Raw genomic sequence first — 72,089 nt, 5'->3', positions numbered from 1 at the left:
TATGAAACTGTTGGCCGGTGACTATGGCTTCTTATTGGCAAGCTCTGTCTAAATTAACCCATTTCTAATATAAGTATTTCCACGTGTTCTTCTTTTACCAGAGAAAGGGTCCGAACCTGTTATTCCTCTCATGTCCTACATGGTGACTGCTTAGCATGTCCGCAGAGAAGAGAAGAGCACAATGTCCTGTTTGTCCCTGCCTGTATACTGATTCTGCCCATCTTCGTCATTCCTGCCTGTCTGTATAGACCTCCAGAACTCTATGGTTAGTTAGTGGTAGTTTCTGCCCAGTTATTTCTTGGAATCATATGATGACTAGCAGAGGTTATGACTCAGATGGACTTAACAGACATCTATAGAACATTCCACCAAAACACAAAAGAATATACTTTCTTTTCAGCACCTCATGGGAATCTTTTCAAAAACTGAGTACATACTGGGTAACAAAGAAAACCTTAACAGATACAAAAAATTAGAATAAACCCCTGTACCCTATCAGATTACCACAGCTTAAAGTTAGGATTCAACAGCAACATTAATTTCAAAAATCCCACAAACACATGGAAATTGAACAATGATCAACTGAACCACCACTGGGTCAAGGAAAAAAGAAAAGACTTCCTAAATTTTAATGAAAATGACAGTACAACATACCCAAAGTTATGGGACACAATGAAAGCAGTGCTGAGAGGAAAATTTATAGCATTAAATGCCTATATAAAGAAGCTGGAAAAATCCCACACTAGTGAATTAACAGAACAATTGAAAGTACTAGAACAAAAAGAAGCAAACTCACCCAGCAGGAGTAGATGGCAAGAAATGGTAAAATTGAGGGCTGAAATCAATAAAATAGAAACAAAACAATGCAAAGACAAAGAGTTGGTTCTTTGAGAAATTCAACAAAATAGACAAACCTTTATCCAAACTAACGAAAAGACACAGAGAGAATATCCAAATTAACAAAATCAGAAATGAAAAGGGGGATGTAACATCAGACACTGAGGAAATCCAGAGAATCATCAGGTCATACTTCAAAAACCTGTACTCCACAAAATTGTAAAACTTTAAGGAGGTGGACAATTTTCTAGATAAGTACCATATACCAAAATTAAATCAATAACAGATAAACAACTTAAATAAACATTTAACTCCTAAGGAAATAGAAACAGTTATCAATAGTCTCCCAACCAAAAAAGCCCAGGCCTAGATGGATTCAGTGCAGAATCCTACCAGATGTTCAAAGAAGATCTAATACCAATACTCCTTAAATTATTCCACACAATAGAAACAGAAGGAACATCACCAAACTCTTTTTATGTGATACAATTACCCTGATACCCAAACCACACAAAGACACAACTAAGAAAGAGAATTATAGACCAATTTCCCTCAAGAACATAGATGAAAAAATAATAAAATACTGGCAAACCGAATTCAAGAACACATCAGAAAAATTATCCACTATGACCAAGTAGAATTCATCCCAGAGATGCAGGGATGGTTCAACATATGAAAATCCATCAATGTAATCTACCACATAAACAAACTGAAAGAAAAAATCCACATGATCATCTCACCAAAAGTCTCCAACAAAATTCAACACCACTTCATGATAAAGGTCTTGGAGAGATCAGGGATAACAGGAACATACCTAAACATAATAAAGGCAATATACAAACCCAACAGCCAACATCAATCTAAATGGAGAGAAACTCAAAGCAATCCCACTGAAATCAGGAATAAGACAAGGCTGTCCAGTCTCTCCATATGTATTCAACATAGTACTAGAAGTTCTAGCTATAGCAATAAGACAAAAAAGATATCAAGGGAAACAAACTGGGAAAAAATCAAACTCTTGATATTTGATGATTTGATAGTGACCCCCAAAAGTCTGCCAGAGAACTCCTACAACTGATAAAAACCTTCAGTAATGTGACAGGATACAAGATTAACTCAAAAAAGTCAGTAGCCCTCCTATATACAGATGAAAAATGGGCTGAGAAGGAACTCCGAGAAACGTCACTCATCACAAATAGCATAAACTATCTTGGTTATAACTCTGACCAAACAAGTTCTTGTATGACAAGAACTTCAAGTCTTTAAAGAAAGAAATTAAAGAAGATATCAGAAAATGAAAAGATCTCCCATGCTCTTGTCTAGGTAGGATCAACATAATAAAAATGGCAATCCTACCAAAAGTAATCTATAGATTCAGTGCAATCCCCATCAAAATCCCAGTACAATTCTTCACAGACCTTGAAAGAACAAGATTCAACTTTATATGGAAAAACAAAAAACCCAGAATAGCCAAAACAATCCTGTACAATAAAGGATCATCTGGAGGCATCACAATACATGACTTCAAGCTCTACTATAGAGCTATAGTAATGAAAACAGCTTGGTACTGGTTGCTTGAAATGAAAACAGATAGGTGGACCAATGGAATTGAATCAAAGACCCTGATATCAACCCACACACCTATGAACACCTAATTTTTTTTTGGATTTTTGATATAGGGTTTCTCTGTATTGTTTTGGAGGCTGTCCTGGAACTTGCTCTGTAGACCAGGCTGGCCTCGAACTCACAGAGATCCACCTGCCTCTGTCTCTCGAGTGCTGGGATTAAAGGCGTGTGCCACCACTGCCCGGCCCTAAACACCTACTTTTTGACAAAGAAAATAAAACTATAAAATGGAAAAGAGAAAATATACTCAACAAATGGTGCTGGTATAATTGGCTGTCAACATGTAGAAGAATGCAAATAGATCCACATCTATCACCATACACAAAACTCAAGTCCAAATGAATGAAAGACCTCAATATAAATTTATCCACACTGAGCCTCGTAGACAAGAAAGTGGGAAATAGACTTGAATGCACAGGCACAGGTGATCACTTCCCAAATAGAACACCAGTAACACAGACTCTAGGAAACTGAGAAGCTTCTGTAAAGCAAAGAACATGGTCAACAAGGAAAAATGGCTCCCTACAGAATGTGAAAATATCTTCACCAACCCCCACATCTGACAGAGGGCTGATCTCCAAAACATACAAAGAACTCAAGAAACTAGAAATCAAAATAACAAATAATCTAATTAAAAAATGGGATACAGATCTAAACAGAGAACTCTCAACAGAACAATCTCAAATGGCAGAAAGACACTTAAGGAAATGCTCAACCTCTTTAATCATCAGGGAAATGAAAATCAAAACCACTCTGTGATTCTTACACCGATTAGAATGGCTAAGATAAAAAACACCAATGACAGCTTATGCTGAAGAGGATGTGGATAAAGGGGGAATACTCCTCCATTACTGTTGTGAGCACAAACTTGTACAGCTACTGTGGAAATCAATATGGTGGTTTCTAGGAAAATTAAGGATCCACCTACCTCAAGATCCTGCAATACCACTGTTGGGCATATACCCAAAGGAGGCACACTCACACCACAAGGACATTTGCTCAACTATGTTCATAGCAGCATTATTCGTAATAGTCAGACCTTGGAAACAACTTAGATTCCCCTCAACTGAAGAATGGATAAAGAAAATGTGGTGTATTTACTCAGTGGAGTACTACTCTGCAGTAAGAAATAATAACATCCTAAAATTTGCAGGAAAATGAACAGAACTAGAAAAAAAACATCCTAAGTGAGGTAACCCCAAACAAGAAAGACAAATATAGTATGTACTCGCTCATAAGTGGATACCAGACATAAAACAAAAAATACCTAGCCTATAATCCACAACTCCAGAGAAGCTTGAACCCTCTTCCAGAAACAGATGGAAGCAGATGCAGAAATCCACAACTAACCAATGGGCCAAGCTCCTGGAGTACAATTGAAGTGAGGGAGGAGTGATAATATAACAAAGGAGTCAAGCCCATGATGGGGAAATCCACAGAATCAGCTGGCCTGAGCAAGTGAGAGATCACTGACTTTGGACAAATGGCGAACCTGCATAAGACCAAACTAGACTCCCTTAATATAGGTGACAATGGTGTGGCTGGGACAATATATGAGGCCACTAACACTAATGCACAAACTGACTTAGTAGAGCTCATTCTGGAGCTCATTCTCTATAGAGAGATACCTTGCTCAGCCTAGATACAAGGGTGTGGGGTCGAGAGGTGCCTTGTTCCTGCCTCAGCTAGATGATGGACAGATTTAGTAAACTTCCTAGGGGAAGCCTTATCCTCTCCATGGAGCAGATGGGAGGAGGTGGGGAGTGGAAGGAGCGGGAGGTATGGGAGGAGAGTAGGGAGGGGGAACTGGAATTGGAATGCAAAAAATAAATTAATAAAAAAGAAAGAAAATTTAAAAAAATAGTTATAGGTAGGAGGAAATTTTAAAAAATACTATGGAATTATATGCTCACTTGGATTTAAAAACTCACCCGTAGCCTTTTTACCACTTCATACAGAAAACCCTCCCAAAAAGAAGCCTAATAGAGAGAAAATGGAGACAAAACATGGAAATTTGATGACACTCTTTGATTTAGACACGCTCATGCATGATGTCTACTTTTCTTTTTCATTTTTATACTGCAATAAATTTCCTTTTTTCTGCATTAATTTGAATTAGTTTTTTTGCCTTATAGAGCATACAGAATAAAGAAAGAATATTAAGAGCAGCAAAGGAAAAAGGCCAAGTAATATACAAAGGCAAACCTATCAGAATCACACATGACTTCTCCACGGAAACTCTGAAAGCCAGAAGATCCTGAATAGATATTCTACCAACACTAAGAGACCACGGATGCCAGCCCAGACTACTATACCCAGCAAAGCTTTCAATCACTATAGATGGAGAAAACAAGATATTCTATGACAAAACCAGATTTAAACAATATGTATCCACTAACCCAGCCCTACAGAAAGTTCTGGAAGGAAAACTCCAACTTAAGGGAGTTAACTACAACCAGAAAAACATAGGCAATAGATAATCCCAATTTACCAACAGCCAAAAGAAAAAAGAGGTGGAAATCCACATATAATTCTACCACCATCAGCTTTTCCAAAACAAACAAGAATGAGCAATCAATGGTCATTAATATACCTCAATATTAATGGTCTTAACTCGCCCATAAAAAGACACAGGCTAACAGAATGGATTCAAAGACAGAATCCATCCTTCTACTGCATACAAGAAACACACCACAGCTTCAAAGACAGATGCTACCTCAGAGTTAAGGGTTGGGAAAAGATTTTTCCAATTAAATGGACCCAAGAAACAAGCGGGGGTAGCAATCTTAATATCTAACAAATTAGACTTTAAACTGAAATCAATCAAAAGACATGAAGGAGGTAATTTCATACTCATCACAGGAGAAATCCACCAAGATGAAGTTTCAATTCTGAACACCTATGACCCAAATACAAACACATTCACGTTCATAAAAGAAACATTACTAAAACTCAAATCATATATAAAGCCCTACACACTTATAGTGGGAGACTTCAAAACCCCACTCTCACCACTAGACAGGAATACCAGACAGAAACTTAACAAAGAACCAAAGGAAGTAATAGAAGTTATAACCCAATTGGGATTAACAGACATCTATAGAACATTCCATTCAAATAAAAAATGATATACCTTCTCAGCACCACATGGAACCTTCTCAAAAAATCGACTACATACTTGGCAACATATAAAACCTCAACAGGTACAAAAAATTGGAATAACTCCATGCACCTTATCAAACTACCATGCGTTAAAATTAGAATTTAACAACAACAACAACACAAATTGCAGAAACCCTACAAACTCATGGAAATTGAATAATGCACAATTGCACCACTCCAGGGTCAAAAAAGAAATAAAAAAGAAATTAAAGACTTCCTAGAATTCAATGAGAATGAAGACACAACATACCCAAACTTATGGGACACTTTGAAAGCAGTGCTACGAGGGAAGTTCATAGCACTAAGTGCCCACATGAAGAAACTGGAGAATAGTCACACTAGAGAATTAACAGCACAACTGAAAGCTCTAGAATAAAAAGAAGCAAGCTCACACCATAGGAGTAGATGCCAGGAAATAATCAAAGTGAGGACTGAAATCAATAAAGTAGAAACTGGAAAACAATACAAAGAATCAATGTAATGAAGAGTTGGTTCTTTGAGAAAATCAACGAGATAGGCAAACCTTTATCCAAACTAACCAAACGGCAGAGTGTGAACATGCAAATTAACAAAATCAGAAATGAAAGGGGGGACATAAAAATGGATCGTGAGGAAATCCAGAGACTCATCAGGTCATACTTTAAAAACCTGTATTCCACAAAATTCGAAAATTTAAAGGAAATGGACAATTTTCTGGATAGATATCACTTGACAAAATCAAATCTAGAACAGATAAACAATTTAAATAGATCTATAACCCCTAATGAAGCAGTCATCAAAACTCTCCTGACCAAAAGTAGTCCAGGTATAGATGGCTTCAGTGCAGAATTCTACCAGATATTCAAAGATCAGCTTATACCAATTCTCCTCAAAGTATTCCACACAATTGAAGCAGAAGATCTTTGTCAAACTCTTTTTTATGAGGCTTTAATAACCTTGATACCCAAACCACAAAAAGACACAACCAAGAAAGAGAACGTTAGACCAATATCCCTCATGAACATTATGCTAAAATACTGGCAAATCAAATCTAAGAACACATCAGAAAAGTCATTCACCACGATCTAGAACACAAAGAAGCAAACTCACCCCGGGGGAGCAGATGCCTTGAAATAATCAAATAGAGGGCTGAAATCAATAAAGTAGAAACTAGGAAAACAATACAAAGAATCAATGTAATGAAGAGTTGGTTCTTTGAGTAATCAACAAGATAGACAAACAGCAGAGTGTGAACATGCAAACTAACAAAATCAGAAATGAAAAGAGGGACATAACAATGGACACTGAGGAAATTCAGAGAATCATCAGGACATACTTTGAAAACCTGTGCTCCACAAAATTTGAAAATTTAAAGGAAATGGACAATTTTCTGAATAGATGCCACTTACCAAAATTAAATCAAGAACATATAAGCAATTTAAATAAACTTATAACCCCTAAGGAAATAGAAGCAGTCATCAAAAGTCTACCAACCAAAATAAGCCCAGGGCCAGATGGCTTCAGTGCAGATTTCTACCAGAAATTCAAAGAACAGCTTATACCAATTCTTCTTAATGTATTCCACACAATAAAAGCAGAAGAGTCTTTGCCAAACTCTTTCTATCAGGCTTCAATAACCTTGATCCCCAAGCCACACAAAGACACAACTAAGAAAGAGAACTTTAGACTAACATCCCTCATGAACACTGATGCAAAAATAATTTTAAAAACCTGGCAAATTGGATCCAAGAGCACATCAGAAAACTCATCCACCATGATCATTCCAGGGATACAGGGATGGCTCAATATATGAAAATCCATCAATGTAATTCACCATATATACAAGCTGAGAAACAGAAATCACATGATCATCTCACTAGATGCAGAAAAAGCCTTTGACAAAATCTAACACCCCTTCATGATAAAGGTCTTGGAGAGATCTGGGGTAACAGGAACATACCTAAACATAATAAAAGCTATATACAGCAAAACAACAGCCAACATCAAACTAAATGGACAGAAACTCAACACAATTCCTCTAAAATCAGGAAAACAACAAGGCTGTCCACTTTCTCCATACCTCTTCAATATTGTCCTTGGAGTTCTATCTAGAGCAATAAAACTACAAAAGGAGATCAAGGAGATACAAGTTGGAAAGGAAGAGGTCAAACTTTCACTATTTGCAGATGATATGATAGTTTACATAAGTGGCCCAAAAACTCTACCAGAGAACTCCTACAGCTGATAAATACCTTCAGCAAAGTGACAGGATACAAGATAAACTCAAGAAAGTCAGTAACCCTACTATATACAGATGATAAAAGGGCTGAGAAAGAAATCAGTGAAGCATTGCCCTTTACAATAGCCACAAACAACATAAAATACCTTGGGGTAATGCTAACCATACAAGTGAAAGACCTGTACAGCAAGAACTTTGAGTCTTTAAAGAAAGAAATTAAAGAAACACCAGAAAATGGAAAGATCTACCATGGTCTTGGATTGGTAGGATCAACATAGTAAAAATTAAAATCTTACCGAAAGCAATATACAAATTTAACACAATCACCATTAAAATCCCAGCACAATTCTTCACAGACCTTAAAAGACCAATTCTCAACTTTATATGGAAAAACAAAAGACCTAGAATAGCCAAAACAATCCTATTCAACAAGGCAACATCCAGAGGCATCAGCATCCCTGATTTCAAGCTGTATTACAGAGATATAGTACTGAAAACAGCTTGGTATTGGCATAAAAATAGACAGATAGACCAATGGAATCGAGTTGAACACCCTGACATTAACCCATACACGCATGAACACATGGTCTTTGACAAAGAAGCTAAAATTTTACAATGGAAAAAAGAAAACATCTTCAACAAATGGTGCTGGCATAATTGGAGGCTGAGTTGTAGAAGACTGCAGATAGATCCATGTCTATCGTCATGCACAAAACTTAAATCCAAATGGATCAAAAACCTCAACATAAATCCAGCCATACTCAACCTGTTAGAAGAGAAAATGGGAGGTACCCTTGAACGAATTGGTACAGGAAACTGCTTCCTGAACATAACTCTGGTAGCACAGACACTAAGATCAGCAATTAATAAATGGAAACTGAGAAGCTTCTGCAAGGCAAAGAACACAGTCAGAAAGACAGATAGGCAACCCACAGATTGGGAAAAGATATTCACTAGCCCCACATCTGACAGAGGGCGGATATTCAAAGTTTACAAAGAACTCAAGAAGCAAGTCTCCAAAACATCAAAGGATCCAATTAAAAAGTGGGATACAGAACTAAATAGAGAATTTTCAATAGAGGAGTCTAAAATGGCTGAGAGACACTTAAGAAAGTGCTCAACATCCTTAGTCATCTGTGAAATGCAAATGAAAACAACTCTGAGATACCATCTTACTCATGTCAGAATGGCTAAAAGCAAAAACTCCAATGACAGTTTATGCTGGAGAGGTTGTGGAGAAAGGAGAACACTCCTTCAGTGCTGGTGGGAGTACTGACTCATAAAGTCACTTTGGAAATCAGTATGGAGATTCCTCAGGAAAATGGTAATCAGTCTACCACAAGACCTATCAATTCCACTCTAAGGCATATACTCAAAAGATGCACATTCTTACAACAAGGACATTTGTTCCACTATGTTCATAGCAGCATTATTTGTAATAGCCATAACCTGGAATCAACCTAGATGCCCCTCAACCGAATAGTGAGAAATGTGGTACATTTACACAATAGAATACTATTTAGTGGAAAAAACAATGGAACCTTGAAATTTGCTGGCAAATGGATGGCACTAAACGAAACCATCCTGAGTGAGGTAACCCAGTCACAAAAAGAGAAACATGGTATGTACTCACTCATATATGGATATTAGACATGAATCAGGGGAGTGCCAGCATGCAATCCCACTGACAGAGAGTCTGGGAAACAGGAAAGAACCTAAAAGGTATGCATATATGCATAGTACCCAAGAGAAGAGGATGGAGACAACATCCCCTGAATGGATGGGGAACACGGCGAGGGGTGGGGGGGGGAGTGGGACCTGGGAAGAAGAGAGGGGGTGAAGAGGAAGAGAGTTGGTCATGGGGGAACAGGAAGTTGAGGGGGTGGGGGTAGAATAGGGGGAAGAGGGAATCATAGGATCAAATACAGATCAGGCACCAGAGTGACCTCGAGTGATCTAAAGGGATAACACCAATTGGCAAGCTAAGCAATAGTGGAGAGACCACCTCGAATGCCCATTCCTGATAATGAACTTGATGTCTATAACCATCCGGGAGCCTTCATCCTGTGACTGATGGAAGCAGAGGCAGACATCCACAGCTAAACACTGAACTGAACTCCTGGAATCCAGTGACAGAAAGGGAGAACTGATGTGCAAAGGAATAAAGACTGGACTGGTTTAACCCATAGAAACTGTTGACCTGCCTGAACAACGGGGGAGCTCTTGGACTCCAGATTGATGGCTGGGTGGACAGCATGGGACTGACCCTGACCCCCTGAATGTGGGTGTCAGTGAGGAGGCCTTGGTAATCTATGGGGCTTTGGGTAGTATTTATCCCTGGTGTACAATAGACTTTGAGTGCCCATCCCACAGTGAGGGATGCTCTCTCAGCCTGGACTCTTGTGGGAGGGTTTAGGCCCTGCGCTGGATGAAATGACAGACTCTGGGGATCCTCCATGCAGGGCCTCACCCTCTCTGGGGATCGGAGTGGAGATTGGATGGGGGAGGGAAGGGAGAGGGAGCTGGTATTGACGTGTGAAACAAGCTAGTTTCTAGCTTAAATAAAAAAAGGTAGAGAAAAAAAGAAAAGTAAAAAATAATTTAATGCTCATTCATCTGTTGCACAGTAAGGAAGGGCATTGCAAGTCCCTAATAAGACTCCTTAGCAAAGACTTACTAAGAAGCTAAAATAACCTGTGGCTAGGCTAGAGAAATTGCTCAGTAGTTAGAGCTCCTGCTGCTCTTCCATAGGGCCCAGAGCTCAGTTCTTAGCACCATGTCAGGTGGTTCACAAGTGTCTGTAGTTGCAGCTTCAGGAGATCAGATGCTTCTGATGCCCATGGGCATCTACACATGTGCACATACCCACATGCAGAGACACACACCTACATGTAATTAAAAGTAATAAAAGTGACTTATTTATTCATCTAGGTATTTTTTTCCTGAGACAGGGTTTCTCTGTTCTTAGCCCTGACTGTCCTGGAACTCACTCTGTGGACCAGGCTAGCCTCGAGCCCACAGAAATCCACCTGAGATTAAAGGCATGCACCACCACTGCCTGGCAAAATTGAGTTATTTTAAGATAATGTGTAGCGCTGGTTTACCAGTAGCCTGTAAATAGAATGGAATCTTAATGGAATTAATGGCATTTGCCTCCACTTCCAACTGGTTCCTGTCTGTGACCTGAAGTGGGAACTGTTACTCCAGGCTTTTTCAGAGCTCTCCCCTCACGTTCTTAGAGCCCTGACTTTTATTTACAGAAACCAAGAAGAGAAAAACACTGCTTTCACATTTACTTAGTTTTGCATTGATTGGTTTGTTTTTGAGACAGAGTCTTATTTAGTAGTTCAGGTTTAATGTGTGAGGGTCTTCCTGCCCTGGTCTTCTGAATGTTGAGATTGTAAGTGTGTGCTTTCATGCCTGAATCAGCATTGATTGTTTTTAAAAATCTTAACTTCATAGTGCATTTTCAAATAACTTAATGCAACAAGCATTTCTTGGGTTGGTTCCTCCTCATCATCCTACTTCTCATTGTTCCCTTATAGGCACATAGATATTTTGCGCCAATCCTTAAATGCATACATCCCTAAAGCAAATAGGTCCCAGGTTATGGCTTTGAGATTTACATAAATGGTATTACGTTTTGGATTTATTTATTTTTCTACTCGGAATTGAGTTCAGGGTCAACTATGTTCCTCTGTTGTCACTTCTGATGTGTGTATGGTAATCCATAACACAAACTGACTGTATGTTGTAATTCCCAAATTGATAGAAACAACTGCTGGTTTATACCAAGGACATTCCAGTATGTATCTCTTGATGGATTTGACCTGCATTCGAATAGCTACCTGACAACCAGCTAATGGGAGAGTTTTCTTTCTTTGTTTTTGAGACAGGGTCTCACTATGCAGCTCTGGATGGTCTCTAGACCAGATTGGCCTAGAACTCACAGAGCTCTTATCACCTTTGCTTCCTGAGTTCTGGGAGTAGTGGTATCATTCGCTATGCATAGTTTTGGTTGTACATTACCTTAAAATTCTTGGCTATCTTCTAGTTATTTTTTCTAATGCTACTGCATTAAAATCATTTATATTATCTTTGGAATTGGATAAATCTTTCTTTATAAAACTAGCATGTAGACAGTTTTCATAAAAACATATTTGCAAGGTATATGTAATCTGGAATTTTTAACTTTCTTATACATTAGTTGAAGCTATCAGGTTGCTAGATCTTTATTAATGTATATAGAAAATTATTTCCCATTACCCATTTAACTTGGTTTTATTTTAATTTGTCTTTTTTGGCTTTGGAAGATAGGCTTTCTCTGCATATCTCTAGCTGTCTTGGAACTTGCTCTGTAGACCAGGCTAGTGTCAAACTCACAGAGATATGCCTGCCTAATACTGGGATTGAAGGTGTATGCCACCAGCCTGGCAGGAGCTGTCTGTTTTTAAATCTCTTATACAATTTTCAATTATAATGTGAACCTGTCTTTACACAGCAAGGAAATCAGCACCTTATATTGTAACATTTAGTCTTCCCGCCAGCCGCCTGGGCCCTGCCAAGCTGTCTGGATCCCCAAATAACACACATGACACTATATTAATTATAAGCTGTTGGTTGTTTGCTTTGTTTCTTACTGGCTAGCTCTGGCTTACGTATTTAACCCATAATTGTTAATCTGAGTATTTCCATGTGGTATTCGCTTACCGGAGGAAGTGTCCGGGCATGTTACTTCCCCTGCACCCTACATCATGACTTCCTGTGCTTCTCTTTCCAAGAATCCTCCTCAACTCCTAGTTCCACCTATCTTGCTTCCCTATTGACCAACAGTGGTTTATTCAACAATGTCCAATAAGACAACATATACACAGAATGACATCCTGCATCATTATATAGTTGCAAATTTGTTGTTCTGATATGTATGAGTGCCTGAATCTATGTAACTGCAACATGTGAGAGTAGGAACCTGCAGAGATCACAATAGGCATCACATTCCCTGGAACTGGAGTTATGCATGATTATTAACTGCCATGTTGGTACTGGAAGCCAAACTCAGGTCTTCTGCAAGAGGAATAAGTGTTCTTAAATGCCAAACCATCTCTCTAGCTCCTATTGTTTGTTTTTTTGAGGCTGGATTTCACTGAGCAGTCCAGGCTGGGCTGGTACTTACCATGTAGATCAAATGGTCTTTTGACTTGTAAAGATCTGTCTGCCTCTGCCTCCTGAGTCCGAGGATTCAGGTATGCACCACTGTCCCCAACTTGGTTTGCAAATATTTTTCTCAGGTTGATATTTGTCTTTATAACTGTCTTTTGTCTCTGTCATACAAATTGAATTCATGTTTTCTAGTTATTAGTTTACCAGAGAAACAAATCAGCAGAATTTTGCAATTAAGGAGTTAAAGATATAGCTCAGCCAGGCGTTGGTGGCACACACCTTTAATACCAGCATTTGAGAGGCAGAGGTGACGGTCACCTTTAATCCCAGCACTCTGGAGGCAGAGGCAGGCAGATCTCTGTGCCTGGTATACTGATAGAGTTCCAGGACAGTCTAAAGCTACAGAGAAACCCTTCTCAGAAAAAAAAGGATTTGGCTTAGTGACAAAGGCCTTGCTTAGCAGGTCTAAGACCCTTGTTCATTCCCCAGAAGCAATCAACCATGCAAGGGCTATTAAGTTACAGGAAATGACTTATTACATTGTCTCATACACTCAGAGGCTGGACAACCCCACACTGTCTATCTGCAAGTCAGAGTATCAGGTAAAAAATTGGAAACCTCAAAACAAGAGAGAGGCCAGTGATCCAGCCCTGAGATGAGGCTGAGGGCTTGAAAGCCCCCAGAAAATCACCAGTACAATCTGCATTCAAAGACTGAAGAATCTGGAGTCTGACATCCAAGGGCAATAGCAGCAAAATTTGCATTTTCTCAGGAAGAGTCAAACCTCCTGCTTCTGTTTTGTCATTCTGTCCAGGTCCCCGTGTAGGCTGATCTTTTCATTGGGACTGCTGGCTCCCCAATAATGACATGGAGACTTATTACTAAGTATAGAAGCTCAACCATAGCTTAGGCTTATTACTAGTCAGCTCTTATAACTTAAATTATTCCATTTCTATTTACTTATTTCACATGGCTTTAGCTATCCTCAAGCATGCCTTGCTCCTTCTGCATCTCCTGGCAATCCCACCATTCTATTTCCTAGCATCCTCTATGTCTGGACAATCCTGCCTAGCTATTGACCATTCAGCTTTTTATTAAACCAATCTGAGTGACACATCTTTGATGGGGATGTCTTCTGTACATATGTTTCTCTTATTGGTTGATGAATAAAACACTGTAGCCAATAGGACAGCAAGATAGGTGGGTTTAAGAGATACAGAGGATTCTGGGAAGTGTAGGCAGAGAGCAGTTGTCATGTGATTCCCAGAAAAAGAGGATGCAAGTGAGATGTTCACTGGTAAGAGAAGACCATGTAGAAATATATAGATTAGTAGTTATGAGTTAATAATTAAGACAGAACTAGCCAATAAGAAGCCTAGTCATTGGCCAACAGTATTATAATTAATATAAGTCTCTGAGTGTTCATTTGGGGCTAATGCGGTATGGGACCAGGCTGGTGGGAAAGGGTTCTGTAAGACATCTTCACAGTGTACAAAAGGATTATTCCACACATCCACAGCTTAATGGTTCATGTCATCCATATTCAGGTGAATCTTTCCTACTCACTTGAATCACCCACATGCCAACCTTTTCCATAAATGCCCTCATAGACACACCCAGATTTGCCAGTTTTCCAAAGCATCTCCTGATGGAGTCCATTGACAGCTAAAATTAGCCATCACATTTAGTTAGACTTTTCAACCTTCCTATTTTTTTAGACAGGGTTTCTCTGTGTAGCAGCCCTGTTTGTCCTGGAACTCATAGAGATCCACCTACCTCTACATCCCTAGTTCCGGGATCAAGGGTGTGCACCACCATGCCCAGCTAAGGCTTCTCAATTTTGGCTCATGTTTAAATACTCTGTTTCTTGTTTGGCAGACTAATTTGTTCTGCTGTAACACATATTCGAGACTAGATAATATATAAAATAGAGATCTATTTTCTACCACTTTGGATGCTGGAGAGCCTTCAGATAAAGGTGCTGACTTCTCATGAGTGGTTGCTTGCCATGCCCTCATGGAAAAAAATGTATCAGGCTTTCTTTTGGGACACAAAGCAGCTCCCAAATCATAACCTGGAGACTTGTTATTAGATATCAATGTTAAGCCTAGCTTAGGCTTGTTCTACTAGTTCTTAGAACTTAACCTGTTTCCCTTCATCTATGTTTTGCCTCAGGACTTTTTACCTTTCTTTCATTCTATATGTCATACTTGGTGTCAAGCTGGCTGGCAGCTGCCTGCCTTGTTGGCCCCAGGTGTCTCCCTCTCTTTCTGCCTTGTTTTCTCCATCCTCTCTCTCTCCCTTCTACCCCCACTTTTGTAGGCAACTTTTCTTTCCTGCCTACCAGTTCCCAAATATCCAACACAGAGGCTTAATATTAATGTAAATGCTTGGTCAGTAGCTCAGGCATATTACTAACTAGCTCTTACAACTTAAATGAACCCATTGCTATTAATTTACATTCTGCCACCTGGGATTACCTCTCCTTTGCTTTGTACCTTCTGTTTTCTCTCTATGTTTCACTGGTAACTCCTCTGATTCTACCCTCCTTCTTCCCAGCATTCCCTCTGCCCAAAAATCTTGCCTTGCCATTGGCCAATCAGCTTTTTACTAACAATGAAAGCAATACATATCATAGTATGCAAAGATTGTTCCACAGCACTTATTCTCTATGCCTGCCAGCTACTGGCCATTCAGCCTAAGACCAATCAGGTGCCTTAGACAGGCAAAGCAACACATTTTTATATCTTTAAACAAATGCAGCATAAACAAATATAACATGTCTTTGCCTAGTTAAATAACTGCAACATAAACAAATGGGAAACAACATTACTCAGTTAAAGTAATATTCCACAACACAAAAAGGTTAGAGACTGCTCTTTTCAACCTCAAACAAAATACAGGGCTTAATTCCAGTTACCTCATCAGGACCCTACCACATATTTTGAGACAAGCCTCATTTGTCCCAGGGTGGCCTTGAAATCACTGTTGACCTTGAATTTCTGATCTTCCTACCTCTACCTCCCAAGTACTAGGGATGTGTGTGCCACTGGCCCACCACCCCCACTGCTTCTTAGTACTATCATTTTGGGGATTAAATCTTAATTTACAAATTATTAAGGAAACACTAGCATGTAACCCATATAGCAGTCTACCCTTGACTCATGCTGCATTTATTGTTGAAGCTTGATCTACAGAGTAATGTGGGGATATCTTATTTGTACAAATAAAGCATGTCTGAAGATCAGAGAGATGAAGGAGCAAGCCACAACCACACCTTACCTCGATAACTTTCCATCAAAAAAGAGGGTGAGTTACAGTTCCTCCTGCCTATATTCCTGTCTCCTCCCAGCCATCTCACTTCCTGTCTCCTCCCAGCCATCTCACTTCCTGTCTCCTCCCAGCCATCCCACTTCCTGTCTCCTCCAAGCCATCCCACTTCCTGTCTCCTCCCAGCCATCCCACTTCCTGTCTGTCTGTTAGCTAGTGGCAAGCTACACCCTCTGATCTTCAGAGACAATTTATTTATACAAGTAAGATGTCACCACATATCCCCTTTTTGTATAAAAATAAAAAAGTTATAACTAATATAAGAAAAAAATTTATATACTACAGAATTAAATCAGTCAGTATACTTCTTGGATGTGTTGACCTCCAAATGGAAACCAGGACATGTGCTATGTTGGGGAAGAGGTTTTGCTTTTGTTTCCACAGGTGAAGAAAAGCTAAGGATACCATCAAAATTGATAAAGATTCGATTTGAACAAGACACCTCTTAATTAGAAGAGATGATAGTTCATCAAGCAGCATGGCCATTTAATCTAAACTAACCTATAAAACTAAGAAATGTTTTTCATTTGATCAGTATAACTTGCTAAAGGAGAACTTTCCCAACATTTAGAGTTGGGGAAGGGTTTTAATTTTGTTTTTTCAGGAGAATAAAGGTATCCAGCTAAGGAATACAGAGACCACTGGACAAATGAGACAAATCATTCTGAAAAATTGTCCCAAGAAAAGGAGTAAATTGGCCTATTGGCATATCATATTTCCAGCAGGATAAAGTTTCATAAATCTTTTCAAATGTTTATTTCTGCTTTCCTCTATAGACATATAAGGCAAATGGTAATTTTGTAGTCCTAGTTTAATTAAAGATTGAAGTTGACTTTGAATTTGGAGTGTGGTTCTCTAAACCCAAGCATGCTTGTTAATGAAAATAAAAAATCTCTGTCTCATGTCAAAAGAGCCATCTGATATGGGACAGAAGAAAAACAAATAATTAAAGGACTATTGTATTAGAAGTAATCTCATAATCCTTTGGTTTCATATCAATTTTAACTGCTTTTCTTAAAGCATAAAACTTATTACATAAAAAATTATAAGATTAATATGTATGCGGTTTAAAGTTTTTGTCATGATTTAAATGGCCATACAGAGTACTGACTAATTCTAGAAAAAGGTTTTGTCTACCTTCCTGCACAGGATTTTGGGTTTGAGTCTCTACCAGTTTTCTGAAGTGAACCATGACCATCCCTAACTATGACCTTTAAAGTCTTCAAAAGGAGGACGGGGCCCCACAATTTCTCCAGGACTATGATACCACCATTAAGTAGAAGAACACCAACTAAGCTTTGGACTATAAACTGCTCAGAACAATTTTGAGGTGACTAGCTGAGGTGACCCAGCCTCACAGATTATTCTAGCCAGGAATTGAGACAAGCTCTGCACTGTCCCATTACCAGAGACTGGACAACAAATGATACAGCTTGACAGTTAATCAATTTTTTTTCTTTTCAGGATCCCCTGAAGATGCCATCAACAGCAGGAAGTAAATTTAAGAAAATGATGCCCACATTTCCAAGAGGTGGGGTGGGTGATTTTTGATCATTCAATAGGTTATGGATATTTGTCATTGTTTAGAGGGATTGGTTACAAATTGTTATCGGTAATAGTCAGGAAAAAGGTAAACAAATGAGATTAGATTCAGGGTTCTTGTTTTGAAAAAAAGAAGAAAAAAGGGGATACAGATATGATAGTATAAAAAGGCTAGCTTATTGAATCTACTCTGAAAAGAAAAAAGGGAGGATATAGACATGATAAGATAAAGAGGTAGATTATTGAATCTACTTCTTAAATCAACTACTACTTTTTAGATATTTTACACTGGATTGGACTTTTGAAGAGTGATGGTATTAGGAGATTGTATTAGTTATTTTTCTATTGCTGTGAAAACCAAGGCAACTTACAGAAGGGAGAGTTTATTTGGTCTTGTGGTTCCAGAGGGATAAAAGGCCATCACCATTATAATGTGGGAGCCTGAGCAAGCACCAGACATGGCAGCAGGAACAGCCAAGAACTCATGTCTCAGACCACAAGCAGGAAAAAAAACTCAAAAGGATTAAAGTCCTCTCTCAAAGGCCACCCCCAGTGCCACTCCTACTCCAGCCAGTCACACCTCCCAGGCCTCCCTCAAACTGCCACCGTTGGGTGTCATATGTTCAAATGTCCTAACTGTGGGGACACCTCATTCAAATCACCACATAGATGAAGTAGAGTTTTTGAGACAGGGTTTCTCTGTGGAGCCCTGGCTGTCCTGGAACTCACTCTGTAGACCAGGCTGGCCTGGAACTCACAGAGATCCGCCTGCCTCTGCCTCCAGAGTGCTGGGATTAAAGGTGACCGTCACCACTGCCCCAACCTGTGGAGTGGATTTTTAAGAGGTGGGGCTTAGTGAGAGGTCTTTAAGTCAATGGGGATGTACCCACAGAAGAGATTGGGGGGCCTTAGTCCCCGTGGCTTCCTGTTTCAGTTTTGGTAGAGGATTCCTATTTTGAAACGTGATCTTTCCCTCCCCATCATGCTCTTTTGTGACACCATTAGCTGGGTGAGGACATGAATGCAGAGACTATAGATGAATGAGTTCTTTGTTACTGTATGGTTAATATTGACTGTCATCTTGACATGATCTAGAATTGTCTAGGAGACAAACCTGCTAACCTTGAACTGATCCTCCTGCCCTCACCTGCCATGTGATAGGACTTCCCTGAATCCTGAACACTGAGTTGACACACCCAGTTCTCATAGTTTTTAGACAGTTATCAGAAGCACCCTTCAAAGTTTTGATGCTCAGCTGTTTCCCTTGCCAAATATTTAAATTTAAAAATCCTTCACAAAGCCCTTGTTCCGGACAGAATTTTGTCAATTTTTCCTTCCACTTGTAACAAGAGTGGAGTTTCCTCCCTTTCCCAGATGTTCATCATGTCTGTCTGAAATGCTGTGGCCTTTACTGTCCAGGTGTCTACCAAAACTCTGTTCAGATCATCTCCAGGGTTTAGGCTGTCTCGTAGGCAGCCTCCAGAATCACCATAGCAACGGAGGCCTTTGCAGGCTTATATTCCCTAAATCCAAAGCTGCCTCCACAAGTCTAAGCACTTACTAGATAGAGTAAAGCCCTTCCTTGGTACCCGTTCTTTGGGAGTTTCTGTAATCCCCGGGACTAAATTATAAAGAACAGAAACAAGGCCAGGCATGGCAGAGTGCATCTTTAACCACAGCACTCAGGAAACTTAGGCAGGAGGATCTCTGTGTTTGAGGCCAGCCTTACATAGTGAGCTCCAGACCCAGTCTCAAAACCAAGAGAAAATTGGTGTATTTCTCATGATTTTGGAGGAGTTGAAGTTCAAATTCAAGGCAACGGTTTCTGCTGATGGGTTCTTACCTACTACACCTGGAGGAAGGAGGTGCTTTAAAACAAGACAGCACTTCCTTCAGCCTTGGACCCTTTTATAAAGAGGGTCTGTGACTGTTAATCTTGGCTGTCAGCTTTACTAGATCTGTAATCAACTAAGAGGCATGCCCCTGGACACACCTGTCAGGTGTTACTACTGAATGTAGGCTCTACCATGACAATTAAAGTAGTCACTAATCTGATCATAAGGGAAGGCCGGTCCAGGCACCCTCTCCACTATTGCTAGGAGTCTTAGCTGGGCTCATCCTTGCGGATTCCTAGGAGTTTCCTAGCACCAGATTTCTCCCTAACTCCCATAATGGCTCCATGTATCAAGCTATCTCTATTATTGCCCTGCCTCTCTGTCCCTCTCCCCAGCTGGCCGTCTCAATCCCTCATGGCCCTACCCTGCATCCCCCCCTCTCCCAGTTTACCCAGGAGATCTTAACTATTTCCCCTTCCTGTGGCCCTCCATGTGTGACCCTCTTAGGGTCATCCTTGTTACCTAGCTTCTGTGGGGTTTGGGACTGTAGTCTGGTTATCCTTTGCATCTAACTTCTGAGTGAGTATGCCCCGGGTTTGTCTTTCTGAGTCTGGGTTACCTCACTAAGTGGGAAGCACCTTCAGTGGTGGCCTGGGCATAAAGAGATGCAAAGAGAAAGCCTCTGTCTTCTGCCTGCCTGCTTTTCATGCTTTTACATTCACTCTTGCGTTCATACACCTTGTTTGCTCGTTCATCTAGTCTCTCGCTGCTGTTGCCATGGTTTATCAACAGAAGGACCCGGCCTCTTCTCCTTTCAACACGGACTGAAGACCCGAGTTCTCCAGGAATCCTGCAGGCTTTCTGCAGCGTATCACGTGTGCTGAGACAGCCAGCCTCATGGATTGAGCAGCCACCGGGCGCTCAGCCTCTCCAATGTGAAGACAGCCATCACTGGACCACCCAGACTGCACTGTGCAAACCAGTATAATAACTCTCCCTTTAATACATGTTCATTTTCATCATTTCTGCTCCTCTAAAGAGAACCTGAACTAATATAGGGTCTTAACTCCACAACTGAACCTACTAAAGGCTTCTTTCTTTCTTTTCAGATTTTGCCAAGTTTTATTTCTTTTTTGGTAGTATTTCTTTCTTTTTTTTTTACATAATAATCTCAGATCCCCCTCTCTTCTCCTCCTACTCCCCCCACATTCCCCTCTCCCCACCTCCCCTTTTGCTCCTCAGAGAGGAAGGCTTCTTTTTAAAAAGATATTTATTACTATTGCATGTGTGGGTGTGTGAATGCTATGGCATGAGCAGCAGATGGTATCTTCTGAAGTCAGCTCTCTCCTCCCATTTTACGTGGGTTCTGGGTTCTGGAAATTCAACTCAGGACCGCATGGCAAATGCTTGTACTTGCTAAGTCATCTAACTGGCCCATTTCATGACTTTTAAAGGATGTGTCTGTATGTGTGTGCTTGCACACACTTTGTGATGTCTGTGTTCCTGTGTGCACATGTGTACAAGCTCGCATGTGGGGGTTAAAGGTTCACATTGCAAGTCTTGTATTAAAATAAGATTTCTGTGTGTCTGCATGTTTATACCGGGGAGGGGGTCTGGCGAACAGAAGAAGGCATTAGATGCCCTCCTTTATCGCTCTTCACCTATTCCTTTGAGGCAGGGTCCCTCCCTGGAACCAGAGCTCATGTTTTCTCAGCTGGGCTGGAAGCCAGCAACCCCCGCAATCCTCCTGCCTCCACTCTCCTTGGAGCTGACTGAACAGAAGTGAATGGGCTAGCCAGCATGTTACCTGGGTGCTGAGATTTGAACTCTGGTTCATTGGTGCAGCAAGTTCTCTTAAGCACCTTGCTACCTGTCCAGCTCCCAGCTTAGTTTTGAGACAAGGTCCCTCACTGAAAGTTTAGTTCACTGATTTAGCTAGGCCGACAGGATGCTAAGCTCCAGTGATCCATCTGCCGGCCTTTGCCTCCCCCAAAGCTTTTTGTATGGGCGCCAAGAACCCTCGCGTTTGCACTTTACCTACTGAGATATCTTCCAGTCCCCAGGACCCACCTATTAATATTGCCATTTCACAGTTTCATAGGGAGCACATTCAAACTGACAGATATATTTTAAATTCCCCCTGCTGATTATCTGCTTCAAGGTTTTTTGATATGTAAAAATTATATTGCTCTTTCCCCTGTTCAGCACACTTTACAAATATAGCTTTTCTAATTTACTTGGAATGTTACCTTTATAATTTATTTATTTTTATTTCATGTGCATTGGTGTTTTGCCTGCATGTATGTCTGGGTGAGGGTGTCAGATCCCCTGGAACGGAAAGTTAGAAAGCTCTGTGATGTGGTATATTATTTGAACTGGGAAAAGATGTGTTTCTTTGTTTATGCTGTGGAATACTATTTTAACTATGTGGAGGTGTGTTACATTTGTTTCTGCTGCCTTTGCTAACCATGTAAAGATGCGTCACATTTGTTGATGCTGCATTTGTTTAACTATGTAAAGATGTGTTGCTGTTTCACTTTGTCTACCTAAGGTGCCTGATTGGTCTAACAAAAACCTGTTTGGCCAATAGCTAGGCAGAGTAAGTATAGTGGGGACTGGTAAGCAGAGAGAATAACTAATAAGGAGTCTTTGTATAATGATTTGGGCTGCTTGGTAGCCCAAAAGAAAAAGTTTAGTACAGATGGGAGCTGCCTTGTTGGTGCTGGGAATTGAACTCTGGTCCTCTGGAAGAGCATCCAGTGCTCCTAATCACTGAGCTATCTCTCCATACCTAAATCATTACCTTTAATATGTGCTAAATTGCCAGATTATTTGGGTATATTTATGTATTTTCTGCTCTGTTACACTCTTTTGTTGAAGAGTATGTATTTGTTTGAGAGAGTGGGTTTGAAATTGGTAACTATGATTGAAAATTTGCCTATTTCTCTTTTTAGTTCTTACAGTTTTTGCTTATGTTTTGAAGCTCTTTTACCAAACACATAAACATTTGAGATTGTTATGTGATCTTAATTGATTCTCAACATTATGAAGTCACCTTGTTTGCCACTGGTAGTTTTTTTTCTTTCAGTTTTATAATGAAACTAATACTCCCACCCCCAAAAATTTAAATTAACATTAATGTACTATACCTTAGCCCATTCTTTTAGATCTGTCTTCATATTTAAAACATTGTTCTCATAGGCAACTCTCATACAGTTGGTTATTGTTTTTAAAACTCAGCATAAGTATTTTTATTGGAGTTGTTAGACCATTTGTCTTTTTATTAGAATTTACACATGAATTACTAAGATTCATTGTTTTCCATGCATGCATACATTTTGATTGGTCATAAACATACATTTTGTACCTTCTCCTTTCTTCCCCTCAAACTCTGACAACCACTAATCTGTTCTCTCTCTATGGTTTGATCTACTTTGGATCATTTCACATAAACGGAATTATAGGTAATCTCGTGTCTGGCTTCACTATCAAGGCATTTTGCGGGCTTACCCACATTGTACTTCATCTACATTCATTCCTTGTGGGAGGGGAATAAATTTCCATGTGTATGTCACAATTATTACATGCTTCTAATGCTGAGTGTGTGGAAAACTCCCCTTTGGGGTATTGTGGCAAGAGCTGCTGTGAGAATTTGTGTACATGTTCTTGGTTTCCATTCTTCTGTGTGTCTACTTAGGATTTGAACTTTCTGAAGAATTGCCGAACTGTTTACTGACAGTGGCTAAAAAAGAGTGCTTTTAAATATCCTTGAAGATACTGGGAGATGCTCTGCAGGTAAGAGCACTGGCTGCTCTCCCAGGGGACTCAGGTTCAGTTCCCAGCACCCATATGATGCTCATAACTATCCACAACTCTAGTTCCAGGAGATCTGATCCCCCTCTTCGACCTCTGTGGAGACAAGGCATGCGTGGGTGCTTACACATACAAGCAGGCAAAACACTTGTACACATAAAATAAACTTTCAGAATCAAAATAAAACCCTGTAAAACGTACATAAATGGGCACTGAGGAAGCATTGTCTCGATGTGTTTCACCATCTGTTTCCCTCTGTGATCGTGTAAGTTCCTCAAGCTCCACTTCCATCAGTCTAGATAACAAAATGATGTTTCCCAGAAACTGCACTTTTTTCCTATCCTTTTCTGGTTTTCCTCAGTCTCTTACCTTGCAAAAGTTAATCCTGAGCATGTTCCAAATGCAACGAGCAAAACAGGCTCCATTAGAAACAGCAACAACAAGCAAGTGCTATGTGCTGAATAGGAATGCCCTCCCCCCAATAGGCTCATACATTTGAATGTTTAGTCACCAGGGAGTGGCACTATTTGAAAGGATTAGAAGGATTAGGGGTGTGGCCTTGTTGGAGGAAGTGTGTCACTGGGGGTGAGCTTGAAGGTTTCAAAAAAGCCCATGCCGGACCTAGGCTCTTTCTCTGCATACAGATCAGGATGTAGCTCTCAGCCATTGCTCCAGCGTCTGCCCGCATGCCACCATGCGTCCATCTGTGATGGTTACAATGAAGCATCTGAAGCTGTAAGTGGGCCCTAATTAAATAGGTTTTGTTTTTGGTTTTTTGAGACAGGATTTCTCTGTGTAGCAGCTCTGGATGCTCTGGAAACTTGCTCTGTAGATGAAGCTCTCTGGAAACTTGCTCTGTAGAGAGGCTGGCCTCAAACTCAAAACGTTTTCATTCATAAGAGTTCATGGTGTCACAGCAATAGAACAGAGACTAAGACAGCTGGCAAGTTTTCCTAAAGAAGAATTTTCCTGGTTGACTTTTCTCCAGTCTACTCTGGAATGCTTCTGATCATATCAGGGTCACCAGAATTGGTGACAGCAGTATGTACCATCGTTAGCATTTTCTGTATGCTGTGCCCCTGTCAGTATTGTTGCTAATGTAGAGATGGACATGAGTTTTGGGCAACAACATAGTATTCCATCTCAGATGTCCTCCAAGTGGGGCTCTTGATGACCTATTTGGCTTTGCTCTGTCCCATCCTCTTCGGAATCCGCTTTTTTCTAGCATGTACCATTCTCAACAAGTGGAGTTCAGGGTTGATGTTTTGCATCTTCTTTTTGGCCACCAGCTTTCTGCCTTAGGTACACATGGAACAACAGTCAACCAAGAGCATCGGCTGCATCAAGTGTAGTATAAAGACGAATTCTATGCAAATTCATTATGGAAATTTGAGAATGGGACCTTAAACTATCAAGTATCACCTATATGAAATACAATAGCATTCTCTCCCAATTGAATCCCATCACCAAAGCTGGTAGGTGGACACACCATATTTTGGCACTGTGATCACATTGTTTCTATCCACTTAGTGGCCCTACAGACACACATAAGACATTTATTTACTCAGAACTAAGTGGAATTGTATAGATTTCAGCAGCCTGTCCTTCGAAGAATTCAAGTTCAAAATGGAATTCTCTCACTCTGCCTTAATAGGATACTGAGAGAGTTTCTTCTTTCTTTCTCTCTTTCTTTCTTCCTTTCTTTTGTTTTGTTTTTGTTGTTGTTGTTTGCTTTTTGGAGACAGGGTTTCTGTGTGTAGCCCCTACTGTCCTAGAACTCACTCTGTAGACCAGGTTGGCCTCAAAATTACAGAGATCCACTTGCCTCTGCCTCCCAAGTGCTGGGATTGAAGGTGTGTGCCACCACTGGCCAATGACTGAGTTTCTTATACCCGATAATTGAACTGGCTAATCATTGTTTCCTGTAGAGGGCCTTCTTGCTGGGACATCATATGACAAAAGGTATCACACAGCAGAAGGGCACAATGGGAAAGCAGGGGAGCAAGGCAAACTCAGTGATAATGATATTCCACTCCTGAAGGCAGAGCCTTGATGTCTAATTCTGTCATAAGGAAAGTAATACTGAGTTTTGGAGGGAGCAGATATCCAAACCAGGTCAAACATGACAGTGCCTTTCTGGATTATGGATCTCAGCCAAGAGTCCCAAGTGCTTTGATTTAGTCAGCTAAAAAGATGAAAACTTGTTTATAGGAGACATCCACCTGCTGGTAGGCAGATTTGGGTTTCCCAGCTGCTTCTTGGATTGTTAATGTAAATGGTGTTGGCAATAGCAGACACCACTCTTTTCTGCGACTAGACAGATTGTCCATGATTTCTTGGTGAGTTCAATATGTCCTATTGGTTCTAAGTAGTATTACCTATTTTGTGAATAGTATGAGAAGGTTTTTAAGGTCTGTCTATGCTTGGTAGTAAAATGTAGGCAGTTGAGCAAGGATGGGTGTTCCTTACTCTGATCAGGCCAGCAGAGTCTAATCCCTCCAGAGGCATCCATGCGGTGATCCATATAGACAGTGGGGTCTTCAGATTCTGAGGCAGAAGGACCCCTCCTCCAGAAGAAAAGCACTGCTACTCAGTCAGGTCCACATAGAAGCCAGTGTGCCAAGAAAGCACTAGTGTCCCCTCCAGGGGGACTGTTGTGCTATCATCTGCCACAGCCTTGTTGCAGGGTCTCACATATCACATACTTGTTGTATGATACTTTATCACACTGTGAACCCCAAGTTTGTATTTGCATTGATTAAATAAAGCCAACCTTGGGTCAAGAGGCCAAATTACTAACTAGTTGACAGAAAGGGATCATAGAGAGTCAGAGGGTATTTGGAAGACATTAGAGAAACACACAGGAAGTTGTAGGGAAGGGCTTTGAGCGTTGTGGTTTGTTTTGGTTCGGAAGAGGGAAGGACACTCTCAGAGATGTGGGCAAAGAGAGATCAGCTAGTTGCTACTCAACCTCTCTGAGCAAGCAATTTTCCACCCCAGCCTGACTCCTGAGTCTTATTGGTAGAATGATAGAGATTTAGTAAGAAGTTGTATTTGGTGACAGCAACAGAGCCAGTGTCTGTGGGAACAGATTTCCTACTGGCATAGTCTGAGCGGCTGGACTGCTTGCTATGAGAGAAACAGGCCTGTAACTGTAGAGACTCAATTACTGACTGAAGCAGCAGATTAAAACACAGCCTCTGATGGAAAAACAACTGGCAGCCCGCACAGAGGGTGCCAAATGTAGACAGTCTTTCTTGGGGACCGCCAGTCTGCAAATAATGACACAGAGACATCAATTAGGAAAGCCTTTAGCTTATTCTTGTTCCCAGCTAGCTCTTGTAACTAAATCTGCTTTTGTTAATCTAGGTTGTCATGTGGCTTCTTACCTCTTTCATTCTGTATGTCCAACTTTCTCCTTGGTTTACTGGCATCTCCCCACCTCTCCTCTTCCTAGAGGGTCTCCCTCTTCCCAGAAGTTCCACCGATTCTCTCCTGCCTAGCTATTGGTCATTTAATAAATCAATCATGGTACATCTTCACACAGTGTAACCAAATATACATATACCTTTACAGAGATAGCCTATATAAAATACATATATATATATATATCTTTTTTTTGTTTTTTCAAGACAGGGTTTCTCTGTGTAACAGCCCTGGCTGTCCCAGAACTCACTTTGTAGACTATATTTACTTTGGCAGTCACATTTTCCTTTTTAACCTCTTCCTCATATCAATTCTCATTATATCCTTTCTTCCTCTAGTAATAACTACTATAATGGATTTGAGAAGTATCATTTCCATAAAATGTACTAGATTTCATCTATGCCAATGCATGCGTGTTTAAATTTTGACATCAGGGTTGGAGAGATGGCTTATCATTTACAAGCACTGATTGCTCTTCTAGAGGACACAGGTTCAATTCCCAGCACCCACATGGAGGCTAACTGTCTATGGCTACAGTTCCAGAGTATCCAACACCCATTTCTTGCCTCCTCAGGAACAAGGCATGTATGTGGTACACATACACACATGCAGGTAAAACCGCTACATATGAAATAATAAAAATATATCTAGAGATCTAGATTCATGATAGAATTGATCATAAAATGTTTTTTTTTCCTTTAACTTCTCCCCCACACATGCATAACTTCTGTCATTTATATACGCACCTTTTTCGAGTGATACATCTGTTGTGGTCATTTCTCAAATTTCAGATAGTTAGTCATGATGCTTAATTTCATTCTGGGATGATTCAGCACAGCCAACCTTTCTGTACAATGTCCCTAATTAATATTCAGTCAGTAAAGAAAATAATAGATACTTATTTTTGTTTTTCTTATAATAGAAAATGTGACCACTTTATCCTAATATATTTTAGGTCAATTTTGTGTGTATGTGCAGGTGTGCATGCCACAACACACATGTGTTCAGGTAATAGTTTGTAGTAATTGGTTTTGTTTCCACCACATGAGTTCTAGGGATGAGCTCAGGCCAACCTTTACCCACTGCCCCTTCCTGCCAGTCCCTAAACATTAGCCTCTGACTGTTTTTTCCAGCATTGCCTTGATTTCAGACATGCAAGCCTTATGACTCCATGAGCCAGCTCCTTGAAATGCTTAAAATTATACGCTTAACTCATACAAAAATAAAATGCTATCTTGGGTACTTGCTTAACAATGATATATTACACATAATTTGAATATATAACATGTATCATATAACTTATATGTAATATACATATATGGGCAATCTCCTATTGGAGAATTCTGATATTCTAGAAACAAGATTGCTCTAGGAGAACATCTGAAAAGTTTTCTTAATTAGTTCTTTGGTCTGGTATGATATAAAGGTACTGGTGACAAACAGGGGACACTGGTAGTCCATGGAATGCTGTGGCAAAAAGAAATAAACAAACATTACCATTGATTTTCCTAATTGAGTATTTTTAAAGGCAAGCTTCTGGATGACCATGTATTTGACATCTTAGCACATTTTGGTCAAACTTGTGAGTAACCTATCGTGAGAATGACTGCTAGTTCCAAACTGTGTTGGACAAGTGGGATTAGATTCCTAGCTAATCACAGCACTAATGGCATGGGCATTTCTGTGTCTGCCCTAAAAAACTTACAGAGCCGGAATATGAGAACCAAAGCCAAAGTCTTAACCCTGCAATGTCTGAATTACAAAGCAAGTTGGAGTATCCAACCTTCTTCCTGTAGATCCAGTACAAAACTTACCACAACAGCAAGAAGTGAGCTTTTTACACCCTATAGGCCTTTGCCTGGCATGTGTAAATCTCCAACATATGTCTTTCTATTTAAGAATCCGGAAACCACATGGCATAATGGTGCAGGCCTATAAACCCAGCACTCAGAGAGTAGAGGCAGCAGAATTGCTGAAAGTTTGAGGCCAGCCTGGGCTACAAAAAGAATAATGAAAACAAACACAAAGAATACAGATACTCAAGAAAGCCTTGTTGAGATACACTGAACTTTGCTCCTGCTCTGATACTGACACTGGTCCTCTGCTCCAGAGGCCACTAGCCCCATCGAGCATTGTACATAGTACCTCTCCTTCTCTTCAAAACCAACCCAAATGCAACTGGACCTTTCTTTTTTTTTTTTTTTTTTTTTTGGTTTTTACGAGACAGGGTTTCTCTGTATTGTTTCGGAGGCTGTCGGTCCAGCCTAGCCTCGAACTCACAGAGATCCGCCTGCCTCTGCCTCCCGAGTGCTGGGATTAAAGGCGTGCGCCACCACCGCCCGGCTGGACCTTTCTTTTTAAAATCAAGAGTCAATTATTCCAACAAATAATGTCTTTTGTTTTTCAACTGCTTTCAACTAGGAAGGAAAACTATGTAAAAGATAATGTGCTTTATAATTTTAAAACTGGTCTCAAATGTTGTATACTGTTGATTCTCATTATTCCAATTAATGTTCTGAAGAATATGAACTAGCTTTCTGTCTAGGAGAATCCACTGACACAAGGAGGAAAGTATTACCCCTTTGGAAGGTATGCCTCAGGTGACCTATTTCCTCTCACTAGGTATCACCGCTGACAGTTTCCACATTCCAGTATCAACTAGGAATCCATCAGTGGGTTAAACATTTCAAGAGGTTAGAACATCATGATGAAATCACCCATGAACACTTGTTTTGGGGTTCAAGCTCTCAACACATGAGTCTTTGGGGAAAACCCTAACCATATCAGTAAACAAAGGCATCTTCAATCAGGCTTGTTTGTGTAGAGGATTAAATATAAAGTAATAACATAAATGCTATTTTAAAGTCGATTCTATAGGGCCTGCACCTACTGGCTTATTTTAGAAAAAGCAGGCAACTAAATTAAAAAAATGTCAGAACTAATTTTGACGAGACTTGTTAGCACTGTAATATTTGCTTTCACCTTTTATTAAAGAAGAATTACAGATCAATGTAACAACTCCCATAAAACCCTTCTACATCCTCAAAGGCAACTAATATTATAAATGGAACCATGAGTAATATCAAATACTGTTCTTTGAACTGGTTTGTTACAATTATACCATGTTTCATCGTGTATTTTGCTTTCCCCCTCAAAATATTGTGATCTATTCATGTGACTACATGTGAATTTTGTGTATTTTATAGTATAGTATCCTACCATAGAAATAAACATACCGATCTATCTCTGTTGATGGATATGTTACATACAATTTAGAGCAAAACAAACCATGACTCTGGGAACGTATTGTAGATATTTCTTTGCATACATACTTGGTTCCTTTGAGTCCAATACACTAAAAGAGAATCGACTGTTCCATGTTGTGGGTATTTTAACACTCTTACTCTAGAGAAACATAGTCTACTTTATTTCCATAGTTTTATAATCTTACCTTTTCTATCTGGATTATTTTTATGTGAGTGTGTGGACATGCATTCCATGGTGTACCATTAGAGGTCAGAGGATAACTGTGGGAGTCAGGGCTTTCCTTCCACCATGTGGATTCTGGGGCTCAAAGTCAGGTCTGAGGTTTGCCAGCCAGCACCCTATCAGCTGGACCATCTCACCAGCCTGATGGATTGTACATATGTATGGTTGAGAAGTAACATGTTTGGGTCATATGGATTTTACACATATTGAACAGGATAGACTTACTCCAATGACTTCAGTAGCACTACACATACACAAAATGGCCAGGTCTTGAATTTCTATATTAATCCTCAATTTGCTTCCAATACTTTGTTTATTCGCTCAGAAGAATTTAGACAAGAAAATCTTTAAATAATGTAATGATATCTAGTAGTGAGCACCTTCCCTAGTTGTTTTGTCAAAACCAAACTGTTGCTATTTGTGGTCCTTTGCCTTGCTGTGTTCCTCTGAAATCAGACCATGAATTTCTTTACAACGGATGTGTGCATTTTGAGTGGAAGTATACCAAAGGCAGAAAATTGAAAGAGTACTTGAATTTTTATAATTTTCTGACTTGATTTTTTTCAGGTGTTCTTTTGTAACCATCAGCACGTTTTGTAACTTTGTAGACATGTCACCTAATTATCTTAGATTGTTCTTACTGACACATCACACAAAACCTCCTTTTTCATAGTCTCATATTGCTGACGAAAGGTTACTCTTCCTGCTTTGTCCATTCATAACTTGCTTCATACATCCACAAGGAGCTCCAGTTTGTTGATACTTGGCAGATATTTCTTTCAGATTTGAATGAGAATACGGATTAGACATCAATTGGTTTGTTCAGTTTCTCCGTTTTATCACACAATTGGTCATCTCGCTGAGAATTCTCTAATAAATGTGTGGGTTCTTCACAAGGCTTGCCTATGTTCATAGTTTTCTGCTATAGAACTGATGGTGTAGAGTGCAATGAGGTGTTCATTTCATGGGAAGGCAGTCCCCACATCCAGTGTTCACGGAGTTTCTAGTGAGTGTGGATTCTCTGGTGTCTAACAAGATGTGACTTTTGGCTGAAAGCTTTTCCGCACTCGATACAGTTGTAGGGCTTTTCTCCTGTGTGTTTCCTCATATGAAGAGTAAGCGATGAGATCTGAGAGAAGGCTTTCCCACATTTGCTGCAGTCGAAGGGCTTCTCGCCTGTGTGACCTCGTATGTGTATAGTAAGGGATGAGCTCTGGGAGAAGGCTTTCCCGCATTTATTACATTCATAGGGTTTCTCACCAGTGTGGCCTCTCATATGCACGATAAGGGAAGTTCTTTGCGAGAAGGCTTTCCCACATTCATTACAGACATACGGCTTCTCACCAGTGTGACTTCTCATATGCAAATTAAGTAAGGAGCACTGAGAGAAGGCTTTCCCACACTTATCGCATTCATAGGGCTTTTCTCCAGTGTGACTTCTCAAGTGAAGAGTCAGGGATGCAATCTGAGAAAAGGCTTTACCACATTTATTACAATCATAAGGTTTCTCTCCAGTATGGACTTTCTGATGTGTAATAAAGTTTTGTTTCTGGCTGAAGGCTTTCCCGCACTCATTACATTCATAGGGTTTCTCCCCAGAATGAATTTTCTCATGAGCAATGAGATTTGATTTCTGGCTAAAAGCTTTACCACATTCCTTACATATGTAAGGCTTTTCTCCAGTATGAATTCTCTGGTGCCTAACAAGATTTGACATCTGAATAAAAGCTTTCCCACATTCATTACACCCATAAGGTTTCTCTCTGGTGTGGATTTTCTGATGTGTAATGAAGTTTTTCTTGTGGCTGAAGGATTTTCTGCATTCCTTACATTCATAGGGTTTTTCACCTGTGTGACTTCTAATATGGACAGTTAGTGCTGAGCTCTGAGAGAAGGCTTTTCCACACTCATTGCATTCGTAGGGTTTTTCACCGGTATGGACTCTCACGTGTATAATAAGCATGGAAAACTGAGAAAAGGATTTCCCACATTTATCACATTTGTAAGGTTTTTCTCCTGTATGACTTCGCATATGAAGAGCAAGGGAAGCAATTCGAGGGAAGGCTTTACCGCATTCGTTGCAAGCGTAAGGTTTCTCCCCAGTGTGAACTTTCTGATGTGCAATGAGGCTTTGCTTCTGGCTGAAGGACTTTCCACATTCATCGCACTCATAAGGTTTCTCACCACTATGGATTTTTTCATGATCAATGAGATTAGATTTCTGGCTGAAGGCTTTCCCACACTCCCTGCACGTATACGGTTTCTCTCCAGTATGAATTCTTTGATGTCTAATGAGATTTGACATTTTAATGAAAGTTTTCCCACATTCATCACACTCATAACACTGTTCCCTACTATGAAGTTTATGATGATTAATAAGTTTTTCCTTGAGGCTAAATCCTTTTCCACATTGGTGGCATTCATAGAGTTTCCCACCAGTATGAATTCTCAGGTGTCTAATAAGGTCCAAGGTTTGACTAAAGCCTTTTCCACAATGATTACACTTAAAGGGGGTCACTACAAAATAGGGAGACCTGTTGTTAAATGATTTCATAGTATCATCATATTCAAAATGTTCCTCTGTCATTGAGCATTTTACATTATTATGGTCATCCAGATTATTTTCTGAACACTTTCCAAACAAGTCATTTTCATAGCTATTGTGTCTGGAAGAAATGGAATCTGCATTTGGATGAAATGTATTTGCAACTTTCTTAGCACATTCATTGGCTTCATCAGCCACTGTTTCCTTTAAAACTTGTTTCAAGAGTTTGTTCTGGGTTTTCTGGTGCTCATCAAGTTCCCAAATTTCACCTAAAATAGATAGCAAATAAATGTCACTGGTGATTTCCTTTACAATACTGAAATACCAAGTATACTTGAAAAACACATTCCCACAATTAAAGAAGTCTCAAATGCGTATCTCCCATTTTAAAATTAATCTTTAAAATATTTTCATTTTATGTATATGGGTGTTTTGCCTGTATGCATTTAAGTGTACCATGTGCATGCTTGGTGCCTGTTGAAGCCTGAAGAGGGCATCAGATCCTGTGAAACTGGAGTTACAGACTGTTGTGAGCTGCCATGTGGGTGCTGGGAATTGAACCTGAGTCCTCCAGAGGAGCAGCCAGTGCACCTGACTGCTGGGCCATCTCTCATGCCCCACATATATCTCTTCTATCCTCAGTTTTTAGAAGGAATTTTCAGGAAAGGAGCTATGAGTAGAAGCAGATATCTAGAATTCAATCACCTATGTTTTATGTGAAAGAATATAATATTAATTTTAATTACTTTCCTATATACATAAATAATTATTTAGGAAATGTAATAAAAAAGAAAACTATACTTTTAAAGAAATTTGAAGACTAAGGAAAAATTAGAAAGAAATATCCAAACAATGAATGACAATTCAAAACGAATACACAATGGCAAAACATTGTAGACTATGCCTATAAATTCAGCCCTTGGGAGATGGGGGTAGAAGGGTCAGTAATTCAAGGCCAGTCTCAGTTACATAGCAAGTTCAATGCTTGCTTGGGCTATATGAGACCCTGTCTTAATATAACAATAACAATAACAGAAAAGAAAGGTGAAAAGATGTTTTGAGTTCAATTGTGTGCTGCCAAAAAGATATAATACAGTCCTAACTCCCAGTACCTCAGAATATGGTTATCCTCTGGCCTTCATTTACTTACACACACGTACACATGTGCACCTTCACACACACACCCACGCACGCACGCACAAATTAAGAGTATTGAAAACAACACCTTGTGCTGATGAAATGGCTCAACAGATAAAGGCATTGCCGCCAAGCTTGATGACCCAAGTTCTATGGTACAAGTTTTCCTCTAACCTTCACATGAGCACCACAGCACGCACACACACACACACACAAGATGTAATTAAACATTTTTAAAGGAAAATGACATCTTTGTTTTAGAAGAGCTCACACTAACAGTTACTACCCAAGTCTACATGCTTTAGGGGAATACCTTGGGAAACATCTCAGATAGATTAACCATTTATGTCCTCTCTCCTCACTTGTCTGGTTCCCTCCCACTAACCTGGACTGTGTCTCTTTAACACTTCTTTCTCCACTATAGATGGCTCTTCCTCTTGTTCCAACTTGAAAATCACATCAGGTTTGGCAAGTGGAGAGCCTGTCAGAGGGAAATGACACTGATTTGGGTATATACACCATTAACAAAAACAACCCAGGAACTGAGAGAGGCCTGGGGAAGCCAGGTGTTCTAACTTCTGAAAGGTGTACCCTGAAATATCAACAAAGGTTTTGCTTTGAAGCTGCATCCTGCACAAGACCATAGCAAAGGCATCCCAAGTAAAACCCACCATTATTCCAAAGTTCCATCTATTTTAGAAAAAGGACACTATCTTACCCACTGTGATTAAGTTGTTATAATTTTCTAGCATCACATTCCGATATAGGTTCCTCTGAACAGGATCCAATTGTTTCCATTCGTCAGGGGTGAAATCAATAGCCACATCTTTGAATGTCACTGTTTCCTGTAACAACATACTTACACTCAACCTGAAGTTATCCATTTTAATGCCATAGGGAAAACATAATGAATCTTGTTCAGATAGTATTCAGAAAAGAGGATATATATATATATATATATATATATAAACACTGCCTGTTTTCTAAACAAAGCAAATATCTTATTAGTAATATTCTACCAGTTTATGATTATTTACCAGAAAATAGGGCCACTGGTATGTATACACAATAGAAATTTGTTCAGCCATAAAGAAAAATGTCATCATACCTGATGAACAAAGTGTGCCTGGGAGACTTCAGCTTTGCCTATTACCCCAGTGGACACAGCATGCTAGGAAGGTTCTAGCCTTGTCTGTTGTCCTGGTGAGTCGAGGAAGCCTCAATCCTACCCATCACACTGGCAACCACTGCTCTGAACCTTCCATAAGTGAGGTCAGCACATCTATCCAGATTTTAGCCACCACCACCCCTGGTTCTACCAGGTGATAACAACAACTTGGTATCCTTCACACTGAAGACTGTTAAGAGATATTCATGACACATAAATACCTACTCTGAAACAATGAGGCTAAGTTAGAGAAGAAATAAATTCAACAAACAATCTATCTCCAGATGTACAGGTCCAACACAATACACAAGGAACTCCAAAACCAAGGTAAATTAATTCCTTCAAAAATGATTAATCTATAGTAATGACATTCAAAAATGTGAACTGGATGAAATCACCCCCCAAAAAATAACTTAAAAGAAGGATAAGTATGTTTAAACAACTTAAAGAATAAAAGAAACTCCTGAAAAAAATCCCAAGAGAACACAAACAACTGAATACAATAAAGACAGAGACACGACATGAGAGAGAGTTTCCATAAGACAGAAATACTGAGGAAACCCCAAACTGAAATATTGGAAATGAAGAGCAGAGCAGTCAAATCAAAACCTCTATAAAGTCTCACCAACAGAGGGTGTCCAAAGGGAGCTGTATAACAGATGCAAACGCAATTCCGAAAATCACTAGTACATCCCTTAAAAGCATATCCACTGAATTAGAAAATCTAAAAACAGGGATGGATTTTTATATGCATATTATCCATCAAAATTAACTTAACATGAAATAAATAACTTAAAAAGATCTAGAACAAGCAGCGATATTGATGTGGTAATGAAGTCTCCCCTAGAGTCTCACTGCAGAAACAATTTACTCTTAGGGGTAGCCTGCATGCCCAGAAGTAGATGGCTGACAGAAGAGGAACTCAACAGTACCTTTTGAGATTCCTTGTCTCAGAATGTTTTGTCAGGGATTTTTTTTTGTTTATTGTTTTGGTTTTTTGAGATAGAGTTTCTCTGCATAGCTCTGGCTGTCCTGGAGCTTTCATTGTGGACCAGGCTGGCCTTGAACTCAGAGATTCATCTGCCTCTGCCTCCTGAGTACTGGGATTACAGACGTGTACCACCATGCCCAGCTTAATTTAACTTTTTATTTTTATCTTATTTTTCTAGTTTTACCCTACAGGTCTTTTGGGTATATATTATGGTCTCCTGTTTAATGTTTTTATGAGATTCATGAGTGTGCAAATGAATGGATCTCTGTATCTGTATCTATTTCTTTTGCCATTTCTTAGGCTCTTTTCCTTCTCTTTGTTTTGTCCTATTCCAATGTGTTAGTTTTTGTTATATCATCATATTATAATCCCTTAGAAGCTTGGTTTGTATTCTAATGAGACAGAAAGGGATGGATCAGGATGGGAGGGGAGGTGGAGGGAAGCTGGGAGGAGAAGAGGGAAACTATAATTAGGATATATTGTGTGAGAAAAAATCTATTTTCAATAAAAGGGGAAAAACTTCCTTTAGGGTTGGTGAGATCGCCCAGCAGTTATGAGTGTTTACTACTCAATCATGAGGATCTGCATTCAGGGCACATATAATAAGTCAGATATCTCAAACATGCCTGTAGACCCAGCTCTGAGGATGGCAGAGACAGGAGGTTCCAGCCTGGCTGAGAGAATACCAGTTTCAGGTAGAGACCCTGCCTCAAAAGAACAAACAGCAAGACACCGAGGATCACATCTGACACCTTCTTCCTGCATCTGTGCACCTGCATACACATGTATACAGACATACACACGTATACAGACACATATAAACAAGTTTTTTAAAGAATTTTAAATTTGCTGTAGCAAAATGGCTTTGGCAACTATTGTGATAGATGTAACATGTAACTAGAGTTTCTTTCTAGTCTGATACCACAGCCTATTAGGCCCAAATAAATACACAAATGCTATATTAATTGTAAATCTATTGGCCGGTGACTAGGGCTTCTTACTGGTTAGCACTCTCTTAATTGTTAACCCATGACTACTGCACTATGTATTTCTACATGGTCTTATCTTACCAGAGAACACCTGGCACATCCTATCTTCCCAGTCTCTACATGGTGTCTCTTCTCAGCCTCTCTCTGCCTCCTCCTTCCTTTCACTGCCCGGCCTATACTTCCTGCCTGTTCTCTCTCCCCAGCCAGAGCTCACTGCCATGTTTTATTAACTAATTTTGATGACTATATAAAAAGAATGTGATTTTGTTTTCTGTATTTTTGTTGTTTTGTTTTGTTGGCGACAGGATCTGAAACTCACTATGTAGACAAGGTAGCCTTTCTCTTATAGACCTTCCTGCCTCTGTTTCCTGAGTGCTGTAAAAGGTGTAAGTGAGCCACCATGCCTAACAAGAATATGATTTTTGTGTATTCAAATTTTGAATTTCTCCTTTACCACAAATGCATCCCTATTATGTTGAGAAGGCAAGCTTGTAAATACAGGAAGTGCATCAGTGGGGTTGGAGAGATGGCTCAGTTAACGGGACAGGACCCAGCTTCAGTTCCAGCACCCATGCCAAGCAACTCACAACTGGCTGCAATTACAGCTCAGATCGGACCCCCTCTTTTAGACTCCAAGGGCACCTTAACCTGTACATGCACCACAAGCCTTCTTTTTAAATTTTAAAAGGGGGGAGGCTCCTAGCTCAGTGGTAGAGTATTCATGCATGGTGCCCTGGGTGCAAACCCCAGTACCACAGACAAGCCAATAACAACACTCAAGAATGTTACTTGGGGCCGGGCGTTGGTGGCTCACACCTTTAATCCCAGTACTCAGGAGGCAGAGGCAGGAGGATCTCTATGAGTTAGAGGCCAGCCTAGTCTACAGAGTGAGTTCTAGGACAGACTCCAAAACAATAAAGAGAAACCCTGTCTCAGAAAACCAATATATAATACATATATTACTTGGGATAACAGTGCTCTCTGACACAAAGTCATTTTGAATAATCACTTTAGAAAACTGTTTTCCATAACAATGGACTTTATGTACAACCTGGCATTTATAAGAAATTTCACATTTTTCATATTTATAATTCCTAAAAATAAAGCCAATTAAATGACTATCATCAATATGCATAAATACAAGCCAATTAGGCATAAATACAAGCTAATTTGCTAGTTGAATGAGAGAACTAATGAGAGAACTGATGGGAAACGTTCTTCTGTTTACTGGTTTGTGAATAAAACACTTTGGCTGATTGGCCAGATAGGAAGTGACACAGCTCGGCAGAAACTTGCCACTAGCTAACCATAGAAGTCTGGAGATCTGTGCAGATAGACAGGAAGTGATATAGCTGGGCAGAATCAGGATGTAAGCATGGACAAACAGGAAATCGCTCTCCTCTGCAGAGATTCTAAGCAGTCTTCATGTAGCAGGCAAAGGCGTTGCAGGTCTGGCATTCCCCAGTAAGCCAAGACCATGTGGAAATACTTAGATTAATAGAAATTGGTTAATAACAGCTAGTCAATAAGAAACCCTAGCCAACGGCCAACAGTTTCCTAATTAATACAGTGACGTGTGCTTCTTTGGGGCAGAAAAGGGCAATGGGACCTAGTAAGGCCAAGAAAGCTCATGCTATCAGAGAATTGAGCTACAAATATATGTAACAATTGAGCATGGGTGAATCTGATAAACATAATATTAAGGAAATAAAGACAGCTATAGACAGATCACATGAATCATATGATCCACTCCTTTCCATCCAGCACATGGGGCCCAGATTGAACTCAGGTCTTCAAACTTGGTGGCAAATACATTTACTTTCTAAGCCATCTTATTGGCCAACAATTCTATTTATAAACTCTGTGCAGGCTACACAGTGTGTTCACTTTAAAAATTACCTCAGTGTGCCTGAGGCAAAAATTAGAGGTATAAAAAGCTAACAGATATGGAAACACATTGAGGAAAATAATTATTCAGTATTTACCTCAATGGAGATAAAGATGCCATGAAGTGAGGGCTATATTCAACAATTCAATTGCTGAAAATCCTATGTGTACAGACTGACATTTTTATAACTTACAATATGTCCACATGGCCTCATAACACAATGGTAGCATGTCTGAGCCCACAATATGTTCACCCACCAAATAAAGTCAAATGAAGTTGTCTTCAATACGCCAAATGATCTTACGCCAGGTAACCCTCTACCCTCTCAGAGGTAACCTATTCTGACATTGTTGATGCTGAGAAGGATCTCATTATCCAGGCTGGCCTTGAACTTGCTAAGTAGCCAAGCTGACATTGAGCTTCTGCCCTTTCCACCTCTCAAGTACTAGGATTATGACCATGATCATCATACCCTGGTCACTATTCTGACTTCTAACACTTTGTGCAGGTCTGAACGGCATCTGAATAGTCAGCTGGTGTTTACTGTTGTCTTTCACTCTCTGGAGGAGTAGCAGGAGTCCACTCCCTCACTGCTGCACAGGCCTGCACACTGTGTTTAGACATTCCTCACTGCTGCATAGTGCCCACCACACAAAGCCCTAGGCTATGTTTACTTTGCTGTTGATGCTCATTTGTGCTCCTTCTGATTCTGGAGTACTTTGATAAACATTGCTTCATCTTTAGTCAAAACAAACAATGCAGGTTTATGAACTGTAAGGAGACACAGCATTGTTCTCATTGACCCATGTGCCAATCAAAGGCTTGTTTCTGTGAGGAAATTATTGTATTTAGTCTTATATACATGAAAGTGATGTAATCAACTTGTGCCCTGTTTTCTTTACCAAAAAGAATGAAAATAATTGCGTGTGGTGGTACACACTTTTAATCTCAGCGCTTGGGAGGTAGAGGCAAGAAGATCTCTGTTAGTTCAAGACCAGCCTAGTCTACAAAGATAATTCAAGACATTCAGGGCTATACAGAGAAAAACCCTGTCTTGAAAGACCAAAAAGGAAAAAAAAAAAAAAAAAAAAAAAGAACTGAACCCAAGAGTCGAGGCCCAGCTTTAATCTCTCTGAATGAGCTTCATAAAAAACCACATCTGAACTCTCCCTTACTTTTAGACTTGTAACACCTCTCACTTCCTCCTTTGGAGAAAACAATGTTTTCTGTACTGAGGCCTTCCAAACGTGTGGCATGGGGTACTGCAGTGCCCTACAATTGCCCGCAGAAGAGGACAGGACACCAGTTAATACTTACCTCGGACTCAGTCATTTCCTCTTCTTTTTAGGGAGGGGCAGCTTGAGCAGGCTGAGCTGGCGGAAAGAATGGAAGTCATTAAAACATGCTTGCCTTTGTGGTTTCAGCAATATGTATTTAGAATTTATGACCATTCTTGGATCCAACAGAAAGTGGAAAAATCTCCATTCTACTGAGGGGCTAATGCTACAAGGGTCACCAGAAAGACAGTGTGGGGCTGAGAGCAGGATCCGTGGGGATGTCCAGACTTTTCCATAGCTCTTAGAGCACAGGCCCACATAGTCCAGGACAACTAGGAAACTGTTAAGACATAGGTTGTCTGTGTACTGTTACATTTACAAAAGAGACAATTAAATGGGAACATAACGAGAAAGGTGATTATTTCCAGGACTGGGGGGTTTATGTGAGTTAGTGAGGTGTATCAGAAGTACTGGCAGTTAAGAGAATTAAATCTTTATTTTCCATAGGAAAAAAGGAAGAAAAAGGAAAAAATACATCTAAATCAGAAAGACATTAGACACGCAGGGTAATTACAGGATTAGGGAAGTGGAGGCGAGGGCTGAAAATTGGCTCAGTGATTAAGATTTGCTTCCCTACCATCAAGACCCAAGGTGGGTCCCAGCAGCCACGGCCCATAGCTCACAAATGCCTGTAACTCCAATTCCATGGCAAGGGATCCAGTGGCCTTTTCTGACCTCCCTGGGCACCTTACACACAAGGACACACACACACACACACACACACACACACACACACACACACACACACACACACGGGGAAGGAAGAGGAATGGGTATTGACAATCATCAAGGATTTGAGGAAGGGAACCTCTCTCTTACTTTTCCTGAGGATGGGTGGTCAAGAGATGCCACTCTCTTCTTCAGGTGGAGGATTGCTGCTTCCAGGTCTGTAAAGGGAAGCCTTCCCGCCAGCCTGGCTTCAGAGCCGCATCAGTTCCAAATAAACACACAGGAGGCTGTATTATGAAGCTGTTGGCCTTGCTTGTTTCTTACTGGCTAGCTCTGACTTAAGTATTTATCCCATAATTGTTAATCTAAGTATTTCTCTTACCGGAGAAGTTTCCGGGCTTCTTATCCCTATGGTGGTTACATCTGTGTTTCTCCTACCCAGAGTCCTCCTGGACTCCTGGTTCCACCTATCTTGCTTCCCTATTGGCCAACAGTGCTTTATTGATGTATACACAGGACTTTCCCAGCACAGGTCCCAGGACCCCAACCTTGATGTTTATGCTCCATCCTGTCTGCACCTATCCCAACCCACCCCAGAGTCTAGAATGGCCGAGGGAAGAGCTGGGTGTGGTCGAAAGAGCCACCGTTAGTCTGGACCACACCTTCTGCTGGAAGCCTATAGAAAGGACATGGAAACTGACTCCTTGTCTGTTTGCTCTCGCTAGCAAGCCCATTCCTTCACTGACACTAGAGCTGACTTCTTTGAGACTCTTCCACACACTGAAGACCAGCTGAGACACCCAGCCTCATGGACTGAACAGCTACTGGTTCTTGGACCTTGTTATTAGACATTAATTGTTGGACTAGCTGGGCCAGGGCCTCTAAGACACTCTAATACATCCCATGTATATAGAATAAACAGTTGTTACTCTAGAGAATTCTGACTAATACAAGGCCCCAAGGGAAGCCCAGTGAAACAGATTTAAGCAGAAAGACACAATGGCCTTACTCATCCCAGACAGCAGAGGTACAGCTCCGACTCAGATCAAAGGGGTGTGGATGGGACCAGGAGGCGAGAGGAGAGTGGAGGAAGTCAATGACATAGGAGGGCAGGAGGAAGAAGGTTCCCAAGGTTTTGGCTATGGGCGGTTTGCCCAGGAACACCAGGACAGCAGCATGAAAGGGGCAAGGTTCCTCCTTGGCTGACCTTGCTAACTCTCCTTCTTCCTTAGGTAGGAGACTCCCTGCCGGAGCCTGACTCAGATGCTGTGCGACCCTTTACCTGCATAGAAGGGGCTTCCCACACTCCAGGGTGGCTACTTATTTGCCCCTCCTGGAGTCCCTGCCTCCATAAGACATTTAGGGGAGTCTTCCAGCAAGGCCCATTTCCACCTCCTCCATTCTCCTTGAATCAACTGTCCATGGCCAGTTTCCCTCATCACTGCTGTCCTCTGTTCTGCCCACGCTGCCCTTCCTATCACCATCACCCCAGGTAGCTCCAGCTCCAGCACGTGCACACAGCTCCTTTTCTAGACTGGACAGCTGGAAGCCTTGTCTGGGGCTGTTCTCACTCTCCCACAGTCCATGCTGAACCCCTCCTCTTGCTGAGTTTCTCAAACTTCTTAATTTCCCTATGAGGGAAGAGATCCTTGGGTACCAAAAAATGCTATCTAATGGGTTCTAGTAAAACTAAGATAGACGCACCCCTTTAATCCCAGAACTTGGGAGGCAGGGACAGGTGGATCTCTCAAGGCTAGCCTGGTCTATACAGTCAGTTCGAGACCAGTTAGAGCTGCAAAGTGAGATCCTGTGGCTAAACAACAACAAAATTCTTTTTGATAGTTTCATGTTTATTTGTGTGAGACAGGGTCTCTCTAGATAGCCCTAGCTGCCCTGGAACTCGCTCTGTAGACCAGGCTGGTCTTGAACTCACAGAGATCCGCCTGCTTCTGCCTCCCGAGTGCTGGGATTAAAGGTGTGAGCCACCCCTCCCATTTCCTTCTAGCGCGCAGGCATGCATACACAATGGGTACATACCCACATATTAGTTAGTGGGCTCCATGATCTCCATGACTACCCCACTCTTCCTCATTCTAGGTTGTTCTGCTTCTCCGTGACCTGTATTTGCACCTGCTGACCCTTTTCTCTTGATCTAGTCTGGTGCTGAACCCTGTCACTGTACAATTTCCAGTGTAGTTGTTATGGTCTCCAACTCTATAATAAATTCCCTGGTACCTCTTATTTCTGTCTGCTGAAATTCTCTCTATTCACACATTGTTCTCTCGACCTTGGTGGGCCTCTTTATGAGATTTATTTTTGATTTTTTTTTTTTGTCAGATAAGCCATTTAACTCTGATTCCTCATGACTGGCTTCATGAAATTAACCTTGTACATCTGTGTGGGACATCCTTGCTGACTTTGCATTTTCTCTGACTCTCTGTCTTCTGATGTCTGTGCACTAGAACAAGAATCACTCCCAGCCTTCATGAACTGTGTTCGGCTGGGACCTCCAGCTCATTCCTGCAAGCCCCATTCCTCTCTCTCCAAAACCCACCCTCCCAGAGAATCTCCAACAAAGAAAAGGCACCAAAGAGCCCTGTCCACATTCTTGGTGACCAGAGCTACATAGTGAGACCCTGTTTAAAAAAAAAAAAAAAAAAAGAAAAAGAAATCCAAAATCAAAATATAAAAAATTTTTTTAAAGTTTTTTTTTCTGTTTTGAGTTTTTTGAGACAGCATTTCTCTGTGTAGCTCTGGTTGACCTGAAACTCACTATATAGACAAGGCTGGCTTTGAACTCACAGAGACCTACCTGCCTCTGCCTCCCAAGTACTGGAGTTAAAGGTGGGTTCATCCTCTACACCATGCCAAGGAGGTCCAGTCCCAGCAGTACAGGCGTCTGAGACTCTTCCAGCCTTTGAGCTCCTCAGCCTGGCAGAGGACTGATGCCACCCAGACTTAGAGACATCCATCACCCTCGCCCAGCCCAGGGTCATGTTCCAGGTAGTGGGTAAGTCCATTGTCTTTCGGTGGACACGGGAGCTACCTTTTCTGTATGAGCTCTCATTCCGGTCCCACATTTCCATGCCAATTTCTGTCACAGGGGTGGATGGGATCCCCTCCTTTCCGCCTAAGACCCTCCACTTGCCTGCATTCTTGCTGGAAGATTCTTCTCACACTCTCTTCTAGTCATACCCACTTGTCTGGTACATTTACTTGGCTGGGATATCCTCAGCTTCTTTGGGGCCACCCTCTCCCTGGCCCTCACACTCTCTTCTGACTCCCATCTTCCAGATTCCCTCATTTTGGGGCCTGATGGGATTCTTCCGTCACTGGATTCCTACCTTTGCCATCACGACCGTCCCTGTACCAGGCAGTCGGAGAGACCCCCACAGGGCCCCTCACCTACCTGGCCGCTGTCTGCCACCACCTCGGTTTACCGAGGACTCCCCCCGCTCTCCAGGGCTCCATCTGACACTATCACCTCTTCACAGATGAAAAGATGGGAGTGGCCACCAGCATTCCAGTCCCACCAGTTGGGCCTTCAAATCAGGTTGTTGCTTTTTTGTCCAAATAACTAGACCCCACCATGTGTGGATGATAGTCATGTTTGGGGGTCCTAGCAGCAGCTGAACTCACCAGGGAGGCTCTCAAGATCACCCTGTTTCAGCCGCGCACCTCTCAGACCTTCTGAGTCATTCCTCTCTTTCCCTCCTTGGGCCCTCATGGGTCCAGGTCATTCACTTAATGTTTCTAGAAGACCTCCAAACAACCTTGGCCTCTAGCCCTGCCCTAAATGTTGCAAACCTCCTCCCTGTCTCTCCCTCCTCTGATACCCCCTCCCACTCCTGCTTAGAGGCTGTGGAGGCCTTACTATCACCCCAGCCTGGTCCCTTAGACCAACCCCTCACAGACCTCTCAACTCATGCTCTTTATTGATGGAAGTTCTTTCATAGACAGATCAGGAAACCACCAGGTGGCTTATACAGTGGTCACTTCCTCTAAAATGGTTGAGGCAAGTCACTTGTCAATGAGAACCCCTTGACAAAAGTGCCTTGATTAGAGCACTCCAAATACCTAACGGTCAGTGGGCTAATACCTACCCTGACTCTAAATAGGCCTTTTTAGTAGGCCATATCCATTCTGTCCTTTGGAAGGAAAGAGGATTCCTCACTGCCCAGGGCACTCCCATTGTCAATGGACCCCTACAGCCAAGCTCTACAGTTCCCTGTAGAGATAGCCATAATCCATTGCTGGGGACATCGGCCCTTCAAGGACCCAGTGGCCTTAGGTAATGCCAAGGCTGACTCACTAGCTCAGGGACTGGCTTCCAGCTCCACTGGATCTACAAGACATCTTCTGTTTGTGTCACCCTCCTATCAGTCCTGTTACCAACCAAGAGAGGAACAAACTCCTGAAAAAGGGGGCCACAGAGACAAAAGATGGATGGTCTACTTAAATGACTATATCATCCTCCCCCAGGATCAGGCACTCCCATCTTTTCAGAGATCCACCAAATCTAACATACAGTGTTTCATTCGACTTCCTAGAGCCCCTCTTTGATACCACCCATCTTCTGGCCTGTATTTCACAGGTCCACTCCTCCTGCCAGATGTGTGCCACGGCCAACCTGCAGGAGGCCTCCAGACATGCCAGTCCTTGCACCATCTCCGAGGACACCAACTGGGCAAGGGCTGGCAGGTTGATTTTTACCCACATGCACACTCAGAAAAAGCTCCACTGTCTCCTAACTCTTGCTGACAGGATAGATACAGGCATTCGCCACCTCCAGGAAACAGCAGATATCGTGGCTCAGGTACTCCTTGAACACACCATCCCTTGATTTGGCATGCCACACACCATCCAACGGACAACGACCCAGCTTTCACTTCCAGGTCATTGAGCTCATGTCTGAAGTCCTCAACATCTCCTGGAAGCCCATATCCTACTGCCAACATCTGCTGGAAAGGTTGAGACGGCCAACAGACTCATCAAACAACAACTCACCAAGCTCTTCACTGAACTCAGGTTATCTTGGCCCTTCCTCCTCCCCATTGCCCTTACCTGCCTCTCATAGGGTCATCCCATGCTCTCCTACAGGCATAAGCCCCTTTGAGCTCCTTTATGGAAGTGTTCCTCATCAACCACCATCTCCCAGCCCAGATCCTTCCACTGGCTAGGTATCTCCCCTCCTAAGGTCCCTTCTCCATTCACATGCTGACAGCTACCTCCCTGTCCCCACACCAATGGACCCAACTGCTCCTGAACCTACCCTACCGTTGAACTTCTCCTGCCCCTTCTCCCACCTCGATCTCTGGGGACTGGAGGACTCACCTGGGAGTTGCTTTGCTCAAAATAAGCCTGTTCTTTTACTTTTTCAATGTGGCTTGATTGGGCTTATTGCATCAGCAAAGAAACTTCATTATCGGGGTTCTTTAGAAAGCCTATTACTTTTTCCTGTTTCTTTCTTTTTTTTTTTTTTTTTTTTGGTCTTTTGAGACAGGGTTTCTCTGTAGCTTTGGAGGCTGTCCTGGAACTCACTTTGCAGACCAGGCTGGCCTCGAACTCACAGAGATCCGCCTGCCTCTGCCTCCCGAGTGCTGGGATTAAAGGTGTGCCCCACCAACGCCCGGCTTTTTTCCTGTTTCTAATATATTTTAAGACAAAATTTGGTAGTTTTCTATCATATCTATGCTTATAGTTTTGAAAACTTTTCTCAAGTTGTAGCTATAAAATTTTATCATCAGCCACACTAAGAAGTACGCTTTCTTTTTCATACTTACATGAAGATTTGAGACACACACACAGAGAGAGAGAGAGAGAGAGAGAGAGAGAGAGAGAGAGACAGAGACAGAGAGAGAGAGAGAGAGAGAGAGAGAGAGAGAGAGAGAGAGAGAGAGAGAGAGAGAGAGAGAGAGAGAGAGAGAGATCTAAGAATAAATAATCAGTTCAGGTAGAAGGATTCCAAGCCTAAAGCCTGCCTGGACAACTTAACCCTCCTCAATAAATAACAAAATAAACAATTAAAAAAATAACATTTTTAAGGGCTAGAGACTAGTCCAATGGTCTAGTTCCTGCCTAGCACATTCAAGGTCCTAGGTTCAATTCTCAGTACTATAAAAGGAAATAAAAGGGTTGGAGAGATAGCTCAGCAGTTAAGAGCACTGACAGCTCTTCCAAAGGACACAGGATCAATTCCCAGCACCCACAGGGCAGCTCACAACTGTCTGTAACTCCAAGATCAGACACCCTCATATGAACATACATATAGACAAAACACCAATACAAATACAATAAATATGTTTATTTTAAAAAGATTTTCATTTAAAAAGGAAATAGAAGAGTATAAAAAGAAAAGGTTCATTAAATAAATACATCAGGATGCAAAGGACTCTGATATTTCTTATACTTGCTTACAGAGATGAGAAGAAAGGAAGCCCAGAGGTGCTGTGAAATCTGCACTGGCCTCGACAGAAGAGGGACAGGTACAGGGCAGAAAAGAGGCTTCCCTCCCATTTGACGTCACCTGCCTGTCTTTGACTATATACATGCATGAACAAGCAGCTTTTAGTCTCAAGTGAGGGTGGTGGTACATGCCTGTATTTCCAGCACTTGAGGGGTCGAGACAGGAGGGTCTCCATTAGGACAAGGTCACTCACTCAGCCCACAACAACAAAAGAAAAGCTCTCCTTTACAATAAACAGACAAGGCCTTTTCACAACAAAGCCTACGAGAACAGAACTAGTGTTTGTTTATAAGCTTCTCTTGCTCTGAGGGATCCCTAGAGTCCTCGAGAAGCAACCTCCCCACTTACATTTGCTAAACATGAGGTAACAACGCCACGTTAACCAAAGTGCAAAGCATTTGGGTTAGATAGGTTAAAAGTGAGAGGTGTGCTTTCTAAAATAGCTAGCCTCTTTCCTCGAGTTTATGTTTAAACTTACATATGTACTTTACTCAAATTCCCCTCAATTTGTATTCATTTTACCCCTCCCCAGCCCACTGCCAGACAGGGTTTCCCTGTGTAGTCCTGGCTGTCCTGGAACTCACTCTGTAGACCAGGCTGGCCTTGAACTCAGAGATCTGCCTCCCTCTGCTTTCCAAGTGCTGTACCTGCTTAAAAACTAAGAAATTCTCCCACATAAACACAATGTCACTATTACATCAACAACATTGAACATTGGTAAAATAAGAAAATCTATACAGTTGTGGGGCTGGAGAGGTGGCTCTGTGGTTAAGAGCACTGACTGCTCTTCCAGAGGTCCTGAGTTCAGTTCCCGAACCCCATATCAGGTGGCTCACAACTGCCTGTAACTCCAGCTGCAGGGAACCCAGTGCCTTCTTCTGGCCTCTGTGAGCAACCCCTCAGCGTGCACATATCCATACACATATATTCATATTTTTAGATCTACATATTCAAACATTCCTAATAATTTTAAAGATACCCTTTTCAAAATTAACTTGTTAAATACCATGATTTAGTCAAGAATTTGACACTGAGGCTGGAGAACTAGCTCAGGGTTAAAAAGCAATGCTATTCTTGGAGAAGACCCAGGTGCAGTTCCCAGCACCCACACTGGGCACTCCTAATTGCCTGCAACTCTAGCTCCAAAAGCACCAACACCCTCCAAGGCCACCAAGTGCAAACACGGGACATGGACATGCATGCAAGACCTCACACATACATATAAAATAATGTGAGTCTCTTAAAATTATACTTATAAAATGTTCTCTTGCTTACATTCGTTCAGTGGATCCTTTTATAGATTTGTTTCTAAATGCCTTGGGGGCTTCTTTCACTCCTGAAGTTAAGCTCCAGTTATATATAATGATATGGCTTTCTTTAAACACACTGCCCATCCTGTTCCCATGCCTAGAAACCACACCTGATTTCCGACCACCCTGCTGCTCCTTTACCAAAGCCCTGTTCTTAAGTCAAAACTACCTCACTTCTTGGCTGGGGTATTCCTTTATGTAGACTTCCTTAGACTCCTGAAGTCCTTAAGCTCCCAAACTGTGGCGTTTATTCCTCTGCAATAGTATTATCTGTTGACATGCCAGGCTCCCTAGTATTATGAAGCATTTATAGTATGGATTGATATAAGACTCGGTGTTTCATGACATAGCACAATAACTCACAGGAAAAGATGCAGCAAATTTTGTGAAATGAATTTTAAAACACCAGGATTAGTATGTTGAAGTCTCTAATGGAAAATTGGACATTTAGGGAAATAAGCAAAGAAATGAAAACTGGGAAAGAAAAAGATGCTATAAAACAACAATAACTTTGAATGTCTTTGTGCTGATCAGCAGAATCAATACATCAAGGGAAAGCATTAATGAGTTTAAGGATACATCAATAAACAAACACTTTCTAAGCATTAACGCAAAACACTGGAAAACAACCAAACTATGAGACCAAAGCATAGATACTACATATGCAAATGAATTGCCGAAAGGAGATGTATTTTAAGCAATAATCCACAGGGAATGTTAGAAACTGATAGCAGATCTGGTTACAATCCTGAAACGCTCAGAGAATAGGAGCGGGGAGGACAACACACACACACACACACACACACACACACACACACACACACACACACACGCAAGCGCGCGCATGAACGCACGCACACGCGCATACAAGCATAGCATACTGAAAATAAAAAGGAAGCTAGCAAAAACCCAACACCATATCCCTACAGAAAGGAAAGAACTATAGCAGTCTTAAAAGTAACCACAGACACAAAACAGAGTACAGGGAGTGTTTGCTTTAAGAAGAAAACACCAACCCAGAACTGTTTATCCAGTTTCAACAGTGAAGGACATAGAGAAACTCAAACAAAAACCGAGGGAATTTATGCAAGCAGATCTTCCAAGGAATGGTTGGTCTCGATGGCATATTCCTGTAAATCCCAGCATTTGCAGGCAGAGGCAAGAAGATCTTAAGTTGGACAACAGCCTGGCTAGAAATCAGAGTCAAAGAAACACACCCTGACCCTGAAACCAGAGGAAAACACACACACACACACACACACACACACACACGCACGCACGCACGCACGCACGCACGCACGCACGCACCCCTTGACCCTGAAATCAGAGCCAGTGAAGAAACCATAGCCAAAGAAACACACTCTGCCCCTGACCAACTTAGCACAAAAGCCCAAATCTCTTAACAGGAAAATCAACCAATCCCTGAGCACAAAATTCAGCCAATCTCTGAGCTTGTCCAAGCTCAGGAATTGAAATCTGACCAATACCCATGAAGAAAATCTTCACCTTGGAAAAACTCTGCCCTTAAGAAGCTGTGGTGGTGCACTCCTTTAATCCCAGCCCTAGGGAGACAGAGGCAGGGGGTTCTCTGTGAGTTCAAGGCCCTGCTCCACTCTGGTGAAAGATGGTCTTCACCAAAGCTCATTCAAGAGATTTATTGGGAGGGAGGAATCCAGGAGTGGCTGCCTCTGCCTGGGTGGAAAAAGACAGCTTCCAACTGAACAGGCATAGGGCTTACATAGGGTTCCTTAGGGGCAGAGTTTTTCCAGAGTGAAGATTTTCAGGGTGGGAATTGGCCAGATTTCAATTCCTAAACCTGGACAAGTTGCCTTTTTAATCCCTGACAGAGGCAGCCACTCTCCTGGACTCCTCCCTCCCAATAAACCTTGTGACTGAGTTCTGGGTGAGACCTTCCTTCTTGAGCAGGGCAGAGAATAACAATTTTTGCTGGAACAGAGAAGCAACGGACATGCCAGCAAGGAAACTCCCTTAGCGGAGTAGAGCAGAGAATCAACAGACGTTTCTGTGGGGAAACTCTCTTAGCAGAGTAGAGCAGAGCTAAGCTGTAACAGTTCTCTCAGAGAGGAGCAGGATGGCTTCGTTCCTGAGGGGAAACCATCACCCACCTGGACAGAGCTTCAGGTAGAGCCTGGCTCCTGACAGCCAGGGTACTTTCCCTTCAGAGCTGTAACACTTACATTTTCCCTTCAGAGCTGTAACACTTACATTTTGGTGCTGGAAACCCAGGACTGGCTGCTTTCTAGCTGTCTACCATCTTTTTTCTCTCAGTTCACCCAGGATCTCCAATGGGAGGCTCAGACCGTCCTTACCTCCAGGGTCAAACAGACTCACTGGGCCACCGTAGTGCTACAAAATCAGTGAGGATTAGATCCACTAACAGCAGAAAGAGGTGTGTTGTGCGATGTTTTGTTTGTGTTCTGACAAATAAGGCTTGCCTGGAGATCACAGGGAGGAGATAGCCACTAGTTAACCATAGAAGCTGGAAATGGTGGCGCACACCTTTAATCCCAGCACTCAGGAGGCAGATACTGGAAGGGGTAAGGTGGGGTGTAGACAGATCTGTCTTTTCAGACAGAGGAACGAGACAGGAGGAGACAGCTGGCAACTGCTCCTAGTTCTTTGATATTCTGGGTTTTTACCCCGATATCTGACTCCTGATTTACTGATTAAGATTATTTAGACTAACACTTCAAAGGTGGTCTTTGTCTCTTCCTAAGGAAGAATTGTTGGTTCTATGCCAACCAGTCAGGTACAGTAAATGACAAGATCTGACAGCTCCAGATGGATCTCCAAAAAAGTAAGAATCAGTCGATGCCTCTGGCTAGTGGCTCTTTAACAGTTCAATATGGGACTGGATATAACCCTTCTTAAACCCTTTCTCCTGCTTTTCTTAATCCTACTAATGTACCCTGCTTTATAAACTTACCTAGATTTCTTCAAAAACAGACTTAGAAGATTTCTCACCAGGACTGTAATCAGTTGCTATTATATGATTACTCCTGATTATACACTGATGGTGAAGATCAAGCTCACCCAAAGGACCTTGACGCCCTGATTCAACAGGAAGTGGTCTAAAGATAGCATTGCCCCCTTTCTGTGATCTGATTGGTTACCACTAATAAACAAAAAAGGGGGGAATGTAAGTCCCTTAAGCCACATGAGTGGCCAGGCCCTTCCCGCAAGGACCTCAAACTGCCAGGTTCCACCCACAGAACATTCTAACTGCCCTAACTGCTGGACCCTGCCGCACCCTACACAGTAAAAAGCCCAATCTCTGGACATGAAATCCCCAATCTCCGCCCTGAAAAGACCCACCCTGAAAAGTTCCCATACCCTTCTCAAGGAATTCATAGAAATCCTGTATCCTGTTCAGTTTGCTGCTGTTTCTAAAACTATATCATGGTGAATCACAATCTGTGAGTATATTTTATTTAAAAAACAAATTTTTAGGTCAGGCAATGATGGTGTATGCCTTTAATCCCACCATTTGGGAGACAGAGGCAGGCAGAGTTCAAGACCAGCCTGGACTACCTAGTGAGTTTCAGGACAGCCAGAGAGATTCATCGGGAAACCCTTTCTCAAAAAACAGGACCTGGAACTTGCTATATAGACCAGGCTGGCCTGGAACTCACAAAAATACACCTGCCTCTGCCTCCCTAGTGCTGGGGTTAAAGGTATCCACCACCACACCTAGCTTGTATTTTTAAAAAACAAATTATATACTTGGAGTGGTAAGTGGGTAAATATACATATAGATACCTTAAACTGTTAAAAAACATTTCCTAGTTTTGTAAACACACATGCCTAGAAACAGTGACCATACCAACAGTAATAAGCATTATAATAATGGTTTTTAAAAATGACTAAAAACATTCTATTTTTATTTTAATTATTACTTACACGCACACACCCATGCATACTGGAAAAGACAGAGGAGCATTAGATCACCTACAGTTGTGAGCTGCCTGATGTGGGTGCTGGGCATCAAACTCAGGTCGTCTACAGGAGCAGCCAGTGCTCTTACCCAGTGAGCCACCTCTCCAGTCCTCATTATGCTTTTAAATGCTATTTCTCACTAAGAGGAATCAGGGCACTATACAGAAAATATTGACTTCATGACTAGAGCAGAAAACGTTCAAGATGAATAGCTGGTGGCAACAAAAATACCGGGAATTAGAAAAGATTATTGAGGCCATGCTGAAGGGCTCAGAAGCCATCTTGAAGCGCTGCCAAATAGAAAGAATGGACTTCAAGTAGAAAGTAACGGCAAAGACTTGAAAAACAAGCATGTTGAAATCAATGAGCACAAAATGATAACACAAACAGGAGCTTAGGAAGAGATGCCCGAGGCTAGCTGGGGAGACTGCTCAGTAGTCAAGAGCACCAGCTGCCCTTGCAAAGGACGCGGGTTCAGTTCCCAGCACCCACGCTGGATGTCTACAGCCACCTGTGGATAACTAGTTCCAGGGGACTGGACACTTAGTCTGGCCCCGAAGGCACTCGCATATACACGGTGCACACAAAGGCAAGTAGGCACACATAAATAAATTTGGGGAGGGGGCAGCTTGGTGACAGTGGAGCATGTCTTTAATCCTAACACTCAGGAGGCGGAGGCAGGCGGATCTCTGCGAGTCCAAGGCCAGCCTGGTCTACAGAGTGAGTTCCAGGACAGCCTCCAAAGCTACAGAGAAACACTGCCTCAAAAGAAAAAAGAAAAAAAAAAAAAGAATCAAATTCTTAACCAAGTCAACCCTGTTGTATCTTGTTACAGTCACACTCTGCATCAATTCTTTCAGCCAAGTACCCCAGCTCTGCTGCAACACTGTACTGAGAGCACCACTCACCATTCTCACTCCGGCACTCTGGAGCTCCAACATATTCTCTTAGACTATTCTCAGTTTCCTAACCGGTCTTTCCGCTCCGTCCCTCACCCTGTCCCTGCCCTGTCTGCATTCCTTATCCAGCTGCTCACTGTCACCAGAGCAGCCAAAGCTGCCATTAAGCAGATATACTACTACTCCCATGTTCAAAATACTCAAGGTAAAAGTCGGAATCATTATTCAGGACTACAAGTCCCAGCATCCTCTGCTCTCCTCCCCTGCACTGAGCCTCCTTCTCACATCTTGCTCTAGTCTCTCGCCACATATGCTGTTGTAGTCAGCACCAGCATTTTCCCCCACACAGGCATGACAACCTCAAAGCCCATTTAGCTGCATTCTCCCTATCCGCAGCAACCCTTCCTCAGCCGTGGACATACCCACCTCCTTTTCTCCCGTCACCTCCTTACCGCTCCTTTTCAATAGCGCTTCCCTGGCCACTCCATCTAAAACTCTTCTTCCCGTCTCTAAACATCCTCCTACCCGACTTTCTTTCTCAGTATCTTCAGCACTTGATATATTTCATTTACTTTCTTTGTTTATTGTCTGGCCCACGGCAATGTACGCAACATGACAGTTGAGCGGTTGGTTCTTTTGTTCAGTGCTGTATCCCAAGCAAGGATGTGTGACTGACACTCGATAAATACTCAGTTTATAAGAGGATGCTCAGCAGAGGAGGAGTGAAAGCTGGAAACAAAACACTATTTTAGAAAAACAAATCAAAATGCTTGATTTTGGTAACAAGCACTGTAAACTAAATTTTATATTATAACTATGAAGTTAACAAAGATTACTATCACTTACGGTATTTATTGTTATCTAGGGTGTATCGCTATCCAATATTAAGATGCATCTATTATTTTAGTAATGGAGTAGGATGTTAGAGCCTTGCACTGGGAACAAATGTTTAGATTTAGGGAGGTTTTAATAAGGATTGTAAGCGTATCAATTCCACTTCTAAATGCCTGGCCCAGGGAGGGAGGAAGGAAGGGGGGTACATTAAAACATCGCCAAAAAGTTCTTCATAAACTTGGCTTATAACTTCAAGAAGTTGAAAAGACACAAATTATTCAGGAGACAGACGCATATATACGTATACCAAGAAAAGTTTAAATTGTATACATTTGTAACTGCTTTTTGTTTTTGTTTTATGAGCAGGGTTTCTCTGTATTGTTTTGGAGGCTGTCCTGGAACTCGCTCTGTAGACCAGGCTGGTCTCGAACTCCAGAGATCCACCTGCCTCTGCCTCCCGAGTGCTGGAATTAAAGACATGCGCCACCACCACATGCTCTTTATATGAGCACATATTCACAAAAGAGTGTAAAAGAAGTACATTTAAAAGACGCTGCATGACTAGGAAAACTGAGTAATTTTTATTCTTTGGGCTTTTCCGTATCTTGGTATTTGGGGAATGGAGTGGGGGCAACAAGGGGAATGACACAAGACAGCTTGTCAACACTGCAAATACACGGCCAAGCGTTGGGGCTGCCAGTATTTCACATAAAAATGTATTTCCCATTATTATAAACGACCAAACGCGGTCTCCACACATCTGCACACACCATCCTACCTAACTTCCGCCCAGAGTTTCTCATTCATCCATCATCTCGGGTCATGCACTTGTGCAACCGTGCTCGTGAAGGCCCCTGAAGGATAGCGAGCAAATCACAGCCACACCGCGCCCAGGCCACGGCCGCTGTAAACGGCCAGCATCGCCTCCTCCATCCACACCAGGGGCCACAGGGCCCCGCTCCCACCCAGCACAAAGAGTCCCGGCCTGCGGGCTCGCGGCTTCCCGGGGACTCACCGCCGAGCCCGGCCACAGGCCGCGATCCCACCCCGCCGCCGCCCAACGCTCACGGCCCGGGGTGGGGGTGGGGGCCACGGCCCGCGCGCCTAACGCTGGCCGGGAAGAAGCGCCGCAAACCTGGGTCCGTTAGACGCCGGGTAGCACTTCCCAGAGGGCCCCGCGGCTCGCCGGGCGGGTCGAGCGAGCCGGGCGTGTGCCCAGGGGAGGGCGCGGCGCTCCAGCAGGAGGATCGGCGTAGGCCTGCACCGGGCCGCGGGGGACTTGGGGCAGCCGCTTCCCTGCGGCCTGGCATTCGCTGCCTGGGTCTGCAGCTTCCAACTGGAAAGCATCCAAACGGGTCCGCCGCTTTCTTGCTCCGGACTACATTTCCCAGAGGCCTTCGCGGCCCGAGACTTGCGCTCACCCAAATGAAAACCGGCCTTTGCTTGCATCTGAGCATCTCGGGGTTAAGAAGTCTGGTCTAGTTAGCTGGGTTAATGACTGCGCTTATTTAGCTCCCTTCTGTCTGGTTCCCTAAGAAAGTTCTTTTCTCAAGGTCTGGCATTTGGACAAAAGCCCCCAATTCCCACAGGGGCTAGGAGAAAGTTCCTGCTTGCTCAAAAGGGAGTCATTCTCTTTATGGCAAGAGGAACTTGTGGTTCTTCCATTAACACTGACTGTGGTGCCTTTTAACTCGCTGGGCTCCCCCAGTTCCCGCTCACAAGCCCCCACCTCAGCTCACAAGCCGCCTATCTCCCCTTCCCAGTGAACAGGGGAATCTGTCCCCGGTCACGTCTTGCTTTCCCAGGAGACAGCTTTGACAGTCTGCAATAAACTTTTCCCCTTTCACCCACGGAGCGGTTGTTTTGGTTTCTTTACTGGGCTTTTCCGGGCTCCCCCAGCGATTGTCTACCTCTTTACAGGAAGGGTGGTCCTCCGGGAGACATAAACTCTTTGGTTGGTAGCTGGCAGTGAAGGGGTTAAACTCGCCCACCTTATTTACTTATCCACCCTCCCAACAGGTGTCTCTCCCAACAAAGAGCCAACCATGCACTGTACCCTTACATTCAGGCTTGAGGGAGAAAACAGAGAACCTAAGTCAGCCTCAGTATCTCAAGGACAAACCCAGAAGCCCCCTTCTGAGTCACGTTCAACTTATCCAGATAGGTCCAAAAATGATAAAACTGAACCTCCACCAATGAAAAATATGTGATGTAGCTGATGCTTGCTTCACCATTAAGTTTGAGATGACCTAATTGATCCTGAAACTCCCTTTAGTTGTGCTTAAGAGGAGCCTATACATTCTCTCAGGGGGCGTGACCATTTTTTACAGTTGAACGACAGGTGAACCACCTCAAGTGTGGTATAATAAATGCTCTTTGTTCTTGCATGTTATCTGAGTCTAGGGTCTTCCTTCAGCAGAAGCAGGAGTTACATCACTTGAGTGTGTGTGTGTGTGTGTGTGTGTGTGTGTGTGTGTGTGTTACAAGACCATGGGCTTGTGGTGTGGAGTTTATGGAGTTGAGAGACCCTGAGGTTTAATGATGTTTAAGACTGAATTGCTGGGCATTGGTGGTGCACGCCTTTAATCCCAGCACTCGGGAGGCAGAGGCAGGTAGATCTCTGTGAGTTCGAGGCCAGCCTGGTCTACAGAGTGAGTTCCAGGACAGCCTCCAAAACAATACAGAGAAACCCTGTCTTTCTGTCTTGAAAAACCAAAAAAAAAAAAAAAAAAAAAAAAAGAAAAGAAAGAAAGAAAAAGAAAAAGAAAAAAAAGAAAGAAAAACAAAACTATGTGTTCACATGAAATATAGAGTCAGATTGAAAAGATACAGAGGTCGCGGCTAAGTGGCAAAGTGCTTGCCTGGCATGCTTGAGGACCTGGGTTCCAGGAGAAAGATCTATAGAGAGATGGCTCAGCAAATAAGAACACTGTGGAAACTAAAGCCCTCTTTTTGGCCTCTCTTGGCACTAGGCATGGCTCGTGGTGCACATCCACAAATGCAGGCAAAAACACAAAGTAAAACTAAGCAAATATTTCCGTTTATTTTATGTGCATGCTGTTCTACTTGCATGGATGTCTGCATACATGTGGTTTGGCCGTGGAAAGCCAGTGAGAGCCTGTCAGTGCAAGCAGAACTCCACGGTGCTGCTGCCCTTTCTGTCCGGACTACATTTCCCAATGGCCCCAGCGGGAGCTGGGCCGTCGCCCCTTGGAGTCCTCCAGGAGCCCGGGCATCTGAGCCGCTTCTTTCGCGTCCCTTCCCCCTGAGGCTCTATAGATTCAGTCGACCTCAGGGCAGCGGGTGCGGAGGAGCGAGAGCCTTCCGGGCAGAAACGGGATCCTCGCGCCGTCCGTCCTGCCGGTGAGGAGTGGGCCGGGAGTGGCCAGCGCGCGTCTCTCGGACACGGGTCGTCAGGCCCTCTGGGCGCCCCTGGGAGGGCGAGACTGTCACCCGATGCGCGAGTCCACGCCGACCGTGTGGCAGGGTGCGAGTGAATCTGCACCGGTGCCTTCCCCCTCGTGCACAGGCTAGAGCGTGAGGCCGTTGTTAGTGATGCCAGCCGGTGGCACCCGGACGTTTGAGCATGGAGGGGTGGTGGTGGGAGAAGGTGAACATTTGCTTACGCCCAGGGCCTTTAACTGTGGCGTATGTGTGACGGCGGCTGGCAGTGTGGTCTTTGATACTTTGGGCATGTGAGGGTCCTGCGACTGGCACCAGGTGTCGTTTCAAGCCGGCCAAGCTGTGAAGGTGTGCTACCAAGTTTCTGAATCACTCTAGTTGGAGAGAAGGATGGTCGAGTTAAACAACTGCATTTAATCCTAGTGACTTAATTACCCGAGGTGTGTCTTTAAGCAACCGCACTTCTCTTCATATGTAAACTCTGTATATTTGCTGCCCAAGTAATAAATTGGTAATGACTTAAGCATGGATTATATTGTATGCAAACAAATTGCCAGGTCTCTGTCCATGCTTAGTTTATTGGAGGAAAGGTTACAACAGGAGGCAAAATAAATAAATAACTTTAAAAAACCCTAAATTGGTAGGTAATCCTGAATACTGGGAGGAACACCTAGTCTCTCATGTTCTTTTGCCATCTCAGTTATCCGGGGGTGGCCATTTCTTAAGAGATGATGGCGCACGCCTTTAATCCCAGCACTCGGGAGGCAGAGGCAGGCGGATCTCTGTGAGTTCGAGGCCAGCCTGGACTACCAAGCGAGTTCCAGGACAGCCTCCAAAGCCATAGAGAAACCCTGTCTCGAGAAACCCTGTCTCGAAAAACCAACAAAATAAAAGAGAGAGAGAGGAGAGAGAGAGAGGAGAGAGAGAGAGTCGCGAGGGAAAAGAAATGGCTGGCTCTTGGGCTTCTTAAAAACCTTGCGTCAGGCGAGCTGGTGTGTTCTCTCTTTAAGCACCTTCCTGCTTTCAAAGGGAGCAGCGGCAGCTTCCCTTGTGAAACGATTTCGGGTGACCAGCATGTGACATCCCAAAGCCCTCCCCGGGGACTCCCGGGAGTCCAATCCCTGGTTATCTCACTTGACCTCATCTCATTTCTTTCATGGCATGTGAAACTCAAGTCAGCTCACTAGGATCCTTAAACCTTTTAAATATAATTAAAACATTTTTGTCGTTTTCAAAAGATTTTTTCAAGTGTGTGTGAGTGCATGCCAGCTGTGTGGCACCAGCAGAGGCCAGATGAGGGAGCCGAAGCCCCTGGTGCTGGAGTTACAGGCACTTGTGAGTCACCTGACCTGGGTTGGCCTCGAACTCATGGAGATCTCTTGCAGGAATTTTGTCTGTATTGTGGTCTGTGAAGTCAGGCGTTGGTTCACATTCAGATGGTCCAAATGGATCAGAGAGTTCCTGGCGACCTGGAGAAAGAGAGGCCTCCGGAGAAGAGGAGGCAGGGCCAGAAGGTTGCACCAATCTTTTGGAGCCCTGAAGGGGACTGTGTGTGTGTGTGTGTGAGTGTGTGTGTGTGTGTGTGTGTGTGTGTGTGTTGTGGTCATTGTGATTTGTCTCTCAGGTTTATCCTTGTATTTGTCCCTCAGTTTTATTATATAATAAATGGTAAAAGAAATCACAATAGAGCCTCACCTGCCTGTGCCTCCCGAGTGCTGGGTTAAAGGCTTATCGTGCTATATACATTTTTAATATGTACTTTTACACACACTGTTCCCTCTTGCTGGCATGTTGTTCCCCCATATATAGGGTAAATGCCAGCTTAATTCTAGTTACTTCCCAAACATCATGCACGCATCAACAAATCTGAAGTACCTGTTGACAGTGGGTGACGCAGGACTTAGTCCTGGCCTCTTCTTCCTGTACCCACACTCACTGCCTTGGGAATCACATCTTGTTTCATGGCTTAAAGCAGTATGCGTATGCCCACAGTTACCTGACTGTACATCTAAACTTTTTTTTTAATACGTGGTCTCACTGCAGAGACCAGGCAGGCAAGGCTGCACCTGCCTCTGCCTTCTGAACGCTGTGATTAAAGGTGTACACCACTACACCCGGCTAGATCTCATTCCTGAACCTGGCTTTCATCTCTAACTGCCTACTGAACACGTCCATGTGGTTGTGTAACAGCTGTCTCAAATGCAAACGTCTTTGAAACTGTAAGATTCAGGAGTGGGAGAGTGTCACCATCCGGAGTAAACTAGGGAACGAGGGAGCCCTCGCTCTTCCATCAGGGAGCTGTTTGTTCTACCTTTGAGATACAGCTAGAACTAGGCTGCTTCTGTTCTGTTTTGAACCCTTGTCTCTGTGGACTGTTGCCATATTCTCCAGGCTTCGCTGTCTATATTCTCCAGGCTTGGCTGTCTATATTCTCCAGGCTTCGCTGTCTATATTCTCCAGGCTTGGCTGTCTACTCCCATTCGTCCTCTCCTCTTGTCTGTTTCACCCATATCTCTGGCACTGTTTGGCTCCTTAAACTTGAAATTCTCTTGCTTGGGCTTCCTGAGTGCTGTGATCACACCCATCTTCTTCTAATTTTTTTTTTCAGTTTTTAGAGACAGGGTTTCTCTGTGGCTTTGGAGCCTGTCCTGGAACTCGATCTGTAGACCAGGCTGGCCTTGAACTCACAGAGATCCACCTGCCTCTGTCTCCCAAGTGCTGGGATTAAAGGTGTGCGCCACCAATGCCCAGCCTAATATTTTGATCACAGTTGATTGACTCTATATGTGTAGTCCATGTAAATATAGAGGCTAAGTACATTGTCATCATTTGCTAGAGGTCAAATTAATTTTTAATTTGGGATTTAAGCCCTTTTTAAAAATGCAACGCCATCAATGAAACACAGGCCCTTGCATGTGCGAGGCAAACACTCTTAGCACTAAGCTATGTCTGCAGCTGGCCTTATTTTTTGTTGATTATATAGACTAACAAGCTGCACAAAAGAGGGTGAGGACTAGAGGGATTGCTCAGCAGTTAAGAGCATATTCTGCTCTTGCAGAGGACCTGAATTTGTTTTCCAGGGCCCATGTCAGGCAGCCCACAACTGCCAGTACTCCAGCTCAGAGATTTCTGACGCCCTCTTCTGGCCTCCATAGGCACCTGCATACACACACACACACACACACACACACACACACACACACACACACACGTTAAAAATGAATTGAAAAGCCATGTATGTCATATATACATTATTATATGTGAATTTATTTCTTATGTATTAGGTGTTTTGCCTGTACGTATGTGTGCCATGTGCATTCAGTGTCCCTGGGTGTCAGAAGTGGGTGTTGGATCCCTAGAACAGGAGTTACTACTAGCTTGTTTTGTTTGCATGGACACAAAATTAAGTCAAATGCGAAAACAGGGATAGAGCTCTGAGTGGATTACTTGCCTAGCATTCACACAGCCCTTAGTACACACACACACACACACACACACACACACACACACACACACACCACATACATATACCCCCACACTACACACACATACACACACCACACACCATATACATACACATATACACCACATACCATACACACATACATACACACACCATACACACATACACCCCCCACACATACACATACATACACACACATCCCACACCACACACACACATACACACACCACACATACATACACACCTCCCACACCCCCCACACCCTATACCACACACACACACACACCACACATACATACACACACCCCACACCACACACACCACACACCACACACACCCACATACACACACCACACACATACACACACCACACACCACATACATCCCCCCACACACCACATACCATACACACATACATCCCCCCACACATACACACACACACCATACCACACACATCCCACACCCCACACACACATACACACACCACACACCACATACACACACACCACATACCATACACACATACACACACACACCATACACACATACACCCCCCACATACACATACACACACACCACATACCATACACACACACACCACACACATATATGCACATGCCACATACCACACACACACACATATCACACACATATACACACCACATACACACACACACACACCATATAAAATGTAAAACAAGTCACATCCTTTTATGTTGCTTTGACAACAGGTCATATCTTTTGTTTTCTGTAAGGTTTAAATTTTATTTCAAAACACATACATGTAATGTCTGTTAGGCTCAGCAGCAAGTGGTCACATAAAGAAATCTGGGGTGCAAATGAATCATAGCTCCATTGACCTGCTCCTGGAGACGGAAGCAAAATTATGAATGATACTTCCGTTTCTCTACACAAGAACAATTTGCTCTGTCCAGTCTAGCACAATCTTCAGAGCTGAGAAAGTAACTGTGAGCCATTTTTATCCCCTTGAGCTTCTTGAAATGTTCAACCTTTTATTCATTCATTCAAATGGTCCAGTGAGTATTTTTGTTTGTTTTGTTGTTGTTGTTTTGTTTTTCAAGACAGGGTTTCTCCATGTAGCTTTTGGAGCCTGTCCTGGAACTCGCTCTGTAGACCAGGCTGGTCTCGAACTCACAGAGATCCGCCTGCCTCTGCCTCCCGAGTGCTGGGATTAAAGGCGCGCGCCACCACATCCGAGTGATCCAGTGGGTATTTGAATGTCTAGTGAGCATCAGTACTGTTCTGTCATTGGAGATGCAGCTGCGGCCAATGCAAACACATGGCTCTCATGGTGTTTACGTTTAAGTCATGGGAAAGGGGAGGCCAGCAGAGGGCTGAGTTGTAGCTCAGTTGACAGAGTGTCTGTCTGCCCAGTGTACTCTAAGCCCCAAGTTTAAACCCAGGACCTCGAAAGCCAGGTGTGATAGTGCACACCTGTAGTGCTGGCACTTGGGAGGTGGGGGCAGGAGGATCAGGGGTTCAAAGACATCTTCAGCTACACAGAATTTGAGACCACCCTGGAATACATGAAACCCTGTCTCAAAAATAAAATAACATGCCGGATAGTGGTGGTGCACACCTTTAGTCCCAGCACTCGGGAGGCAGAGGCAGGTAGATCTCTGTGAGTTCGAGGCCAGCCTGGTCTTCAAGAGCTAGTTCCTGGACATCCTCCAAAGCCACAGAGAAACCCTGTCTCGAAAAAACAGATAGATAGATAGATAGATAGATAGATAGATAGATAGATAGATAGATAGATAAATATACAGAGCTGCATACGCGTGTATGTGCACATAAAGCACTCCTACACATAGCTTACAAGCAAATACAGCAAGCATAGCTAGGGGAGTAGGGAATTGGAGTAGCAGCGCCGTTGTTCTGTGTTGCACAGGATGATCAAAGGAGGTGGGTCACTCTGGAATGTAACATAGGCTCTCTGGCTGCAGGGAGGTCCAGCCCTAATGGAATGAACCTCGAATCGCCATTCAGAAGCATATTATTGGTTGTTACACAAAGGCTGTTTTTTGTATAAGCCATGTTCCTCATACCTTAGTCTCCTTGATCTATTCTTATGTCCTCTGAAGGCAATCGCCACAGCCCGTATTGTGTATTGTTTGTCCTCATTGTGTGTGTTTGCAGGGCTCAGTAATTCAAGAGGCTCCAAATGTGAGCACTGTCTTGCAACAGATGGAAAAGTCCCTCAGGAAAAAAGCTCTATAAATCATAGAAATCAGTCATGGTTCTCTACTGTGATTTCTTCAGGTCTAAGCACCTCGAACTATTACATTCTAATATTACTAGAGACAGTGAGAAACAACTCTGCCATTCTAATGTTCCGTAGATACAATGACTCTGCTAGATTCCCACTCCAGAGCATAGCTGCACTGTTCAGAGTGATCTGAGAAAGACAGAGGCTCTGAGAGAGAGCATGGAGGACACGTTTGGGGGTGTCATGTCAGGGAAAGCCCGCTGCCCCAGTGCTGAGGAAATGAGGTGGGCGTGGCAAAGAAGGTTACTTCCTTTCATTTCTTTCACTTCAGGAAATGGTGACCTTCAGGGATGTGGCAGTAGACTTCTCCCAAGAAGAATGGGACTGTCTGACCCCTTCTCAAAGGCATTTGTACAGTCATGTGATGCTGGAGAACTACAGGATCTTGGTGTCCCTGGGTAAGTGTGCTAGATCATGGCGACTTGGCACAATCTAAAGTCATCTAAGAGAAGAGAACTTCAATTAAAGTGCCCCCACAAGAGCAGGCTGCAAGTCATAGGCTTAATTAATGATAAATGGGGGAGGGTCCAGCCCATTGTGGGTGGTGCCATCCCTGGACTGATGGTCCTGGATTATATAAGAAGGCAGGCTGAGCAAGCATGAGGAACAAGCCAGGAAGCAGCCCCTGCACGGCCTCTGCATCAGCTCCTGCTCCAGGTTCCTGCCCTGCTTGAGTTCCTGTCCTGACTTCCTTCAGTGATGGACTATGATGTGGAGGTGTGAGTCACATGAACCTTCTCTCCATTTTAGTCAGTGTTCTATTGCTGTGAGGAGACACTGTGTCCATGTCATCTCTTACAAGGAAAGCACTTAATTGGGTCTGGCTTACAGTTTCAGAGGTTCAGTCCATTGTCATCACGGCAGGAAGCATGGTGGCATGCAGGCACATGGTCTTGGAGAAGTGGCTGAGAGTTCTACATCTAAATCCACAAGCAACAGGAAGGGAGAGAGACATGCGGCCTGACTTGAGCTTTTGAAACCCCGAAGCCCACTCAGGTGACACATTTCCTCCAACAAGGCCACACCTACTTCAACAAGGCCTCACTTTGTTGTAGAATAGTCCTTTTGTACACTGAGAAGATGTGTTGCTTTCATTGTTAATAAAAAAAACTGACTGGTCAATAGCTAGGCAGGGTTTTCGGGGCAGAGAGAATGCTGGGAAGAAGGATGGTGGAGTCTGAGGAGTCCCAAGCCAGACATGGAAGAAGCAACATGGAAAGTACATAGATGAGGTAAACAAGCCTCAGGCAGCGCATAGATAATAGAAACGGGTCGAGTTAAGTTATAAGAGCTGGCTGGAGACAAGCCTACGCTATCAGCCGAGTATTTATAATTGCTAATAAGTCTCAGTGTGATTATTTGGGAACTAGCTGGTAGGAAAGAAGTCTGCCTACATCACCTCCTAATCCCTCTCAAGTAGTGCCACTCCCAGATGACAAACATCCAAATCTATGAGCCTACGGGAACCCTTCTCATTCAAGCCATTACACTTCCAAAGTTGTTTTGGTCGTGGTGTTGGATCACAGCAATAGTAACCCCAATTAAGACAGTAAGGATATCTTTCCCTTGCAAAATGAGGCTTCTCTTCATAAAGAACTTTGCTAGTGTCATTGTGAATATTTTGGTCACATCTGCAAGCAAAGCTTGGGTGAGTGAGTATCTGTCCTAATGCAAAACACACTGAGTTAACAGTAGATAGTCCTGTCATTGACCTGTGCCACAAGTTTCTCTTGTACTTTTAGGTTTTCTAGTAGGAGATTTTAAAAATGTTTATATACTGTGTGTTGGCACAGGCTTATGGAGGTCAGAAGATAACTTGCAGGAGTCAGTTCACTCTACTGTCAAATTCAGGTCATCATGCTTCTTCAGCAAGTGCCTTTACTTGTAGACTGTCTCACCAGCCCTGCCTTTTTTGAGATGGAATCTCTCACTGAACCTGGATGCTAGCTGTCCAGTGAGCTCCAGGCATCTGCTTATCCCTGTCTCCCATAAGCGTGATTACAGATGTACAGATGTGTGCCAACACGCTTTTTACATGGGTGCTTAGCTGATTGGGCTATCTCCTCAGCCCTAGGTATTCTTTTATTATTAACATTTTTTCATACAATATATTTTGATCATGTTTTCCTCTTCCCCGACTCCTCCTAGATCCTTCCCTCTCTTACCCATTCAACTTATACTTTCTCTCTCTCAAAAAAGAAAAGAAACAAAGCAATCAAGAAACTACCACCACCACCAACAAAAGTCACAAAATCAAATAGGCAAAGTACCGATAAGAAAAAAAGGGGGGGGCAGAACAAACAAGAGGAAGCAAAACTGCTATTGTACGTATTTTGTGTTAGCCTCCTCTTCCTAGGCGTGGGACCTGCCCTGCGGTGTGGCTGATACCAACTGTGAGCGGTCTGCCATCAGCATAACCAAGTCATCCCTTCTCCCATTCCAGGCCTTTGCTTTTCTAAACCCAGAGTGATCCTCCTGTTGGAACAAGGCAAAGAGCCATGGACGGTGAAGACAGAGCTGACAGACAGTTTGTCCACAGGTGAGTAGGGAGGAAAAAGCAGAGACCTTTGAAGGTGACGGCTCAGCCTGACTCAAAAAAGTGTCTCCTGGTCCTTTTTTTGTGGCGTGTTCCCAATGTTTTGGGCCTGAAAGAAACCTGGGGCCTTCCAGGGTACTCTCCCCCGTTGGCCAACCTTACCCTCTCCTCAAGCTTTGCCTTCTGCTTCTCAATGACGCGTTTCGTCTCTTCTCTCAACTCCTGTTGCTTCTCACTTTTATAGTTCCCACCTAGCCTTTAAATAGTCTCTTTCTGATTTGATGAACTCTGGGGCCATGCTGAGAGTAAATGAAGTACCAGGTTCAAATCCTGATTCTTATATGTAGTGAAATTCTAGGAAAGTTGCTTAATCTCTCTTTGTTTTGCTATTTCTAAAATAATGCTTTTGAAGTACCTTGAACTTTTCCTTTATGTAGTGTGAACTCAGTAGCTGTTGACTTCAATTAGAAGTAGTGCTGTCTCTCCAAATGCCTCGCCTTCCTCTGTTAGTTCATTCATTCTTATTCCTCTAATCAATACCAATATTACTCAACTCATACTTTAACATGGTACTTTCTTTTTTTAAGATTTATTTATTTATTACGAATACAACACCCTGCCTCCATGTACACATCAGAAGAGGGCACCAGATCTCATTACAGATGGTTGTGAGCCACCATGTGGTTGCTGGGAATTGAACTCATGACCTCTGGAAGAGCAGTCAGTGCTCTTAACCTCTAAGCCATCTCTCCAGCCCAACATGGTACTTTCAACGCCTCTCCTACCTGGCTCTCTGCCCTGAGTTCCTAGAGTGTTACATGTGTGTACAAATAATCAAAGAGTTATTAGGTTTGCAGGGAAGATATGATATATTTACGGATGGCATATATGAAGAGGAAACTTGGCATAAAGGAAACTCAGGTGAGAGGGAGAGAATTCTGGGTAGCTGGGAAGATGACATCTTTAACAAAAGCAAAGATAAGCAACTAGAGAACATTTGAGGAACAAAAGAGTAAGAGCTTAGGTGTGTAGTGCTGGAAGGATTTGCAGACAGACAGGAAACATTGAGGACAAATGAAGGACTAATGTTTTGTCATCATAAATATCTCTCTCAATCCTATATCCTGCATTGCCTCGGCCCATGTCTTATGTCAGTTTTATGAGACAGCATTTGATATCACAGTTGATATCAAGTGATACAGAATTAAATTGTACACATACGGAGTTTAGAGATTATTTTATTTTGAAACTGTGTGTGTGTGTGTGTGTTTTGTGTGTGTGTGTGTTTTGTGTGTGTGTGTGTGGTGTGTGTGTGTGGTGTGTGTGTGTGTGGTGTGTGTGTGTGTCTGTGTGTGTGTGTGTGGTGTGTGTCTGTGTGTGTGTGTATTGTGTGTGTTGTGTGTGTGTGTTGTGTGTGTGTGTGTGTGTGTTGTGTGTGTGGTATGTGTGTGTATGGTTACTTTTCTCTTGCTGTGAAGAGACACCATGATCAAGACAAGTCACAGAAGAAACAGTTTATTGGGACTTACGTTTTCAAAGGGCAAGTCCATGTGTTGTTTTTATATTTGCTGATCAGCAGCTACACATGATATTATCACTGCTTCAAGCCCGTGCTGGGGGGGGGGCTTTATGTCCTGTTGCTGCTTCAGCCACCTCCTTGTAGAGAGACAAATGCTGTTTTAACTAATTTTCCATCCTTTTATTCTACCAAAGAAGACTTGAGAGCCAGATGCTGTGGTGAAAACCTGCTACCTCAGAGAAGCAGAGAAAGCAGCTTGCTGACCTTCCTCCTCGGCCATAGTCTCAGAGAGTCTCTTCTCCTCTGTCTGAAAGCAAAACTCCTCCAACCAGAAGTCTCTCCCTTTCACTTCCTGTGCCCCTCTTTCTCCATCCTCTTGGCTTTCCCTCACATTCTGTGGTCACTTCCAACCAACTGGTTGCTTGCTCCACCTCTCAACCTATGGTTGATTTTATTTAAATAATGCAATCTCAGGGTTCACCATGTGACCACATATCCCACAACATCCATGACCATCTTGGCAGGGATCATGGCAGCCAGCAGGGAGGCATTGTTGCTGGACCAGTATCTAATAGTTTACATCTCATCCACTAGTAGGCAAAGAGCGAGAACAGGGAATAACATAAGCTTTTGAAGCATTTATGTTCACCCCATTTTGAAACATTAATGTCCAACAAGACCACACCTAATATATGCCGGACAGTTCCACAAACTGGGGACCAGTGACTCAGATACACGAGACTGGGGGCCATTCCCATCCAAACCACCACAGTGTGTGTGTGTGTGTGTGTGTGTGTGTGTGTGTGTGTGTGTGTGTGTGTGTGTGTGTACAGGTGCCTGAGGGGGACAGACATTGCGTCCCCTGGAGCTGGCGTTACAGGCAGTTGTAAGCCTGGATGCTTGGAGCCAGTTTTGGGTCCTCTGAAAGAACAGTAAGTTGTCCCATATCTCCATCCCATATGTGAAATTTAGGTAGAACAAAAATCCATTTAGTCACTTCCTAGATTAAGAAATAGACAACTGGCCTGGTGAGATAGCTCAGTGGGTAGCAACACTAATTTTCAAGCTTTACAATCTGAGTTCAACGCCTAGGGCCCAGTGGTGGACAGAGAGAACCAACTCTGGCAAGTTGTCCTCTAACATCCACATGATGAGTGGCATGTACATGCACATGCATGCATGTACACACACACACACTAAATTTTTTTCTTTTTTTTTTTTGAGACAGGGTTTCTCTGTGTAGTCAGTGGCCTCAAACTCATAGATCCACTTCCCTCTGCCTGCCAAGTGCTGAGATTAAACACATGTGCCCCCACTGCCCAGCAAAATAAATTTAACAATGTAATAAAACTTTTAAACAAGATGAGAGAAAATTATTCTGTTGATGATTTTGTAGATATGCAACTTATGATGAAGTAAAATAAATAGAAAATCGTCAGTGCTATTTTAGGGCCTTGAAGCCCTCTGTGTACAGAGGCATGATCACCTACCTATTCCTTTTTCTGTAGCACTGAGTACATTTAATGTGCAATAAAATTTCCTTGCAATGAAGGCTGCGATCATTGTCTCATGATACTGAAGGCATCCATAAGAGCATCTGATATCAGATAATTGTCAATGAATGTCCTTCAATGAAGCAATTATGAGAATACAGACTATTCCAGTGTCTATACTTACAACCAAGTCCAGTCATAGCCAGTTCCTTCTCACCCTGTGACTCGCCTTACTGGTTTTTATAAAGTTCTAATCACTCCACACATATCCTCATGGCTAATTTTGGTTTGTGGTATACTCCAGAACTGTGGTCTTTTGGATTTTATTTGATACTGAGTTTACATACTCCACTTTACAAATGTACTTTCATGATAATATCTTCTTGATACATAGTAAGACACTTTTCTTATCACTTTTAGAGTGGGAGTCTATGTATGTGACAGAAGAACTAGTCCCAAAGCAGGAACTTTATGATGAACAGTCACCAAGAAATGTACTAGAAGAACTTAAAAGTATCGGCCTTGAGTACCCCAGTCTGATGGAAGAATGGAGCTATGAACATCATTTTGAGAGGCAATCTGAGAATCTAAAAGCATATTTCAAGGAGGAAACCATTGCTTTTGAAGCTCTGATTGATAACAGAGCCTGGGAAAGTTTCTATCAGAGCACATTGCTTCATACACAACAGACGACCCCCAAAGAGGAGAATGCGTACAAACAAGGCATGTACAAGAAGAGCTTGAGGAAGAGCTTGAGGACTGTTAAGCCCAAGAGCATCTACAAAGAGAAGAAACTTTTGAAATGCAGCGATTGTGAGAAAGTCTTTAGCCAGAGTTCCTCCCTTACTCTCCATCAAAGAATTCATACTGGAGAGAAACCCTACACATGTATGGAATGTGGGAAAGCCTTCAGTCAGAGATCAAACCTTGTTCAGCACCACAGGATTCACACCGGAGAGAAACCGTACGAATGCAAAGAATGTCGGAAAACTTTCAGTCAGAATGCACATCTAGTTCAACACTTGCGGATTCACACAGGAGAAAAACCTTATGAATGTAAGGTTTGCAGGAAAGCCTTCAGCCAGTTTGCCTACCTTGCTCAGCATCAGAGAGTTCATACTGGAGAGAAACCCTATGAATGTATCGAATGTGGAAAAGCCTTTAGCAATAGGTCATCCATTGCTCAACACCAGAGAGTCCACACAGGAGAGAAACCTTACGAGTGCCGGGTCTGTGGGAAAGCATTTAGCCTTCGAGCGTACCTTACTGTGCATCAGAGAATACATACGGGAGAGAGACCCTATGAATGTAAGGAATGTGGGAAGACCTTCAGCCAAAATTCACACCTTGCTCAACATCAGAGAATTCATACGGGAGAAAAACCTTATAAATGCCAGGAATGTAGGAAGGCCTTCAGTCAGATTGCCTACCTTGCTCAGCATCAAAGAGTTCACACCGGGGAGAAACCTTATGAATGTAATAAGTGTGGGAAGACGTTTAGCAATGACTCATCCCTTACTCAACACCGGAGAGTTCATACTGGAGAAAAACCTTACAAATGTAATGATTGTGGGAAGGCTTTCAGTTACTGTGGATCTCTTGCCCAACATCAAAGAATTCATACAGGAGAGAGACCCTATGAGTGTAAGGAATGCCAGAAAACCTTCAGGCAGCATGCGCATCTCGCTCATCATCAGAGAATTCACACCGAGGAGCCTCTCATGCCACCCAGTCCAGGCAATCACCAAGTCCTGTAAATCCCATCTCCTAAATATTTCTGCAATTTATGTTTTCTGTCTTTAATGAGGATTACCGCTATACTGTTCTAATGGACTTTCCAGTATCTATTATTACTGTCTTCAAATCCTTTTCCTGTAATGTACCCAAAATGATGTTATTTTGAGGTGGGATCTTGCGTAATGCAAGCTGGCCTTAGACTCACAGTGTAGCCAAGGCTGACCTCAGCTCATCATTTTCTTGTCTCTGTCTCCCAAGTGCAAGTGCTGGGATTACAACTGTGCGCTACCACAACACCAGATCTTTTTTTGTTTGTTTGTTTTTTGTTTTTCGAGACAGGGTTTCTCTGTATTGTTTTAGAGGCTGTCCTGGAACTCACTCTGTAGACCAGACTGGCCTCGAACTCACAGAGATCCTCCTGCCTCTGCCTCCCGAGTGCTGGGATTAAAGGCATGCACCACCAGCGCCCGGCTAACCAGCAGATCTTTTTAAAGTGTAAGAATAATGCGTCACCATCTCCACCTAAAATTGTCTTTTGCTTGCTATTGGTTTTAGACAACGCCCTTTAAAATTATATATAAGACTCTTCATTGTCTGTTCCAAACATGCCATTCAGCTCATTTTATCCCCATGTCCTTTAGGCACTAGACATTTCTTAAGACTGTTAAGATTCTGGGAAATCATAGTTCTACTGCTACTATGGCATTGTGTGACTTTGAACAATTTATTTGACTTGTCAAAACCTTAAGGTTTTAACCTTAAAATAGGGGTATTAAAAGCTACTGTACTGTGGAAATATATTAAATGAGGGTTGATACTGAGATGAGAAACTTGCATGCAGAGTACTTAACATAGGACGTCAGGTATAGCAGATACTCAGTAAATAGTAATGCAGAGTACTTAACATAGGACGTCAGTTATAGCAGATACTCAGTAAATAGTAATGCAGAATACTTAACATAGGACATCAGTTATAGCAGATACTCAGTAAATAGTAATGCAGAGTACTTAACATAGGACGTCA

The 72,089-nt window shown here is 42.5% G+C and overlaps 2 protein-coding genes across 7 annotated transcripts; one reads left to right on the top strand and one right to left on the bottom strand.

Annotated features, from left to right (window-relative positions):
* Nucleotides 1–29,920: 29,920 nt before the first annotated feature.
* On the bottom strand, nt 29,921–55,974 carry Znf569 (zinc finger protein 569). Of its 5 annotated transcripts, none has more exons than XM_040734539.1 (5): nt 55,644–55,974; nt 40,474–40,529; nt 34,839–34,965; nt 34,506–34,601; nt 29,921–33,252 (listed from the first exon to the last, which is right to left on the bottom strand). In XM_040734539.1, exons 2-5 carry the CDS (start codon nt 40,486–40,488, stop codon nt 31,442–31,444), a joined length of 2,049 nt encoding a protein of 682 aa, XP_040590473.1. In that variant the 5' UTR covers nt 40,489–40,529; nt 55,644–55,974; the 3' UTR covers nt 29,921–31,441. The 5 variants fall into 5 exon arrangements, with proteins under 5 accessions (XP_040590473.1, XP_040590476.1, XP_040590475.1 ...); XM_040734542.1 differs by having other exon boundaries at nt 40,474–40,524; XM_040734541.1 differs by having other exon boundaries at nt 55,764–55,974.
* Nucleotides 55,975–57,833: 1,859 nt separating this feature from the next.
* Nucleotides 57,834–71,655, top strand: LOC101838285 (zinc finger protein 570). Of its 2 annotated transcripts, XM_013125369.3 has the most exons (4): nt 57,834–57,991; nt 64,052–64,178; nt 66,224–66,319; nt 69,749–71,655. In XM_013125369.3, the coding sequence occupies exons 2-4, from the start codon at nt 64,055–64,057 to the stop codon at nt 71,083–71,085; spliced, it is 1,557 nt and encodes a 518-aa protein (XP_012980823.1). In that variant the 5' UTR covers nt 57,834–57,991; nt 64,052–64,054; the 3' UTR covers nt 71,086–71,655. The 2 variants fall into 2 exon arrangements, with proteins under 2 accessions (XP_012980823.1, XP_021078770.1); XM_021223111.2 differs by lacking the exons at nt 57,834–57,991; nt 64,052–64,178 and adding an exon at nt 64,724–64,776.
* The last annotated feature ends 434 nt before the right edge of the window (nt 71,656–72,089 follow it).

This window comes from Mesocricetus auratus, unplaced genomic scaffold, assembly GCF_017639785.1.
Source record: "Mesocricetus auratus isolate SY011 unplaced genomic scaffold, BCM_Maur_2.0 Super-Scaffold_100038, whole genome shotgun sequence".
In the NCBI taxonomy this organism is placed as follows: domain Eukaryota; kingdom Metazoa; phylum Chordata; class Mammalia; order Rodentia; family Cricetidae; genus Mesocricetus; species Mesocricetus auratus.
Note: the sequence above shows the minus strand (reverse complement) of the source record. Positions and strands in the feature narration are given on the sequence as shown.

Bases quoted from the DNA above. Each gene is read 5' to 3' on its own strand.
- LOC101838285 (XM_013125369.3), top strand. From the start codon at position 64,055: ATGGTGACCTTCAGGGATGTGGCAGTAGACTTCTCCCAAGAAGAATGG. The intron at 64,179-66,223 runs GTAAGTGTGCTA...CTCCCATTCCAG, and splicing joins CAGGATCTTGGTGTCCCTGG to GCCTTTGCTTTTCTAAACCC. The intron at 66,320-69,748 runs GTGAGTAGGGAG...TATCACTTTTAG, and splicing joins GACAGACAGTTTGTCCACAG to AGTGGGAGTCTATGTATGTG.
- Znf569 (XM_040734539.1), bottom strand. The intron at 34,602-34,838 runs GTAAGATAGTGT...TCCCTCTGACAG, and splicing joins TAACAACTTAATCACAGTGG to GCTCTCCACTTGCCAAACCT. The intron at 33,253-34,505 runs GTTAGTGGGAGG...TATCTATTTTAG, and splicing joins GTTAAAGAGACACAGTCCAG to GTGAAATTTGGGAACTTGAT.